This window comes from Pelobates fuscus, chromosome 1 (assembly GCF_036172605.1).
Source record: "Pelobates fuscus isolate aPelFus1 chromosome 1, aPelFus1.pri, whole genome shotgun sequence".
Lineage (NCBI taxonomy): Eukaryota > Metazoa > Chordata > Amphibia > Anura > Pelobatidae > Pelobates > Pelobates fuscus.
Window position 1 is genome coordinate 390,995,148 of NC_086317.1, and position 72,089 is coordinate 391,067,236.

Consider the following 72,089-nt stretch of genomic DNA (forward strand, 5'->3'; position numbering starts at 1 on the left):
CCCATATATACACACTGCCCCCCATACACATACACTGCCCACATACACTGCCCCCCATATATATACACTGCCCCCATATATACACACTGCCCCCCATACACATACACTGCCCACATACACTGCCCCCCATATATATACACTGCCCCCATATATACACACTGCCCACCCATATATACACACTGCCCACCCATATACATACACTGCCCCCCATATATATACACTGCCCCCATATATACACACTGCCCCCCATACACATACACTGCCCACATACATTGCCCCCCATATATATACACTGCCCCCATATATACACACTGCCCCCCATACACATACACTGCCCACATACACTGCCCCCCATATATATGATGTGGGATTATTTAAAAAACCTTATTGTATTTGTATTCAATTATTGCACTAACTCCATTTTAACTTTATACTGTGACAATCCTCCATTTTGTCCCCCTAACCTGACTTCTTCAATCCTCCATTTTGTCCTCATAACCTAACTTGTTCATTTTAAAATCACCTTACATGACAGAATTTCCCAGCACATCTAATACAATAGAACAAAGACTGTATTTTCTATAAAGATATGATTAACACAGGAATTGCTGACTTTTCCTTAGATTTGCAACAAAGTATAATTTGAAGGCCATGCGAACACAGTAGTAATGAAATGTTCTATTCATAAGAGACCTTGCACCTGGCCACGAGGCCTGAGATCACCGACCGTGTAAAATGACGCTCAAGACCCCTTGTCCCCCACCCGTGTCCAGAACAATCCCACCTCTTGGTGGGTGGACACGGGATTAACCACTTAGTCTTTTGAGCCAATTAATAATATTGATAGGTGGACACTAATCCCGACACTTGACAATTAATCCAATTAATGATGTTTATTTACTGATATTCTAATAAACAATGATGACGTAAAATGTCTCTTAAAAGGACCTGCGTGTCCGCTTTTTAATCACTTGCCAATAAATTTTCTCGAAGTTATTTTAACCTGAACCTTGTGTGTCAGACTTAATTACTTCAGCGTATATACGCAATTTATTTTATTGATTTGGACAGGAACAGATAGACATTTAAACATTTTGGTTTACTGCTAAAAAGTACCATAACAACTTGGCTGCCCAACGTGGGGCACCGGGCTATGTCTGGCCGGTGAGCCGTCCTAAGGAAGACGCTGTTGGACGGAGGAATCCAGGGGGAAGGAAGGGAGATTGATCACCTCCAGATACACGGTAGAGACTTCTGCAGAGCCACCGGTACGTTCCGGCCCCTTTGATTGACCCGTCCACGTGTCTGTGACTGCTTCCCGGGAGGACATCAAAGACAGGTAATATCTTGCCCGGTGTCTCGTTACTCATTTGTTTACCTGCATTTTAGTCTATCTGTTGCCTGGGTGTGTTTGAATTGTGTTTGAATTGTTTGCCTGTTTCCCCATTTTGAGATAAAGGGGGGGTGGACCTGCAGGGGATTTGCCTGGGGTTCTGTCTTGCTTGTTTTCCCCTTTTTGGGATAAAGGGGGGTGGACCTGAGGGGATTTGCCTGGGTCTTCTGTTTTGTCTGTTTATCTGTTTGTATTTTGCCCCTTTTGGGATAAAGGGGGGGTGGACCCGAGGGGATTTGCCTGGGTCTTCTGTTGCCTGTTTTACTCCTTTTAGGAACCACGGTGCCGTGGTTGTAGGGAAAAAGGGGGGTTGACCTGTGGATGCGTTCCTGGGGGTCTTCTTTGCCTGTTTACCTCTTTTAGGAGCCTCGTGGCTGTGGCTGTAAGGAAAAAGGGGATTGTTGGAACTGTGGATTTTGTGTAGACTCATAATTTCCTGTGATCCTTCTCGTGACACTCTGAGAGCTTAGCTAGCCTCATTGTGCACGTGGTAACCCACAGTTTCGAGTACTGGGGCTAGTGGAATTCCAATTTTGGTAACCACTGTCCCGAGTACCGAGGCTGGGGGGATTCCAGTTTTGGTAAACCTCAGCTTCGGCTGGGGGGATTCCAGTTTTCTCTTGGTAACCGCCGCCCTGAGCGCTGGGGGCTGGTGGAATTCCAGTTTTTCTGTTTATTTGTGGTAGTGAGACTTGTAAGTGGGTTTTATAGGGGCACTACGGGGTTGAGGGAGGTGACTTTGGAGTAAGCACATGAGTAAAGGAAAGGAATTACTGTTGATTTCATTTGAACTGTGATGCATACACTGTATTTCAACTGTATTGTTGTCTTGTTTGTTTAATGAGGAGTCTCATGTACTCCTGTGTCTGTCTCTAAGGATTTTTCCTTGCCTTTCATCTTTTCTACACTTTCTATATTATTATACTATCCACTCCCATTCCTCTTAAAAGAGAAGTGATTGGTCACACACTTCTCACCTCGCTCCAATCCGTGTCTACCACCCCGGGTAGGCGGATTAAGTGACTAGTCTACGTTTTGGGAAGACGCACCTGAGAAAGTCCCAAGATTCTCGGGTGGCAGTCGAGCATTGTAGACGTTCTTGTTCAAATTTCCCTCTCTCTCTCTATATCTAGGACGCTGGTATAGGGGTAAAGGGACTATGGGACAGGATTTAGATAAGCCCAGCAAGGGCTGGTTAGCATGTGATTTGGTAGAGAACAGAGAGGGTGAAGAGATGGTTAAAGGTGTTGAAAAGATTGCAAAAGTATGTAAAATTGCTGTACCGACATGTGGGAGATTGCAACCAGAAAGTTGGCGCAAGTTACTAGCAGAAATGAAAGGCAAGCTTACAGATAATGGTTTATTAAAGACTGCTGAAGCATGGTACAGAGTAGCGAAGGCTATTCAGTTAGAAGGTTGGGTTGAGGAAGAAGTAAATCACAAAGGTGTAAAATTGTTTGTGTATCATAAAAATTGTGTTGCTGGGGTTTACCCTCAGCCAGCGCCCCAAAATGGCGCCCAGGGGATGTCCGTCCCCAAGGTTCAGTCAGCCATAGGTGATAGCCAGCTGACTATGTTCCCCACTCCCGATCCTCCCGAATCCCATCCCATCACCTCCCCTGTCTGCCCGGTCCTGAATTCTGATGGATCTTTCTTTACCCCTTCCCTTTCTCTAACGGTCCCATCATCCTCAGCCATCCCCACGCTTCCTTCCATGCCTAATCCTAACATCTCATCTGCCGCCTCCTCCCTGCAATCCCTCTCTATGGTTAATCCCCTTCCATCAGCACCCGTCCAGCTAACTACCCCTCCCTCCCATGCTACGACTTCTCTTTCTGCATCCATCCCTACTAATCCTGTCCTGTCTCCTCCGATAACCAGCTCCGCCCCAGTCCAATATCCTACCTCCTTAACCGTACCTGCCCACCCTACTCTTTTGCCCTCCCCTGCCTGGCCCTACCCCTTCCCATATCCCATGGCCCTGCCCTACCCCGGTTACCCTCCCTTTCCCCAAGCCACTCCCCAGGTTCCGGTCATGCCCAGTCCGGCCCAATCTACCCCGGAAGTGCCCATATCAAATATGGCCGCCGCTCCTTCCCTTAATCCTGAAGCAACTCCTTTCCCCGCCTCCAATATGGCGGCTCCCAGTTCAGCCCTGATGCCAGTAATTCCCGGCGACTACCTGTCCCCAGGTTACGACTCGCTAGCCACCCCTGCATCTGGGGCTCATTCCCAGCCACCGACCCTTTCACCTCACGCGGGACCTGCACCGCGTAGAAGAGTCAATATCATAGAATTCGATGATGACGAGATGGACAGGGTGTCCCATGTCTCATCGGAACTTGCTGCGGGAGCCCCATCTCATCGTTCTATCGATGATCCCTTCGGCCACAAGGGTCGGGGAGAACAGGCCCCTCCTAAATATGTAGCTTTTAACCCCACTCAAGCTAGTGCTCTGATGAAATCACTCCCGGACCCAGAAAAGCAGCCCATGCCCTTCTACCGAGGGATAGTTCAAATTCAAAAGACTTATTCAGCCGCATGGCGTGATCTATTGAGCATTTGTGCTATTAAAGCAGGGGATGCATATTGGCCAAGTATGGCCCGACACCTCAGTACAGATCAGCTCAACAGTGATGTTGATTACCCCTCTGGAGTAACTTTTTGCACCCAATTAAAAGAATGGGCTAAGGACAAACTTGCAGATCAGGCTGCTGGCCTTACTGATGTTATTCAAGATAAAGGAGAATCAGTGGAAAGGTTTCATGCAAGACTGTATCAAATGTTTACAGATTTGGGGTTTGATCTTACTGACAAAATTCATTCACAAATGCTGTCAGGTGCGTTTGTCCAAGGTGTTAAGGACTCTATACGCAAGGGAATCATTGCTGCACGCCCTGAATATAAGGTTGTTCCCCTGGACACCCTACTTTTAGTTGCTAGAGGTTTGGAATCCGCTCAGACCCCAAGAAGATCCACTTCAGCGCCTCTCATGGTATCCCGCTCCACCCCAGTCCCAAAAGGTACTAGACCGGAGGAGGGGGGACATTGTTTTAATTGTGGAGCCAAGGGGCACTTTAGAAGTGACTGCCCAGAACCTAAAAAGGAGCCAAGGGAGCCCAGAAAGCCCTCCAAACCTGCCCCAGCTCCCAAAGCCACCAAACAGGTTCCGATAATTGAGGAACCAGATGATTAGGAAATTGGCAAGCCTGTGTCTGCAACCCCTGTCATGGCAGTGTCTACAGGGGATAAAGGGGGGCCACTTGCCACAGTGACTTTGCCCATTGAAGGCCACCCTACCACATTTCTAGTTGACACAGGTGCAGCCCGTAGTGTTCTGCGAGAACAAGACCTGCCAGACCCATCCTTTCTGTCAAATATTGACGTCTCTTGTGTTGGAGTGGATGGCCAGCCAAGACATAGCCCTTTAACAACTCCATTACGAGTTGGCTCTAGCCTGCTTGCTCGCTTTGTGGTATCCTCCACATGCCCAATTAACCTATTAGGTGCTGATGTTCTTTCACGCCTGCAAGCATCCATCACCTTTACCCCGGATGGGCAGGTAGAAATGTCCACACCTCTATCTGAATCAGACACCTCAGCCTTGTGCTCCTTGCCTCTAATGCTGCATTTAGAAAAGCCCCGTGAGAAAGCAGCAGAATTAAGGTCCAATTTCCCAGAGGCATTAAAAACACAGGTGCCCGCCAAGTTATGGTCCTCAGGCCAAGAGGACATAGGTCACCTAAATGTTCCCCCTGTGGTGGTAAAGCTTATTCCAGGGGCTAAATTACCAAGAAAACCACAATATCCATTAAAACCAGCACAGGCTGCTGCCATTTCTACCCACATCAAGGCACTCTTGGAGAAGGGTGCCCTAGTGAAATGCAAATCTGAATGCAACACCCCATTATTCCCTGTGAAAAAGAAAACTCCAAAAGGTGAGCCAGAGAAGTACAGGATGGTTCAGGATCTCCGTGCTGTTAATGAAGCTACCGTCCTGGACACCCCTCTTGTACCAAATCCCCATACTCTGCTCTCTGGAGTCCCACCATCTGCAAAATTTTTCACAGTCATTGACCTAGCAAATGCCTTTTTCAGTGTTCCACTGGACCCATCCTGCCAATACCTGTTTGCTTTCACCCATGAGATGCAACAGTATACCTGGACTGTCATGCCCCAAGGGGCACAAAATTCACCAAGTCAGTTTGCAAAGGCCATGGCCACCATCCTTGACCCATGGCAAGCCGAGCACCCAGAAGTTGTTCTGCTTCAGTATGTGGATGATTTGCTGCTCTGTGGAGATGATAGACCCACTACTGAAAAGTGCTCAATTAGCCTGCTTTGTTATTTGGCAGAACAAGGATGCAAGGCTTCCCTCATCAAACTACAGTTCTGCCAACCCTCAGTAATTTTCCTTGGACATTGCCTATCTCAAGGTACCAGACATCTTACCCGGGACCGGGTAAGAGCCGTACTGGATATTCCAACTCCAAGAACTTCAAAATCTCTCCATGCCTTCCTAGGCCTTATTTCCTACTGCAGAGCATGGATCCCAGAGGCCTCCCTGCTCATGCAACCTCTCTATGACGCACTTAAGTCTGACCCTTTCTGTTTAACTAATGAAGCAATAGACAATTTCAATGCTCTAAAACGTGCCATTGCTTCTGCTCCTGCCTTGGGCCTGCCTGATTACTCCAAACCTTTCAAATTATTTGTCTCTGAAAGACAAGGCCATGCAACAGGAGTTCTCACCCAAACTAATGACTTAAGAGGCCGCCAAAGGCCTATTGGATATTTCTCATGTCAACTGGACATTGTGGCCAGAGGGACCCCTTCCTGTCTCAGGGCTGTTTTTGCTGCAAGAGAGCTCATAGAAAGAACCTCAGACCTGGTCCTTGGCCACCCTCTGGTTGTTTTGGCCCCTCATGACATCTCTGCCATCATCAACCAAGTCCAGCTCAAACACGTGTCTCCTGCCAGACACCTACGCCTACAGTGTCATCTTCTTCTACCTGACAACATTTCCATCCAAAGATGTCAAGTTCTTAACCCATCCACTCTTCTTCCACTCCCTGAGGGGGGTATCTATTATGGATTTGTCACAGATGAAACCTACATTTACCTGCTTTGTGGATGTATCAAGAAAGTCATGCATCCACATTTGACATTTTATGAAGATGAGAAGCCTCTCTGTGAAGGCCCAGATTACGCCTTCTGTACCATGTGGTACAAACCAAACATTACTCCCGAACCTTGCTATGAAGATGAGCTTTACCACTGGACTGATGTGAAGCTCACTGCTCAAGATTTCTATTGTGACTCTGAAGGCAATAGCATGGTCTTGGTCCAACTACCTCAACAACTTATCTACCTCTACCGCCATTGGGATACTGCTATCCCACATATTCCTGTTACCAAATTGAAGACAAGGTCATGGAATGACCTTGGGCCCATGGCAAAGCTATGGGCCACCATGGATGAAGAACAGCTACAGGAAAATGGTATTGTCAAATACCCAACAACTGACCTTCTGGAAGCATGGCCGCGCCACTTCCTAGAAAAGGAATTCCAAGATCTGGTCATAGTGAATGATTATGACCCCGAAACACCTCATGACTGTTTTGAACAGATGAAAATGGAGACAGTACACCTACCAACTGTGCATGAGAATCCATTACAAGATCCAGATTTTACCCTGTTTGTGGACGGCTCAAGATATGCTGATGAAGAAGGAAGATATCATACAGGATATGCCGTAACCACAACAGACGAAGTTATCAAATCATCATCTTTACCGCCAGCAATGTCTGCGCAAGAAGCCGAATTACAGGCTCTGACTTCAGCATGCAAAATTTCCGAAGGAAAACGTGCCAACATCTATACAGATTCAAGATATGCTCTGGGTGTGGCACATGACTTCGGCCTAATTTGGAAGACAAGAGGATTTCTTACCACCGCCGGTACACCAGTCAAACATAGTACTGCAATTAAGGAGCTAATGGATGCCCTCCTACTCCCTGAAGAAGTGGCCGTTTTGAAGGTAAAGGCCCATGGGAAACTGGATACAAATGAAGCAAAGGGCAACCATTTGGCTGATCAGGCTGCTAAGCTAGCAGCCAGGGATCTGCAGGAAGTGGATGAAGAAGTGTCCGGACAAGAAGAAGAAGAAGAAGAAGTCCCTATTTTTGCTCTGCAAACTCTTCCTACTGATTTGCGAATTTTGCGGGAACAGCAAGCTGCAGTCACTCCTGAAGAAACCCAAAAATGGAAAAATAAAGGAGCTGTCCAAAAGGACGGAGTATATTACAACAACTTCAAATTTTGCCTTCCAAAAAATTTATATCCAGCAGTTGTCCAATGGGCACATGGGCCTGCACACCTGTCAAAGGAATTGATGGCCGCCCTCATACAGAAGTATTATGAAGCACCCGGAATCACAACATTGATCAGCAGCTTCTGTAAGGCCTGTGTTATTTGTGCAAAATGCAATCCAGGAAGACCAATCAAGGTGCCTGCAAAACACCTGGCAAAGCCCATGTACCCCTTCCAGCGAATTCAAATTGACCACATCCAAATGCCCAAGAGTGGGCCCCATGAATATGCACTAGTCATAGTGGACATGTTCTCAGGGTGGCCAGAGGCCTACCCAGTGGCCAATATCACTGCAAAGACAACCGCAAGACGCCTACTTACAGAGATAGTATGTAGATTTGGACTCCCAGAAGTCATTGAAAGTGATCAAGGCCCAGCCTTCACAGCAACAGTGACTAAAGAAATTTGGACTGCTCTAGGGGTGACCCTAGCCTTCCACACCCCTTACCACCCACAAAGTAGTGGTAAAGTAGAGCGCATGAATGGCACTCTAAAAGCCAGAATGTTAAAAATGTCGCAAGAAACAAAGATGCCCTGGCCAGAAAGCCTGTCAATAGCTTTATTCAGTGTTAGGCACACACCTAGAGGGAAGCATTCACTGTCCCCATATGAGATTCTATTTGGGACAGCACCCAGACTAGGTTGTTATTATCCGCAGCAGTTACAGCTCCAATCAGATGTTTTAGTAGATTATGTAACTGAACTTGCAAGTGCCTTAAACAAAATACATGCCCAAGTTTTCTCTTCAATTCCAGATCCCGAATTGGATACAGGTGCCCATAACCTGCTCCCCGGAGATTGGGTTCTGGTCAAGAAGTTTGTGCGGAAAAATACCCTGGAACCAAGATTTGACGGTCCATTCCAAGTTCTCCTGATTACCGCAACTTCCGTCAAACTGGCCGGTAGGCCAAATTGGATCCACGCTTCCCACTGCAAGAAATCTCCTGCCCCAGAGGAAGCAGATACCGCACAAGCATGTACCACTGGCACATCTTCTCCTTAATCAGCCTCATAAAGGCCCAACAAGTAGCCATCACCAAAGATATTAGTGGGTATACCTTCTGGTACAATTCATCATGCACCCATGTGGCTACTTACACCTTTGACTATTGTGATATTGTAGAATGCCCGTTCCCCACATCACAAATCCAGAGTATTTACAGAGATATCCCTCATTCAAAAGACCCATATGTTTGTGTAGTTGACAAACAATGGGGGCACAATTGTAATCATTGGGGGGCAGCGGGATGGAATGCCGGGCCTGCCTGGGGTTACAAACCAAAAAGTGCCTTATCTAAAGTAGATGAACAAGGTAGATCCCTTCTCCAGAGAATGACTTTGAGAAAGCCTGGGGGAGGTACACCAATGAAATTAATCCTTAACATTGAGCATCCAAGCCCAACGGATGCCGACCAGTATGTGATGGGAATGTATTGGAAAAAGGGTTCCTACCGTAAATTAGGGCATTTCTTCCTAAAAGATATGTGCAACTCTTCCGAGTGGCAAGGGGCCACCCATATGGTCCCTAACCCATTAAAACCTCATATCCAGACCTTTCAAGACATGATGGCCATTGCTAACCCCACCTTTGAAGATACCATGGCCGCTGAAACAGGTTTTAATGATGTAAATTTATGGTTAGAATGGATGAAATATAATGCTAATAAGCATAATAAGACTGCATGTTATGTGTGTGGTGGTGCCCGGCCTCACCTGGGTACCGTACCTCTAATCCTGCCAGTAGATATAGAGGAATGTGTTTTAAGCCTTTTTGCCTATCACTATGATTTTAACAGGTCCATATGTAGTGCATGGACAAAGGAGTATCCTCTCCTAACCAAGGATGTCAAACCCCCAGATGGTATTACCGTGTATAAAGGTAATTACACTTGTTATGCTAATTATGATGGAATTGGTAGATTCTTGGGTAACTTCTCTAAGGGATATTGTGCTACCTACAGGAGTGTCTCTATGGACTTGTTGCAGTTTCACACCAGGTCATTAGGGGATATCTACTGGTTGTGTGGGGATTTACAGCTGAGATCCAGAATGGACAAGGAGTGGTGGGGGGAGTGTACTTTGGCTAAAGCTATTATGCCTATACATATTATCTCTGACACACACCTCGTCACCCATGAGTCCAGGCACACTAAGGTTAAGCGTGACGCCCCAGTAAAAGGAAGTTTTGATCCTCATGTCTATATTGATGCCATTGGGGTGCCTAGGGGGGTGCCCAATGAATTTAAAGCAAGAGATGAAGTTGCTGCAGGATTTGAATCACTTTTTGCCATAGTTACCACAAACAAGAATTTAAATTGGATAAATTACATTTATTATAATCAACAGCGCTTTGTTAATTATACCAGAGACGCCCTCCAGGGATTGGCCGAACAATTGCAGGCCACATCCCAAATGGCTTTCCAGAATAGAATGGCCCTAGATATGATCTTAGCCGAAAAAGGAGGAGTTTGTAAAATTTTGCCCGACACCTTGACATGTTGTACCTATATCCCAGAAAACACAGGCCCTAATGGTAAAGTTACATTAGCCATAGAGAAATTAAATGACCTGTCTATAGAGTTGAAAAGGAATTCTGGGATACAAGATCCCTGGGAAAGATGGTTTGGCTGGATGACGGGATGGCAAAAGGCTTTAATGCATATTGGTATGGCTATACTAATTTTTCTTTTTCTCTTTGCTCTTCTCTTTTGTTGTATTCTCCCATGTCTGAGAAAATCCCTCCTGAAGACTGTTGACCAAGCGGCACCCACTTTCACCCATCTCGAAGTTGATGACCAAGAGCTCCAAGACATCAACTCACCCTGTCTGCCGCTGCAAACAATCCCTTTTGTTGATAAAGTGCAGGAATTCTAGGAAGGGACTAGCTCAGGGACAGCATCTGTCAGTGAATGGTAAAGACCCCGTGTTGGAGAAGTGGTGGGTTAGCTGCCATGGGATACCCATGGGTGTGAAGTGTTCGAGAGCCATACTGACGGATGAGTTAGCCTACTAGGGTCAGATCTAGGGACAGCCTTGCACTTTGCATTAACACCTAGCTAGCGGCCACGGGGTTTCTGTGCCTTTGGGTTAACACGTCTTCCTGGTACTAACTTAATAAAGTTTTATCTCTTAGAATCTAACATTTCATAGGGGGGACTGATGTGGGATTATTTAAAAAACCTTATTGTATTTGTATTCAATTATTGCACTAACTCCATTTTAACTTTATACTGTGACAATCCTCCATTTTGTCCCCCTAACCTGACTTCTTCAATCCTCCATTTTGTCCTCATAACCTAACTTGTTCATTTTAAAATCACCTTACATGACAGAATTTCCCAGCACATCTAATACAATAGAACAAAGACTGTATTTTCTATAAAGATATGATTAACACAGGAATTGCTGACTTTTCCTTAGATTTGCAACAAAGTATAATTTGAAGGCCATGCGAACACAGTAGTAATGAAATGTTCTATTCATAAGAGACCTTGCACCTGGCCACGAGGCCTGAGATCACCGACCGTGTAAAATGACGCTCAAGACCCCTTGTCCCCCACCCGTGTCCAGAACAATCCCACCTCTTGGTGGGTGGACACGGGATTAACCACTTAGTCTTTTGAGCCAATTAATAATATTGATAGGTGGACACTAATCCCGACACTTGACAATTAATCCAATTAATGATGTTTATTTACTGATATTCTAATAAACAATGATGACGTAAAATGTCTCTTAAAAGGACCTGCGTGTCCGCTTTTTAATCACTTGCCAATAAATTTTCTCGAAGTTATTTTAACCTGAACCTTGTGTGTCAGACTTAATTACTTCAGCGTATATACGCAATTTATTTTATTGATTTGGACAGGAACAGATAGACATTTAAACATTTTGGTTTACTGCTAAAAAGTACCATAACAACTATACACTGCCCCCATATATACACACTGCCCCCCATACACATACACTGCCCACATACACTGCCCCCCATATATATACACTGCCCCCATATATACACACTGCCCACCCATATATACACACTGCCCACCCATATACATACACTGCCCCCCATATATATACACTGCCCCCATATATACACACTGCCCCCCATACACATACACTGCCCACATACACTGCCCCCCATATATATACACTGCCCCCATATATACACACTGCCCCCCATACACATACACTGCCCACATACACTGCCCCCCATATATATACACTGCCCCCATATATACACACTGCCCACCCATATATACACACTGCCCCCCATACACATACACTGCCCACATACACTGCCCCCCATATATATACACTGCCCCCATATATACACACTGCCCACCCATATATACACACTGCCCACCAATATACATACACTGCCCACATACACTGCCCCCCATATATACACACTGCCCACCCATATATACACACTGCCCACCCATATACATACACTGCCCACCCATATATACACACTGCCCACCCATATATACACACTGCCCCCATATGTACACACTGCCCCCATATGTACACACTGCCCCCCATATGTACACACTGCCCCCCCATATGTACACACTGCCCCCCCATATGTACACACTGCCCCCCCATATGTACACACTGCCCCCCATATGTACACACTGCCCCCCATATGTACACACTGCCCCCCCATATATATACACTGCCCCCATATATATATACACTGCCCCCCATATATACACACTGCCCCCCATATATACACACTGCCCCCCATATATACACACTACCCACCCATATACATACACTGCCCCCTCATATACATACACTGCCCCCTCATATACATACACTGCCCACCCATATACACACACTGCCCACCCATATACATACATACATACATACACTGCCCACCCATATACATACACAGCCCAACTATATATATATATATATATATATATATATACACACACACTGCCCACCCATATATACACACACACTGCCCACCCATATATACACACTGCCCACCCATATATACACACTGCCCACCCATATACATACACTGCCCACCCATATACATACACTGCCCACCCATATATACACACTGCCCACCCATATATACACACTGCCCACCCATATACATACACTGCCTATATATATATATATACACACACACACACACATACACTGCCCACCCATATATATATATATATATATACACTGCCCACCCATATATATATATATATATATATATACACTGCCCACCCATATACATACACTGCCCACATATACCCATATATACACACTGCCCACACATACACTGCCCACCCATATATATACATACACTGCCCACCCATATACATACATACATACACTGCCCACACATATATATATATATACACTGCGTGCAGAATTATTAGGCAAATGAGTATTTTGACCACATCATCCTCTTTATGCATGTTGTCTTACTCCAAGCTGTATAGGCTCGAAAGCCTACTACCAATTAAGCATATTAGGTGATGTGCATCTCTGTAATGAGAAGGGGTGTGGTCTAATGACATCAACACCCTATATCAGGTGTGCATAATTATTAGGCAACCTCCTTTCCTTTGGCAAAATGGGTCAAAAGAAGGACTTGACAGGCTCAGAAAAGTTAAAAATAGTGAGATATCTTGCAGAGGGATGCAGCACTCTTAAAATTGCAAAGCTTCTGAAGCGTGATCATCGAACAATCAAGCGTTTCATTCAAAATAGTCAACAGGGTCGCAAGAGGCATGTGGAGAAACCAAGGCGCAAAATAACTGCCCATGAACTGAGAAAAGTCAAGCGTGCAGCTGCCAAGATGCCACTTGCCACCAGTTTGGCCATATTTCAGAGCTGCAACATCACTGGAGTGCCCGAAAGCACAAGGTGTGCAATACTCAGAGACATGGCCAAGGTAAGAAAGGCTGAAAGACGACCACCACTGAACAAGACACACAGCTGAAACGTCAAGACTGGGCCAAGAAATATCTCAAGACGGATTTTTCTAAGGTTTTATGGACTGATGAAATGAGAGTGAGTCTTGATGGGCCAGATGGATGGATTGGTAAAGGGCAGAGAGCTCCAGTCCGACTCAGACGCCAGCAAGGTGGAGGTGGAGTACTGGTTTGGGCTGGTATCATCAAAGATGAGCTTGTGGGGCCTTTTCGGGTTGAGAATGGAGTCAAGCTCAACTCCCAGTTTCTGGAAGACACCTTCTTCAAGCAGTGGTACAGGAAGAAGTCTGCATCCTTCAAGAAAAACATGATTTTCATGCAGGACAATGCTCCATCACACGCGTCCAAGTACTCCACAGCGTGGCTGGCAAGAAAGGGTATAAAAGAAGAAAATCTAATGACATGGCCTCCTTGTTCACCTGATCTGAACCCCATTGAGAACCTGTGGTCCATCATCAAATGTGAGATTTACAAGGAGGGAAAACAGTACACCTCTCTGAACAGTGTCTGGGAGGCTGTGGTTGCTGCTGTACGCAATGTTGATGGTGAACAGATCAAAACACTGACAGAATCCATGGATGGCAGGCTTTTGAGTGTCCTTGCAAAGAAAGGTGGCTATATTGGTCACTGATTTGTTTTTGTTATGTTTTTGAATGTCAGAAATGTATATTTGTGAATGTTGAGATGTTATATTGGTTTCACTGGTAAAAATAAATAATTGAAATGGGTATATATTAGTTTTTTGTTAAGTTGCCTAATAATTATGCACAGTAATAGTCACCTGCACACACAGATATCCCCCTAAAATAGCTAAAACTAAAAACAAACTAAAAACTACTTCCAAAAATATTCAGCTTTGATATTAATGAGTTTTTTGGGTTCATTGAGAACATGGTTGTTGTTCAATAATAAAATTAATCCTCAAAAATATAACTTGCCTAATAATTCTGCACTCCCTGTATATATATATACTGCCCATCTATATATATATACACTGCCCACGTGTGTGTGTGTGTGTGTGTGTATATATATATATATATATATATATATACACACACGCATACACTGCCCACCCATATACACGCATACACTGGTCACCCATCTATACACTGCTCCCCATACACACATTGCCCAACACATACACTGCCCCCCCCCACACACCATACACATACACACATTGCCCCACACACACATACACTGCCAACACACACACACAGCCACACATACATTGCCCCGATACACACATTGCCCTACACACCCTACACATTCACTCACTACACCCCCCCCCCCACACACACACACTGAAACTTTCACACACACTGCACCACTCACACACACCACTGCTCCTATGCCCTACTACAGCCTCATATCCCAGCGGACCCCAAGTAAGTTGTCAAACTATTCTTAAACAGTTTAACCCTTTCAGCCCAGCAGGTTGGGGGAACCTGATGACCCTATTGTGCCAGGAAAACGAGTTTGTTTTCCTGGCACTATAGTGCTCCTTTAATATTTTGTCTTCGTAGGGCCCTGGATCAAATTTTGTCCGGGGGCCCAGAAGGCTGTCAGTCCATCCCTGGTGGAGGGCGTGATTGCATGCCAGAGAGTGAAAGTTTCGGGGGAGGGCGAGGGATGGCAGGATCCAGGGGGCCCAAACAAATGCTTGCCCAGGGTCCAATCAATGTTAAAGACGGCCCTGGACTCCAGTAATTACTGCCGTCTGCATAACAGACTGTTTCAGCATCTATTATTCAGAGCTAATCTATTGGATCCCTTTGTATGTGATTGATGTTTAATTATTCTGAATTTCTGACCTTGGCTTGTTCTGATTACTCTTTGCTAGCTACCAGTACCAACTTATTGCCTTGTTATACAGACTAGACTAGGGCATTCGTATTTGGACCAATGTATATTCGGCATGAATGCTGAATTTGGACCAATGTATATTCATATGCTTCATCTGAATGCATGAATGGCTCATTCTTTTATTGAGCCATTCATTCTTTCTGCTCACTCCTATCATATCTGATGGGAGTGAGACGAACTAACAAATGAGCAGCCAATGAATGATCCATTCGAGCACTGGGTTGAATTCATAGGTTACTTAATTCAAAATGGGGAGGAACAGGTTGCCAGCGGGTGGGAGCCCTAATTAATATTGGGGGAACCTATTGTTAATAAGTGCGGCTAATAGTAAAAAATAACCCCCTACCCGGTGACTAGGGGTCCCAATAAATCAATACCCTACTTACCTCTCTCACCCTAATAATAGTTAGGGGAGGGACAAAAAAACTAAACACCTGGATCAGCTGGTGTCTGAAGTTGGTCCCTCAACAACCCAACACCACAATAGCATCACAGACTCGTGGACACTACACCGAGAGTCTCGCCAGATAGGAAGGACATAGCCAGACCAGTGCCCGAGGATTGTGGCGGCTGACCCAGGGGGGCGGAATGGGATTGGAGTTCTGGCCTCCCCTCTTCGCCCCTCGCCTTACATCTTCTCCGCCTGGACCTATACCTTTCATACCTCTTTTCCCACCTAAGTAATCACCCTCTTTTCTGTCCTTGTACTTCCCCTCTCCCCCTTTTCCTCTCCCTTCCCCTCTCTCTCTTTCTTAGAGGACCTATGTGTCCTACCTTCTTCTTATACACCACCTACACATCTCGAATGCGCCACACTCTCTGAGGCGCCCACATACACTACCCCGAGTGAGAGTGGACCACCACACACCACTACACCTACACTCACACCTGGGACTGCCTACGAGCAAAAGGTATAATTAACTAACTAACCTAAGGGTCTTCAATAGCAACATAATTGTCCAGCCGGATACTTGCTGTACCTCTCAATTACTAAAACACAGACATAGAGACACAGTAACCAGCTAGGTCTCATTACACAACCTTACGCTGCCCCATGGGTGAAACGCACTACTGGCATAAATGCCGGCCTTAAGCTGTGCAACACCACATCCACCCTGTATGCCCATTGGGTACCCAGACCTAAATTTAATATACTAACCCGACTATTTTACCATTGTCTTGTATGTTTGACAACAATATTCCTAGCATTACTCTGTTAGACGATGCTGTTATACTACAATGTAGTAATCTCCATATGGTTGCCTCGCTTGATGATTATGTAATCTCTATTTTCATGTATCACCCTTTGGTTATATTGCTTTCTGATAACTATGCATTCTCAGTTAGATTGCATTCTTTTCACTGTATGTACTTATCAACTTAATAAACTTTTAATAAAAAAAAATAAAAAAAATAAAATAAACACCTGTAAAATAAAACATTTATACTTACCATTAGATGTCTTCTTTTTTTCTTCAATATTTTTTCACTTTTCTTTTTTGAATCAGAGCACTCTGAGCCAAATTGCAGAGCATGGGAAGGCTCCCCCACATACTTCCGAGAGCGAAGCTTTCTGGATCTCTGTTTTGGAGAACAGTATACTTTTAATCTACACCTAGTTTGAATGTGGCGTGTGAAGTATAACTCCGTCCTATATTGATGTTTTCATCAGTTTCTCTATTTGAAAGCATAACCTTGTGACTGGATTTTTAACCAAAGAGTGCTATTTATTTCAATTTACTTAATTTCAATTTTCTCTATTTTATTTATACCGTTAAGTTCTCTATGGATCTGTATATTTTAGATATAAACTATTACTCTTTAACAACTAGGATTTGTGTTTCGAATTTTAGATACCAAGTTACTGTATGCATTTATTACATGGTATGAGATTCTAACATCGGTGAGGTCATGCTTTCCTCCATGGAGTATCTTTATATAGATTATATATCCTAAGATAAGTAGGGATGATTTTGTGACATAATATTATGAAATTTTGTCTTACAGAAAAGATATATTGTCTCTCTAGAGATTTTGATATGTTTGCAAATATTTATATTATGTTATTAGTATTGGCATTATTACCACGTGGGTCAGTTATTGCTTTAGGAGTATGTATTTTCTATTTGGATTTCAGGGATTTAGCTATTTCACACCTGGCGTGTATTAGGATGGTGTTGGCCCTAATCACTTTTGGTAGATTAGTTAGAAGATTAGAAGGCAGGGTAACTGAGGAATAGCTGAGGCTAACTAGCACTGCTATTTCCATGCCGAGTTCAAAAAATAGCTTTATGGTCTTGAGAAACTGGCAGGTTGAGCACAAAACACGTAGACTTGGAGAATAGCACATTGGAGTTTTCTATGCTGCAGTTTGTTTATATTTTATTATTTTAAAAGAATAAAGGAATGGATTTTAAAAGGAAAGCAGAGGTCGAATGTGTCTGGTGATGCTGTACTTTCTATCTCCTTTTTAAGTGTATTTCTGTGATTTGGCTAATCACTCGGCTATCAAAGTAAGAGGACACAGTTATATCTACAAGCAGTGGTTTTATTATATGGAACAGGAATATTAACACACCACAAGGAGTGATATTGTCTATTTAAAGTTTTGTGTTACAAAGTAAATCATAAACCTACTGAAACTTCTGTCTTAAAGGGGAAGTCTTTAATGTTTTATTCAACAGTGTTAGTTCCATAGAAGTTACAGCTCCATTTACATTACACTTGTATCATTACTCTCAGTCAAAATCTAATCGTATGTTTTCACCTCTTACACATTCTTTTCATTCATTTGCTGAGATAGAAGATAAGGGTGAATGAGGCGCGTAAAGCAGAGAAAAAAATAAATAAACACAAGACACTGCAGAACATTTCTCCTTTACCATGTACATCGTAACATTTTTTGCATATGATGTTAAGGAATGCTTATTACAACTTTACTAATTCTTCTATGTCCATGGGATTTCCACCATTACCTTATTGTTGATTGTTATGAAACGCCTTTAGTAGAAATTATAAAGTGTCAGGTCACTTGTATTTATATAAACGCACACACCAACAATCTGAAATGTTTACCTATTTGTAAAGAATGTGTTAATAAACAACACGTTATTGCATTAATAAGACCAGTGAGTGTTCTTCTTGGATGATATTATTGTGGCCGTATCTGTGTGCTCCATGGCAAGGACCTTGGGAGACATCTGGGGTTTACACATATCCAAATTTAAAAAACAAACAAAAAAACACTCATTGAATCAAGCCTCTTTAAATGCAATGAACAAACTTTATTAGTAATGTCACATTTACATTCTCAGTTTATCTGTACTTGGAAACCAGAACAGCAGAAACTGCAGCGAGGAACTTGTCCCAGGCTGATTGGGCAGTGGGAGTGAATTCAGCTCCAAAGTGAGCAGACAGAGTGACCTGGATGGAGTGAGACAGCAGCTACAAGAGAAACAAAATGAGTGTTATACTTTGCTAAGTATGATCAAGTTACAAAACATCAGTAATATCTATTTCAAATCTGGGCTTGTAGAAGGTAATATTAGTTTAAAAATATTGGTTTCAAATAATTATATTAAAAAAATATATATATATACTATATAGATATACACACACATGTATACAGAGAGAATCTTGACTTTTGACTTTAAAAGCATAAGCTAACCCAAGTGCACTTTTAAGTGCCCATAGATACTTAAACATGGGCCAGAGATGCCAATTTGGCCGTGCATCTGTGTGTAGCTGGGCATATTTGGCAAACTCCTTGCACACACTATGCTAACAGGGGGAATAATCTCTGCAAGCTTTGCTACATTATTGAACATTACCAATGCAAATAAGATTGTTGAAAAATGCCCAAATAGGCCAAAATGTTTTAACTAATATTTGCCAAGAAATATAATAAATGTAATGGCCATCTAACCAGAGAAGAAATAGAAGCAGAATCAGGATCCTGTTCTTTGTACTATATGTTTCATGGTATGTCAGCTTGTAAATAACCCAATTTCATTATACAGTGGAGCGAAAAATAACAATAAGTTCTTACCCTGAAGTTGCCAGGATCAACTCTCAGTTGGTAAGCGTGGAGGTCACTGAGGGTAGACAGAGCACCGCTAAGGTCATCCAAGTGTCCGGCAGCACTTCCAATGGCGTTCAAAACCTTTCCACCATGACTGCGGAGATCCTGGGAACCATGGCTCAGGTTAAAATGGCTGAAGTAGGTCTTGGTCTGAGGGTAGCTCAGAAACAGCCTGTTCAAAACAGAAACATGTATATGAATCACATATATTCATGAGTAAACTTGTTACGGCTCTTTTTCCTATCAGAGCTACAATTGCAATTCCAACTCAGATGTTGTGCATACATTGTGTAGTTCCTTGTAAATTCATCACAATTTCTTAGTCTTTAAAACATTTAATTGACAAAAAATGGATTAAAACAACAATGTCAGATAAAAGATATCCAACACATCAGTTAATTTTAGCATTATTCTAAAAAAAAAATCATTAATTGTTGAACATTTTTCTGGGAACGGCACATTTATGGTAAAAAAAAAATCTCACCTGGAACTATAATTAACCTGGGAACAAAAAAAAAAAAATCCAATTTGACTATTTTGGCCTAGAATTATTAATTCCCTGTCCCAGCAATTTATGTAGTAATGTTACCACATGTTAAAGGTTGTACAAGCATGTTGCTTTACTGAGCACATTTTCTACAAAAGCAAAGAATGGCTAAATGTTTTTTTAGGGTTACTTACTAAAGTACAAATTCAAGTTAAATTAAAGTGTAATTTCATATTTAAGGCCACAGGAGCAAAACCAAAAGCATAACTGGCTTAGATAATGTATCCAGTTCAGCTAGTTTGACCTTAAATTTGAAATTCACTTAGATGTTTTACTTCACTAAATAATTCTTTATGTTTATTATAACTTGGCATTACTGATTGGATATTTTGCATATATATATATATATATATATATATTCCTTACAAATTAACATCTAACATCATTGTTTTAAGGCCACAGGTATACTCTCCAGAAACCAGAAATTGTGAAGAAATAACAAGAATTTGTGTTAGTATATCAGTACTATCGGTATCAACAATATTAATAACATTGCATAAATGTTGCTATCTTACAATAAATCATTATACAATAGACTGTTGTCATTCTTACCTTTCCAAAGCCTCTGCTCCAATCTCATTAGCATGACCTCTTTATGTAAATAATAACAAGCTTTTGTACGATAGGCAAATGTCATAACTTTACAAACTGAATATGTATATAAATCACGTTATTATACAGAAAAGTTTATAAATGCATTTTTTTCACAATAAATCCATATAACAAAGACGTCTCAGCCTTACCTTTCTAAAGCCTCTGCTCCAAGCTCATCAGTTTGGCCAGCTACCTTTCCCCAGATGGAGACAATTGCAGCCTTTTCAGCATCTGAGAAAGTCATGTTGGATTGGAGGATTAGACACTCTGCAAGTGAGTTTAAAAGTCCCTACTGAACGGTCACTTTCTTGGCATTTTTAAAGAGAATGGGAGTCAGGAAAACAAGTGATAGCAGGTTCTCATTGGCTGATTTTTCAGTTGCGCCCAAATTCTTGTTTGTGACAACAAAAGCTATATGTCATGGATTCTATACTGCTGATAGGAAGATTTTCTCATTATCTCACAATACAGTATGTAGTGTATGATCCCTATCTTGCCCATGACTGTGCAAAGTCTTCTATACTGATAATTTGCCTGATCAGTGCTGTGAGTATTTGTTAAAGGTTAATTTCATTCAGAAAAAACTTACTTTCAGTAAAACTGAAACGTGTCATAATTTGTTACTAGAATGCATAGTTTCACCTAAAATACATAATTTGTGTAAAATGAAATTCATTTTGGAACTGCATACTTGAAATAAATTAAAATGTCATGCATTTTGTATTATATAATTTCATTTTTTTTTTCATTTTAAACCAGGCATTTAAATGGAGTATTAAAAACCCCACTATGTTCAATACCACAGAGTAAAGTCTGGACACATAACATTTGCCTGAAAAGGAAAGAATTTTCAGGACTGAATTAGAGATGTCGTGAACATAAAATGGCGAACGCGAATTTCCGCAAATGTTCGCGAACGGGCGAACCGCCATAGACTTCAATGGGCAGGCGAATTTTAAAACCCACAGGGACTCTTTCTGGACACAATAGTGATGGAAAAGTTGTTTCAAGGGGACTAACACCTGGACTGTGACATGCCGGAGGGGGATCCATGGCAAAACTCCCATGGAAAATTACATAGTTGATGCAGAGTCTGGATTTAATCCATAAAGGGCATAAATCACCTAACATTCCTGAATTGTTTGGAATAACGTGCTTTAAAACATCAGGTATGATGTTGTATCGATCAGGTAGTGTAAGTGATACGCCGCTTCACAGTGACAGACCAAGCTCCCCGTTTAACGCACCGCAAACACCGCAAACTGTTGTCAGAGGCAGACACATCCAAAAAATGCCACACTGCTGAGCTCTGCAATGACGGCATTCTGGTGGTGGCAACAGCATGCGTTGATTGGCGTGCTGTCTGGCTGACCCCGGGTGCCGATGCATGCTGTCTGACTGTGCCACTAGCTCCTTGCGACGACCTCCCCCTGCTTCCAACTCGTCTCCTCCTCCTCTCTGTCTCCCCATCTGAACTTTCCCCCTGTTCTTCTTCTTGCCGAGCGGGCACCCACGTGACATCCATGGACGCATCGTCATCATCAACCGCTTCACTTGTATCTGACAACTCAGCAAAGGAAGCAGCAGCGGGTACAACATCATCATCATCACACCGTACTTCCATGTGTGTAATGCTGCCTGCCTGAGACATATCCCTGTTATCTACATCCTCTGGCAATAATGGTTGCGCATCACTCATTTCTTCAAACGGATGTGTGAATAACTCCTCTAACATACCAAGTGAAGCGACTGTGGTGCTAGTTTTGGTGGTGGCGGCAGGCAGGTGAGTGGTATCTTGAGAGGTGCCCGAAGCTAAGCTGGAGGAGGATGGTGCGTCAAGGTTCCGAGCGGAAGCTGTAGAAGATTGGGTGTCCTGTGTTAGCCAGTCAACTATGCCCTCAGAACTTTTCAAGTTCAGGGTACGTGGCCTCTGAAAACTGGGCATTATTCTAGGGCCAAAGGGAATCACAGCACCACGACCACGATGGCCCCTGCGGGGTGGCCTGCCTCTGCCTGTCATTTTTTTTTTGTGGTACTATGCGTGCAAGCTACTGTGAGACCAGATATGAGTGGCACTGTGCAGTGGCAGAGGTTGGCAGAGTATACGCTGTAGGCCTGACACACCCGCTTGAAGACAACTAACTGCTATTCAATCTATAAAAGTGAAAAAAAGTTTTTTGGTTTTAAATGCACACTATTGTGACACCAGATATGAGTGGCAATGTGCACTGGCAGAGGTTTGCAGAGTACACGCTGTTGGCCTGACACACCCGCTTGAAGACAAGTAACTGCTATTCAATCTATAACAGTGAAAAAAGTTTTTTGTTTTTAAATGCACGCTATTGTGACACCAGATACGAGTGGCAAAGTGGACTGGCAGAGGTTGGCAGAGTACACGCTGAAGGTCTGACACCCGCTTTAAGGACACTGACTGCTATTAGCTTACAGTGAAAAAAGTTTTTTGTTTTTAAAGGCACGCTATAGTGACACCAGATATGAGTGGCAAAGTGCACTTGCAGATGTTGGCAGAGTACACGCTGAAGGCCTGACACCCGCTTGAAGACAACTAACTGCTATTCAATCTATAACAGTGAAAAAATGTTTTTTGTTTTTAAATGGACGCTATTGTGACACCAGATATGAGTGGCAAAGTGGACTGGCAGAGGTTGGCAGAGTACACGCTGTTGGCCTGACACACCCGCTTGAAGACAAGTAACTGCTATTCAATCTATAACAGTGAAAAAAGTTTTTTTTTTTAAATGCACGCTATTGTGACACCAGATATGAGTGGCAAAGTGGGCTGGCAGAGGTTGGCAGAGTACACGCTGAAGGTCTGACACCCGCTTTAAGGACACTGACTGCTATTGTCCTTAAAAAACTTTTTTCTTTTTAAAGGCACGCTATAGTGACACCAGATATGAGTGGCAAAGTGCACTTGCAGAGGTTGGCAGAGTACACGCTGAAGGTCTGACACCCGCTTTAAGGACACTGACTGCTATTAGCTTACAGTGAAAATTGTTTTTCTTTTTAAAGGCACGCTATTGTCACACCTGATATGAGTGGCAAAGTGGACTGGCAGAGGTTGGCAGAGTACACGCTGAAGGCCTGACACCCGCTTTAAGGACACTGACTGCTATTAGCTTACAGTGAAAAACTTTTTTCTTTTTAAAGGCACGCTATAGTGACACCAGATATGAGTGGCAAAGTGCACTTGCAGAGGTTGGCAGAGTACACGCTGAAGGTCTGATACCCGCTTTAGGGACACTGACTGCTATTAGCTTACAGTGAAAAACTTTTTTTTCTTTTTAAAGGCACGCTATAGTCACACCAGATATGAGTGGCAAAGTGCACTTGCAGAGGTTGGCAGAGTACACGCTGAAGGCCTGACACCCGCTTGAAGACAACTAACTGCTATTCAATCTATAACAGTGAAAAACGTTTTTTGTTTTTAAATGCACGCTATTGTGACACCAGATATGAGTGGCAAAGTGGACTGGCAGAGGTTAGCAGAGTACACGCTGTTGGCCTGACACACCCGCTTGAAGACAAGTAACTGCTATTCAATCTATAACAGTGAAAAAAAGTTTTTTTCTTTTTAAAGGCACGCTATAGTCACACCAGATATGAGTGGCAAAGTGCACTTGCAGAGGTTGGCAGAGTACACGCTGAAGGCCTGACACCCGCTTTAAGGACACTGACTGCTATTAGCTTACAGTGAAAAACGTTTTTTCCTTTTAAAGGCACGCTATAGTCACACCAGGTATGAGTGGCAAAGTGCACTTGCAGAGGTTAGCAGAGTATACGCTGAAGGCCTGACACCCGCTTTAAGGACACTGACTGCTATTAGCTTACAGTGAAAAAGTTTTTTCTTTTTAAAGGCACGCTATTGTCACACCTGATATGAGTGGCAAAGTGCACTTGCAGACGTTGGCAGAGTACACGCTGAAGGCCTGACACCCGCTTTAAGGACACTGACTGCTATTAGCTTACAGTGAAAAACTTTTTTCTTTTTAAAGGCACGCTATTGTCACACCTGATATGAGTGGCAAAGTGGACTGGCAGAGGTTGGCAGAGTACACGCTGAAGGCCTGACACCCACTTTATACAACATATCCGGGGACAACTCATCTATATTATCTACAGCAATACAAGACGTCCAGCTTAAAAGTTCATAGTCTGAGTCAGCTTCTATAAGTGACTCAGAACCACATACATACCAAGGACAGTATTGGTAAAAAGATAAAATTGCATGTATTGAGTGCTCTCGCCAATTTTACTTTCTTGTGAAAAATATAAATACATTCAGTATCATACATAAGTGCTTTCTTTTTTTTTTTAAATTCTTTATTTTTGGTGCAAATAGAATTAACAAACATTCCTGTGGTGCCACGACAGCAGGCACAGGTGGAATAATGCTTACAAAGTCATGACGGTAGACAATTGCACATTTTTTGTTATGAAATAGTTGGTATACATACCAGTGGGCGTTGCGAGTGGAATAGTTACATCGGCAATTTTAGTAAAGAGTGATTAAAATATAAATTATATTCTTTGCCGTGAAAATAATAACATGCTTGGGAACCTAGGCTAAAAATATTTCGAACAAATATATCTCAAAACTTTCCTAGGAACAATCTGATTGAACAATATAACTGAGGTTCAGACGGTCAACAACATTCAGCTGCTAATGATCTGTCTAGCACTGTAGTGTACAAACAGTTAAGGTCATTCTGTGTGACATATTTCTCAACAATACATTCTAGGTTGCAGAGGATAAAATTGCTCACGTTGGAGCTAAAAAACATTGCGCTCTCGTTTTAAACTGTTTAGGACGGGCCCTAGAGCCCTTTAAACTGCAGCCTATCACTTGCAGTACCATATTATGTGGTAGGGGTAGTCTATTACATCAAAAATAAAAACAAAACATAATATAATAATAACAATAACAGGTGCTGGCATGGGAGCCTAAACTGTGGGTTATGGATTAGATCCCTGTATCTGGGCGTCTAGGAGGTGTGAGAGTTCAGGACAGTCCAGGTTGAAAATAGCCTTGTGAAGCGATGTGGCTGGTGGTTCGGCCTATACCTGACGCTTGTGAGTCCCGTGTGCCAGTGCTGATAGCTGAAAATAAAAATGAAGTGCAGTGCAGTCCCGACCTTGAATTTCAGGTTGAGATGAGATCGGCGAGGACCCGTGAGGGTGCCCTCCGGCAGATCGGGTCGACTCCTTTCCTCAGCCGATGCCCTGTCTCTGGGGCGGTCGTTGGTCCTGTGGGGGCCAGCAGGCTTCTAGCCGCGATCTACCGCGTGTGGGAGTGCAAGGCTGTTCTGCCGCTGGGTGCCGGTCGTTGGATGTTAGGACCGCAGAGTGGTAGGGAGGTCGGGTCCTGTTCTGTGGCTGGAGGTCTTGTGCTTCGTCGTTGGAGGGGCCCGGTACCGTTTCCCGCCTTTTTGGATGTCGACTCCGTTCCAGACTGGATGCTACTCTGGATTTGCGAGGTGGATTCAGCTGCAGGTTGCGCCGGATAGCTGGGCGGATCCAGGCTGCCACCTCTCTCATCTGCAGCCTGTAAAGCTGTCTCTGGGCCTGGAGCTTTGCCCATAGGTAGGTGCGCAGCCGGTCAATGTACTCCAGTGCGTGCTTTGGTGGTTCAGTGAGTGTTTGTTTGTCCCTAAGCTGTTTCTGAGCCGCCATCTTGGCTGGGCCCTGTAGGTCTCGCCTGGTTGAGGGTCCTGTCGCCGTCCCTGCCGCCATTTTGGCTGGGACCTGTACTTCACGTGTGGTTGACAGCTTATTCATCCCCATGTGGGGTCTGCTAGTGTGCTTGTCGCTTGGTCGGTCGCTTGTGCCGGGATATCCCTCACCGGCAAGGGGGGGTGATCAGGGTCTCAAGCTTTGCAGTCAATTCCCACTGGTCCGTCGGCGGGGAGGTCGGCCGCCTCTCCCACGCCAGTGCGCATATGTAGGCCGCAAATCAGCGTCTGCATCAGAGTGCCTCCCTAAGTCCGGAGGTCCGGCCAGGTAAGTCCCCGGGTGACTCCGCTGCTCTGCCGTGCCTAGTTAGAGGGCTCGGTGTGAGTTAGAGATTCAAAGTCGCTTGTTAGCAGGGTTTTCTCCCGGAGCTCCTGTTCAGTGCGACCATTCCGCTCAGCGGTCAGGCCCCGCCCCCATAAGTGCTTTCTTGACTCACTTTTAAAAAAATAATCGCCTTAAGCTCCATCCAACAGCCACTGGAAAATATACTTAAACAAATAAGATTCAAATTGTTAAGCATCCAATCTCACAAACGTGACTTTCCACAATGGCTGTCAGATCTTGGTAAAAATGTTTTAAAGAAATGTTTTGGTCAGCTAGAATAAGGGGCACTCAAAAAACGTTTCAAAAGATCTGGGAACCCTGGGAAAACTCCAACCTGAGTAACTAACACCCAACCTGACCCTGATGGCAACTTACCGGCTCCGGCAGCGGATCCCCCTTTGCTTCCCCCCCCCTCCCTCCCCACTACCCCCTTTTTCACTCTGTTCACTATCTCTTTCTTTTCCTCCAAGCCTACTTGGCAATATCAAAATATCTGACCAACGTAATGCATTCACGGGAGCAGACACATGGGACATACAGAAAATTGACACTTCGGAAGAGGGAAATGGTTGTATAGCCCTTCACAACACCATATGACTTGCCATGGGCAAAGCGCAAACTTTACCTAACACTAGCAAGACAATAATTGGGTCGTAATGACCAGTGATACAGTTATGCATGCTAATGTGGAGCAGCCACATAATATCGAACGCAACAAAACGTGTTCACAAGGTAAATCCAGAGACCCCATGGCATGTCCTTGTAAGGACTATGTTAAGTCCACGTTACTCTCTGTTAACCCATGTCTGAACCATGCTAACCCATGTTTAATCCGTGCAAGTTAATGTATGTAACATGTCGTGTCAAGACAAAATAAAGAATTAGAAAAAAAAAAAAAGAAAAAAGAAATGTTTTGGGTGTTTCTGGTATTTTAAGCCACTAATAACTGTAGTTATTATATTTACTAGTTGTAACTTAGGGAATAAGTTGTCTTCTCCCTAACAGGACAAAGATGAATAATGCCATGTTTCCAATTATCAACTATTCTAAATAGATTGAGAAATTTTGAATTAAAGAGTATTTTTAACATTTAAAGAGAATATAACTTTACATATCATTGTGAACAAATGCGGTAAATACTTTGCTGTTACAAATTATCCTTCTAGCTTACAGTGAAAAACGTTTTTTCCTTTTAAAGGCACGCTATAGTCACACCAGGTATGAGTGGCAAAGTGCACTTGCAGAGGTTAGCAGAGTATACGCTGAAGGCCTGACACCCGCTTTAAGGACACTGACTGCTATTAGCTTACAGTGAAAAAAGTTTTTTCTTTTTAAAGGCACGCTATTGTCACACCTGATATGAGTGGCAAAGTGCACTTGCAGACGTTGGCAGAGTACACGCTGAAGGCCTGACACCCGCTTTAAGGACACTGACTGCTATTAGCTTACAGTGAAAAACTTTTTTCTTTTTAAAGGCACGCTATTGTCACACCTGATATGAGTGGCAAAGTGGACTGGCAGAGGTTGGCAGAGTACACGCTGAAGGCCTGACACCCACTTTATACAACATATCCGGGGACAACTCATCTATATTATCTACAGCAATACAAGACGTCCAGCTTAAAAGTTCATAGTCTGAGTCAGCTTCTATAAGTGACTCAGAACCACATACATACCAAGGACAGTATTGGTAAAAAGATAAAATTGCATGTATTGAGTGCTCTCGCCAATTTTACTTTCTTGTGAAAAATATAAATACATTCAGTATCATACATAAGTGCTTTCTTGACTCACTTTAAAAAAAAATAATAAATTCACAATCGCCTTAAGCTCCATCCAACAGCCACTGGAAAATATACTTAAACAAATAAGATTCAAATTGTTAAGCATCCAATCTCACAAACGTGACTTTCCACAATGGCTGTCAGATCTTGGTAAAAATGTTTTAAAGAAATGTTTTGGTCAGCTAGAATAAGGGGCACTCAAAAAACGTTTCAAAAGATCTGGGAACCCTGGGAAAACTCCAACCTGAGTAACTAACACCCAACCTGACCCTGATGGCAACTTACCGGCTCCGGCAGCGGATCCCCCTTTGCTTCCCCCCCCCCTCCCTCCCCACTACCCCCTTTTTCACTCTGTTCACTATCTCTTTCTTTTCCTCCAAGCCTACTTGGCAATATCAAAATATCTGACCAACGTAATGCATTCACGGGAGCAGACACATGGGACATACAGAAAATTGACACTTCGGAAGAGGGAAATGGTTGTATAGCCCTTCACAACACCATATGACTTGCCATGGGCAAAGCGCAAACTTTACCTAACACTAGCAAGACAATAATTGGGTCGTAATGACCAGTGATACAGTTATGCATGCTAATGTGGAGCAGCCACATAATATCAAACGCAACAAAACGTGTTCACAAGGTAAATCCAGAGACCCCATGGCATGTCCTTGTAAGGACTATGTTAAGTCCACGTTACTCTCTGTTAACCCATGTCTGAACCATGCTAACCCATGTTTAATCCGTGCAAGTTAATGTATGTAACATGTCGTGTCAAGACAAAATAAAGAATTAGAAAAAAAAGAAAAAAGAAATGTTTTGGGTGTTTCTGGTATTTTAAGCCACTAATAACTGTAGTTATTATATTTACTAATTGTAACTTAGGGAATAAGTTGTCTTCTCCCTAACAGGACAAAGATGAATAATGCCATGTTTCCAATTATCAACTATTCTAAATAGATTGAGAAATTTTGAATTAAAGAGTATTTTTAACATTTAAAGAGAATATAACTTTACATATCATTGTGAACAAATGCGGTAAATACTTTGCTGTTACAAATTATCCTTCTATATCTAAATCGTACAGAAGGGTGTTTATCTATAAAACAAAACACTAGAAAGATTAACTATGTTACTATTTTATCTATCATTATTTTACAAAGTATACCAAATGTAAAGATTTACACAGATTTTACCTGTTAACATCTCTAGCACAACAACACCTGATATTGTTATATGTCTATTAGTGAGATGTAGAGGTGTTACCAAGATTCCAATACCAGCAAAAAGAGGCGTTCTTGAGAATCCACTTCGATTGCTGTATCAACATAACATGTACTATAATGGGATCCATGTCACTTAAGACAATGTCTTGGAAATGCTATCAATTAATTTATTCCATAAAAGAATATCTGCAACCAATTCTAGCCAAATACTTGGAACTCTGGACTCTACAACCAATACTCTACAACAAATACCCAGGTATACTACAAACACAACCTCCAGCAATGTATCTGAGGAATGTAAACTTCTACAGGCCTTTAAAGACTTTGGATTACAAACACAATTACTACTTTTAACTTTGGTTTACAATTACTATCAGGATTCATCCAAGAATATCTTACTCTGGAACTTGATGTTCTTTTTAATTCTTTCCCAGACGTTTTACCGTTACAACAATGATCAAAGACATTGAGAGCATGAAAACTTAAAGACTGTTGGGAGAACTCTGGTTTTCTAATTTAAAGAAGGAATGCTCTACAATGCCCATCATTTAATGGAGAGGATGTTATGGAAAAATGCAAATATTGCAAGTTTTAGAATGAAAAGTTGTATTCTTAAACGGTGTACTTTGTCTTTAAGAGATTGCAAACTGACAAGTTGTTAGAAATGGAAAATATTGTTTCTTATACAATATTCCTTTTCTTATCAATCTGACATCTAACCCAATAAATAAATAAAATGTTTAGACTTTACGATGCCATTTTGTCCTAGATTAATGCAATAACAATTCAAGGCTAAATGCCTACGTCAACATAACTTCTAGTCCAATAAAGTTTAAAGTTTGCGCCATCTTGTCCTAGGTTAGTGTAATTCCCCATGTCATGTGCACCCTTCCGTTTTAGTTTAAACATAGATAAGATGTTCCCATGTGAAATGACCAAGTCATGGCCTCGTATCTTTGCCAAGTTAAGGTAGGTCTTAAAATGACGTAAAGAGAATGGGCATCACAGAAAAGAATTAAGAAATATTCTCAATTGCTCTATTTTTTTGGTTGCATCCAAATTCCTGTTTGAGAAACAAAAGCTATATGTCATGGCTTCTATACTGCTGATAGGAAGATTTTCCCATTATCTCACAATACAGTATGCAGTATATGGAGCCTATCTTGCCATGACTGTGCAAAGTCTTCTATCCTGATAAACTGATAAGCTGCCTCATCAGCGCTGTGAGTCTTTGTCTAAAATACCGTGCTAAAGTGACATTGAAATATGTTTTATAATTTCTTGTCAAAAATCTAATTTTGTTTTTTGTTAACAAATGTTATTTAGACTAAATCTAAATAGCGCTACAAAGCCACTGCAGACTTACTTCACAATGAAAAAAACACAGCAATAATAAACTTACATTTATAGTACAGATAAGAAATCAGACCAAATAGAACTAGAGAAAAAAAAAACAGTGACCAAATTGCATGTTTTTTTTTTTTATGTTAAGTATATAATTTAAGTCAGTAAATAGTTGACATCTGCTTAGCACCACATAACACAGCTTGATTAGGGCTCCTTTGTACACAAAAGGATTATTTCCAGGATATCCTAAAATAACTATTTAAAAAGACACTCAGCATTTCATTAGAATTTGCTCCCACAAAATTATTGGCTTGCACATAAAGGGTTAAAATGAAGTACATCAGTGGAGCCCAAAAGGGTTGTTATTCTAAAGTAAAATCAATAAAGGTATTTGATTCTACAACATTTGGGTTTGGACGCACCTATATTTTACTTTCAAAGAACATTGTAAGGGTTATTCTCTAAAGTGAATTGGTGGCATTTCAATGTGAATTTAGAAGTTAATTTCACATTTTGTACAAAAATGTACATTTAAAAAAAATTTATGACTGACGAATCTGACCCAAATTGTGATGTAAAATTTGAATTACAATGAGTTGAAAGCTAAGTTTTTAAAAAAATTGGCAAAATTAACTGACCTGGAAAAAAAAAATATCACTCAATAAATTCAGCTCTATAAACAGCACATTTTAGCCATCATTTTGCACTCTGCTCTTAAATTTACTCTAAGTATATGTTGAGCTTATTTTAAGTGGAAAGACATCAGGTATCTGCATAGGCGTGCGCAGCCTGTTGCATTAGGGTGTGCACCCTAAAGCACAAACACACACGCCGCGTGTATATGTATTTTTATACACACACACACACACACACACACATATATATATATATATATATTTATATATATATATATATACATATACATACACACACACAAATACAAGTATACGTAGGTGCAGTGTATGTGTGATTGTGAGCTGAGCTGTGCAGTGTGTGTGATTGTGAGCGGTGCAGCGTGTAAGGGGTGCAGTGTGTGTGATTGTGAGGGGTACAGTGTGGTGTAATTGTGAAGGGTGCAGTGTGTGTGATTGTGAGGGGTACAGTGTATGTAATTGTAAGGGGTACAGTTTGTGTAATTGTGAGGGATTCAGTGTGTGTGGGGTACAGTGTGTATGATTGTGAGGGGTGCACTGTGTGGGCGACAGGGGTTAGGAGGGTGGAGGGGCAGTGACAGGAGGTAGCGGGGGTAGACGGTTAGTGACAGGGGTTAGGGGGTAGTATCAGGGGTTAGGGGTGGTAGAGGGGTAGTGACGGGTTAAGGGGATAGAGGGGTAATGACAGGGGTTGGGGATAGAGGGGTAATGACAGGGGTTGGGGTAGAGGAGCAGTGACAGGGGGTGGGGGAGTGGATGGGCAGTAACAGGGGTTAAGGGGGTTGGAGAGGCAGTGACATGGGTTAGGGGGGTAAAGGGGCAGTGACAGGGGTTAGGGGGGTAGAGTGGTGTGACAGGGGTTGGGGGTAGTGACAGGGGTTGGGGTAGTGACAGGGGTTGGGGGGTAGAGGGGCAGTGAACGGGGTTGGGGTAGAGGGGTAGTGACAGGCAGGGCTGCCATCAGAAATTTTGGGGCCCCTGACACAGCTCAAGGTCTGGGCCCCCCGGCGCCTGCACCCGAGTCCCCCCCCCCCCCCCCGAGTCCGCCCACAGGCATGCAGTGTCTGCAGGGCCGGTGCAAGGATTTTTGCCGCCCTAGGCAAAAGTAAAGTTTGCCGCCCCCCCATGTGACATCACAGTGCGCCACCCATATGATCTGCCATGTTAACTAACACAGTGCTGCAGTGCCGCCGTGTTTACATTAAAAGGCCTGCAAGGACAGGCTATAGACACCAGAACCACTACATTAAGCTGCAGTGGTTCTGGGGACTATAGTGTCCCTTTAATGTGAGGTAAATTAGAGATTAGTGCCACGAATAATATACTAGATTGCCTACTTACAACCAGATGAGGATGATGATGGGCTTCAGCTGCCGTCTGGCTCCACTGGTCTGGTGTAGAACAGGCTCTCTGGAGGCGGTTTGTAACTGTGGTCACAAAAATCAATGTTCTGGGAGAATGGGAAACAGCTCCATTTTTTGAGGGCCCTTTACACAGGGGGGGGGGGGGGATGTCCTGATGTGTGTAAGGAATGCATTGTGTGAATCTGTGTTTGTATGTGTAAGGGCTGCAAGGTGAGTTTGTGTATGTATGGGATGCAGTGTGTGTGTGTCTGTAAGGGATGCACTGAGTGTGTGGAAGGGGTGCATTGTTTGTTGCTGTGTGTAAGGGATGCATTGCTTGTGTATGTGTGTCTGTGTGTAATGCATTGTGTGTTTTTCTGTGTGCAAGGGGTGCATTGTGTGTGTGTGATGGATGTCAATCTCTCCCCATACCCCCGTCAATTTCCTTCTTCTCCCCCTCCCTCTCATTTCCTTCCTTCTCCCCCCTCCAATTTCCTTCCTCTCCCCCTCCAATTTCCTTCCTCTCCCCCTCCAATTTCCTTCCTCCCTCCCCCCTCAAATTTCCTTCCTCCCCCCTCAAATTTCCTTCCTCTCCCCCTCCTTCAAATTTCCTTCCTCTCCCCCCTCCCTCAAATTTCCTTCCTCTCCCCCCTCAAATGTCCTCCCTTCCTCTCCCCCCCACTCCCTCAAATTTCCTCCCTTCCCTCCCTCTCCCCCACTCATACAAATTTCCTCCCTCCCTCTCCCCCCACCCCCACTCAAATGTCCTCCCTCCCACTCCCCCTCTCACTCAAATGTCCTCCCTCCCTCTCCCCCCCACTCACTCAAATGTCCTCCCTCCCTCTCCCCCCCACTCACTCAAATGTCCTCCCTCCCTCTCCCCAAACCGCTCACTCGAATGTCCTCCCTCCCTCTCCCCCCTCACTCAAATGTCCTCCCTCCCCCCTCACTCAAATGTCCTCCCTCCCCCCCACTCAAATGTCCTCCCTCCACCCTCACTCAAATGTCCTCCCCCCTCAAATGTCCTCCCCCCCTCACTCAAATGTCCTCCCCCCCTCACTCAAATGTCCTCCCTCCCCCCTCACTCAAATGTCCTCCCTCCCCCCTCACTCAAATGTCCTCCCTCCCCCCCCTCACTCAAATGTCCTCCCTCCCCCCCTCACTCAAATGTCCTCCCTCCCCCCCTCACTCAAATGTCCTCCCTCCCCCCCCTCACTCGAATGTCCTCCCTCCCCCCCCCTCACTCAAATGTCCTGACACCCGGCGGGCGCGCGAGGGAGCACTCTCCCTGGCTGAGTGCTTCCTCTTCAGCTCCCTCGCGCGCCGCGTACTGATGCCGGAGCCGGAAGATGACGTCATCTTCCGGCTCCGACATCAGTACGGTGCGCGAGGGAGCTGAAGAGGAAGCACTCAGAGGAGAGTGCTCCCTCGCGCGCCCGCCGGTTGTCAGCAGGGTCAGCCTCTGGGGGGCCCTGAGGTGACCGGCTGCTGGGCCCCCCAGGAGAAGAGGCTGGCCCAGTGGGTACATACCGGGGTCGCAGGGCCCCCTGCGACCCGGTATGTTCCCACTGAATGTGGGGCCCGGACGACCTGAGCAGTCCGGGCCCCCCAGGACCGCCGGGCCCATGACAACCATTGCGGTTGTCATGCCCTGATGGCGGCCCTGGTGACAGGGGTTGGGGGGTAGAGACAGGAGTTAGGGGGTAGAGGGGCAGTGACAGGGGTTGGGGGGTGGAGAGGCAGTGACATGGGTTAGGGGGGTAGAGGGAAAGTGACAGGGGTTAGGGGGGGTAGTGACAGGAGTTAGGGGGGGTAGTGACAGGAGTTAGGGGGGGGGTAGTGACAGGAGTTAGGGGTAGTGACAGGAGTTAGGGGGTAGTGACAGGAGTTAGGGGGTAGTGACAGGGGTTAGGGGGGTAGTGACAGGGGTTAGGGGGGTAGTGACGGGTTAGGGGGTAGTGACAGGGGTTAGGGAGGTAGAGGGGTAGTGACAGGGGTTAGAGGGGTAGTGAAAGGGGTTAGGGGTAGTGAAAGGGGTTAGAGGGGTAGTGAAAGGGGTTAAGGGGGTAGTGACAGGGGTTAGGGGGTTAGAGGGGTAGTGACAGGGGTTTGGGGGGTAGTGACAGGAGTTAGGGGGGGTAGTGACAGGAGTTAGGGGGTAGTGACAGGAGTTAGGGGGTAGTGACAGGGGTTAGGGGGTAGTGACAGGGGTTAGGGGGGTAGTGACAGGGGTTAGGGGGGTAGTGACAGGGGTTAGGGGGTAGTGACAGGGGTTAGGGAGGTAGAGGGGTAGTGACAGGGGTTAGAGGGGTAGTGAAAGGGGTTAGGGGTAGTGAAAGGGGTTAGAGGGGTAGTGAAAGGGGTTAAGGGGGTAGTGACAGGGGTTAGGGGGTTAGAGGGGTAGTGACAGGGGTTGGGGGGTAGTGACAGGGGTTAGAGGGGTAGGGAGAGGGGTTAGGGGGGGTGGGGGGCAGTGAGTGACAGGGGTTAGGGGGTTAGAGGGCTAGGGACAGGGGTTAGGGGGGGTATGGGTGCAGAGGCAGGGTGGGGGGGCAGTGAGTGACAGGGGACAGGGGGGGGTTTAAATACCTGCCCTGGTGGTCCAGTGGGCGCCCTCTCTCTTCAGTCTGCAGCTCCGCCGGGAGTGAGCTGCAGACCACATGGTGAGTCTCGCGATCTCCAGGCAGAGCGTTGCCGTGGCAACGCTCTGACAGGCTGGAGATCGCGAGACACCTCATTCTGCAGCTCACTCCCGGCGGAGCTGCAGACTGAGGATCAGGACAGACGGACAGGAGGGGCCTCTCACCCGGCGGCATTGTGTGCACGCCGCCGGCCCCCTCCTGTGTCGGGTCCTCGGGCATAGACCGAGGACCCGACAAGTTAGTCTGCCCTAAGGCAGTGCAGCACGGAGGTGTGATTAGGGTGTGCCCAGGCACACCCGGCACACCCCATGCGCACGCCTATGGGTATCTGTAAATGTTGGGCAGTCCTGACAATACTAAAAAAGGTCATACCTCCCAAGCTGTGCCGGAGTGGAAAAAAAAAGGCCTTGGCATTTCATGGCATTGCAGCAATTTTAAAACACTTTTTCTTTCGATCCAAAAAAACACCACCAATAAGACCTCATCATCCTATACATTTACACACATGCAGTGACTGCAATCACACACAGGTATTTAATAGCAGATACACACAAATAAGCACTCACAGATGAAAATACACAGACACACATACACTATACACTCTCACAGTAACAAACTCACACATACAGATGGATTCAAGCAGATACGCACTGATACATACATGAATATATACACATATAAACACACACACAATCACATATTCACAGTTATATACATAAAGACAAACACAAATACAAACATACACTCAGATACATATTAACCCCTTAACACCGCAGCCAAATGTACAAGTTGTGAACAGAACAAAACGTAAACAAAACCTGGCATTTGCGCTATATGTCTGTCCAACCGTAATTCACCTCTTTCATATGAAATGCATCCCCCCTTATTATATATCATTTTATTCAGGGGAAACAGGGCTTTCATTTAACATTAAATATTTAGGTATTGAACATAATTTAATATAAAAAATATATAAAAAAATGGGAGAAAAAAATATTTTTTTATTTTTTTTTAGTTCTATGTGACATTTTAACTGTGGATGTCAAAATACTGTTTGCTTTTACTGCAATGCAATACACATATTTGTATTCAGCGATGTCTCACGTGTAAAACAGTACCCCCTATATACAGGTTTTATGGTGTTTTGGGAAGTTACAGGGTCAAATATAGCGTGTTACATTTGAAATTGAAATTCGCCAGATTGGTTACGTTGTTATGGTACTTTTTGAAAGTAAACCAAAATGTTCAAAGTCTATCTGTTCCTGTCCAAATCAATAAAATTAAATTGCGTATATACGCTGAAGTAATTAAGTCTGACACACGAGGTTCAGGTTAAAATAACTTCGAGAAAGTTTATTGGCAAGTGAAGAAAAAGCGGGCGCGCAGGCCCTTTTAAGAGGCATTTTGCGTCATCATTGATTATTAGAATATCAGCAAATAAACATCATCAATTGGATTAATTGTTAAGTGACGGAGTTAGTGTCTTACCTATTGGTTAGTAAAATTAAGAGGTTAGTCCCGTGCCCACCCATCAGAGGTGGGATTATTCTGGACACGGGTGGGGGACAAGGGGGTCCTAAGCGTCATTTTACACGGTCAGTGATATCAGGCTTTATGTCCAGGTGCAAGGTCTCTTATGAATAGAACATTTCATTACTACTGTGTTCTGTGGCCTTCAAACTATACTATCTTACAAGCTCTTAAGGAGTAGCCAGCAAGTCTTAAGGAGTAGCCAGCACCTCCTGGTACTTGTCCTTGAAGGAAACACGGTCTTTGTCTACTGTATTAATTGGGTTGAGAAGTTCAGTCACGTAATGCAGTTTTAAAATGAACAAGTTAAGTCATGAGGACAAAATGGAGGATTGAAGAAGTCAGGTTATGAGGACAAAATGGAGGATGAAGTCACAGTATAAAGTTAAAATGGAGTTAGTACAATAATTCAATACAAGTACAATAAAGATTTTTAATAATCCCACATCAGTCCCCCCTATGAAATGTTAGATTCTAAGAGATAAAACTTTATTATGTTAGTATCAGAAGACGTGTTAACCCAAAGGCACAGAAACCCCGTGGCTGCTAGCTAGATGTTAATGCAAAGTGCAAGGCTGTCCCTAGATCTGACCCTAATAGGCTAACCATCCGTCAGTATGGCTCTCGAACGCTTCACACCCAAGGGTATCCCATGGCAGCTAACCCACCACTTCTCCACATGGGGCCTTTACCATTCACTGACAGATGCTGTCCCTGAGCTAGTCCCTTCCTAGAATTCCTGCACTTTATCGACAAAAGGGAATGTTTGCAGCGGCAGACAGGGTGAGTTGATGTCTTGGAATTCTTGGTCATCAACTTCGAGATGGGTCAAAGTGGGTGCTGCTTGGTCAACAGTCTTCATGAGGGATTTTCTCAGACATGGGAGGACACAACAAAAGAGAAGAGCAAAAATAAAAAGAAAAATTAGTATAGCCATACCAATCTGCATTAAAGCCTTTTGCCATCCTGTCATCCAACCAAACCATCTTTCCCAGGGATCTTTTATCCCAGAATTCCTTTTTAGCTCTTCAGACAAGTCATTTAATTTTTCTATAGCTAGTGTGACTTTACCATTAGGGCCCGTGTTTTCTGGGATGTAGGTACAACATGTCATAGTGTCGGGCAAAATCTTACAAACCCCTCCTTTTTCGGCTAAGATCATATCTAGGGCCATTCTATTCTGGAAAGTCATTTGGGATGTGGCCTGCAACTGTTCGGCCAACCCCTGGAGGGCGTCTCTGGTGTAATTGACAAAACGCTGTTGATTGTAATAAATGTAATTTATCCAATTTAGATTCTTGTTTGCGGTAACTATGGTAAAAATTGATTCAAATCCTGCAGCAACTTCATCCCTAGCTTTAAACTCGTTGGGCACCCCCCTGGGCACTCCAATGGCATCAATATATACATGAGGATCAAAACTTCCTTTCACTGGGGCGTCACGTTTAACCTTAGTGTGGCTAAACTCATGGGTGTTGAGGTGTGTGTCAGAAATAATATGTATAGGCATAATGGCCTTAGTCAAAGTACACTCTCCCCACCATTCTGTGTCCATTCTGGATCTTAGCTGTAAATCCCCACACAACCAATAAATGTCCCCTAGTGACCTAGTGTGATGTTGCAACAAACGTACAGGGACAGTTCTATATGTAGCACAATAGCCTTTGGAAAAGTTACCTACAAATTTACCAATACCATCGTACATGGCATAGCAAGTGTAATTACCTTTATATACGGTAATACCATCAGGGGGTTTGACGTCTTTGGCTAGAAGAGGATACTCCTTTGTCCATGCAATACATATGGACCTGTTAAAATTATAGTGATAGGCAAAAAGGCTTAAAACACATTCTTCTATATCTACGGGTAGGATTAAAGGTACGGTACCCAGGTGAGGCCGGGCACCTCCACACACATAACATGCGGTTCTATTATGCTTATTAGCATTATATTTCATCCATTCTAACCATAAATTTACATCATTAAAACCTGTTTCAGCGGCCATGGTATCTTCAAAAGTGGGGTTAGCAATGGCCATCATGTCTTGAAAGGTCTGGATATGAGGTTTTAATGGGTTAGGGACCATATGGGTGGCCCCTTGCCACTCAGAGGAGTTGCACATATCTTTAAGGTAGAAATGCCCTAATTTCTGGTAGGAACCCTTTTTCCAGTACATTCCCATCACATACTGGTCCGCATCCGTTGGGCTTGGGCGCTCAATGTTAAGGATTAATTTCATTGGTGTGCTCCCCCCAGGCTTTCTCAAAGTCATTCTCTGGAGAAGCGATCTACCATGATCATCTACTTTAGCTACGGCACTTTTTGGTTTGTAACCCCAGGCAGGCCCGGCATTCCATCCCGCCGCCCCCCAATGGTCACAATTGTGCCCCCATTGTTTGTCAACTACACAAACATATGGGTCTTTCGAATGAGGGATATCTCTATAGATGCTCTGGATTTGTGGTGTGGGAAATGGGCATTCTACGATATCACAATAGTCAAAGGTATAAGTAGCCACCTGGGTGCATGATGAATTATACCAGAAGGTGTACCCACTAATGTCTTTGGTAATGGCTACTTGCTGGGCCTTCATAAGGCTAATTAAGGAGAAGATGTACCAGAGATACATGTTGGTGCGATATTCGCTTCCTCTGGGGCAGGAGATTTCTTGCAGTGGGAAGCGTGGACCCAATTTGGCCTACCGGCCAATTTGACGGAGGTTGTGGTGATCAGGAGAACTTGGAATGGACCGTCAAATCTTGGTTCTAGGGTATTTTTCCGCACAAACTTCTTAACCAGGACCCAATCTCCGGGGAGTAGGTTATGGGAACCTGTATCCAATTCGGGATCTGGAATTGAAGAGAAAACTTGGGCATGTATTTTGTTTAGGACATTTGCAAGTTCAGTTACATAGTCTACTAAAACATCTGATTGGAGCTGTAACTGCTGTGGATAATAACAACCTAGTCTGGGTGCTGTCCCAAATAGAACCTCATATGGGGACAGTGAATGCTTCCCTCTAGGTGTGTGCCTAACACTAAATAGGGCTATTGGTAGGCTTTCTGGCCAGGGCATCTTTGTTTCTTGTGACATTTTTAACATTCTGGTTTTTAGGGTGCCATTCATGCGCTCCACTTTACCACTACTTTGTGGGTGGTAAGGGGTATGGAAGGCCAGAGTCACCCCTAGAGCAGTCCAAATTTCTTTAGTCACAGTTGCTGTAAAGGCTGGGCCTTGATCGCTCTCAATGACTTCTGGGAGTCCGAATCTGCATACAATATCTGTAATTAGGCGCTTTGCGGTTGTCTTTGCAGTGATATTGGCCACTGGGTAGGCTTCTGGCCAGCCTGAGAACATGTCCACTATTACTAGTGCATATTCATGGGGCCCACTCTTGGGCATTTGGATGTGGTCAATTTGAATTCGCTGGAAGGGGTACATGGGCTTTGCCAGGTGTTTCGCAGGTACTTTAACTGGTCTTCCTGGATTGCATTTTGCACAGATGACACAGGCCTTGCAGAAGCTATTGATCAATGTTGTGATTCCAGGTGCTTCATAATACTTCTGTATGAGGGCGGCCATCAATTCTTTTGACAGGTGTGCCGGCCCATGTGCCCATTGGACAACTGCTGGATACAAATTTCTGGGAAGACAAAATTTGAAGTTGTTGTAATATATTCCGTCCTTTTGGACGGCTCCTTTCTTTTTCCATTTCTGGATTTCTTCAGGAGTGACTGCAGCTTGCTGTTCTTGTAAAATTCGCAAATCAGTAGGAAGAGTTTGCAGGGCAAAAATAGGGACTTCTTCTTCTTGTCCGGACACTTCTTCATCCACTTCCTGCAAATCCCTGGCCGCTAACTTAGCAGCCTGATCAGCCAAATGGTTGCCCTTTGCTTCATCTGTATCCAATTTCCCATGGGCCTTTACTTTCAAAACGGCCACTTCTTTGGGGAGTAGGAGGGCATCCATTAGCTCCTTGATTGCAGTGCTGTGTTTGATTGGTGTACCGGCGGTGGTAAGAAATCCTCTAGTCTTCCAAATTAGGCCGAAGTCATGTGCCACGCCTAGAGCATATCTTGAATCTGTATAGATGTTGGCACGTTTTCCTTCGGAAATTTTGCAGGCTGAAGTCAGAGCCTGTAATTCAGCTTCTTGTGCAGACATTGCTGGTGGTAAGGATGATGATTTAATAACTTCATCTGTTGTGGTTACGGCATATCCTGTGTGATATGTTCCACCTTCATCGGCATATCTCGATCCGTCCACAAACAGGGTAAAATCCGGATCTGGTAATGGGTTCTCATGCACAGTTGGTAAGTGCACTGTTTCCATTTTCATCTGTTCAAAACAGTCATGAGGTGTTTCTGGGTCATAATCATTCTTTATGACCAGATCTTGAAATTCCTTTTCCAGGAAATGGCGTGGCCATGCTTCTAGAAGGTCAGTTGTTGGGTATTTGACAATACCATTTTCCTGTAGCTGTTCTTCATTCATGGTGGCCCATAGTTTTGCCATGGGCCCAAGGTCATTCCATGACTTTGTCTTCAACTTGGTAACAGGAATATGTGGGATAGCAGTATCCCAATGACGGTAAAGGTAGTTAAGTTGTTGAGGTAGTTGGACCAAGACCATGCTATTGCCTTCAGAGTCACAATAGAAGTCTTGTGCAGTGAGCTTTACATCGGTCCGGTGGTAAAGCTCATCTTCATAGCAAGGTTCAGGAGTAATGTTCGGTTTGTACCACATGGTGCAGAAGGCGTAATCTGGGCCTTCACAGAGAGGTTTTTCACCTTCATAAAATGTCAAATGTGGATGCATGACTTTCTTGATACATCCACAGAGCAGGTGAATGTAGGTTTCATCCGTGATAAATCCATAGTAGATACCCCCCTCAGGGAGTGGAAGAAGAGTGGACGGATTAAGTACCTGACATCTTTGGATGGAAATGTTGTCAGGCAAAAGAAGATGACACTGTAAGCGCAGGTGTCTGGCTGGAGACACGTGCTTGAGCTGGACTTGGTTGATGATGGCAGAGATGTCATGAGGGGCCAAAACAACCAGAGGGTGGCCAAGGACCAGGTCTGAGGTTTTCTCTATGAGTTCTCTCGCAGCAAAAACAGCCCTGAGACAGGAAGGAGTCCCTCTGGCCACAATGTCCAGTTGACATGAGAAATATCCAATAGGCCTCTGGCGGCCTCTTAAGTCATTAGTTTGGGTGAGCACTCCTGTTGCGTGGCCTTGTCTTTCAGAGACAAACAATTTGAAAGCTTTGGAGTAGTCAGGTAGGCCCAAGGCAGGAGCGGAAGCAATGGCTCGTTTAAGAGCATTAAAATTGTTCATAGCTTCTTTAGTTAAACAGAAAGGGTCAGACTTAAGTGCGTCATAGAGAGGTTGCATGAGCAGAGAGGCTTCTGGGATCCATGCTCTGCAGTAGGAAATGAGGCCTAGGAAGGCATGAAGAGACTTAGAAGTCCTTGGAGGCGGAATATCCAGCACAGCTCTTACCCGGTCCCGAGTAAGATGTCTGGTACCTTGAGATAGGCAGTGTCCAAGGAAAATTACTGAAGGTTGGCAGAACTGTAGCTTGATGAGCGAAGCTTTGCATCCTTGTTCTGCCAAATAACAAAGCAGACTAATTGAGCACTCTTCGGTAGTGGGTATGTCATCTCCACAGAGCAGCAAATCATCCACATACTGAAGCAGGACAACTTCTGGGTGCTCGGCTTGCCATGGGTCAAGGATGGTGGCCATGGCCTTTGCAAATTGACTTGGTGAATTTTGTGCCCCTTGGGGCATGACAGTCCAGGTATACTGTTGCATTTCATGAGTGAAAGCAAACAGGTATTGACAGGAAGGGTCCAGTGGGACACTGAAAAAGGCATTGGCCAGGTCAATAACTGTAAAGAATTGTGCAGATGGTGGGACTCCAGAGAGCAGAGTATGAGGATTTGGTACAAGAGGGGTGTCCAGGACGGTAGCTTCATTAACAGCACGGAGGTCCTGGACCATCCTGTACTTCTCTGGTTCACCCTTTGGAGTTTTCTTTTTCACAGGAAATAACGGGGTATTGCATTCAGATTTACATTTGACAAGGGCACCCTTCTCCAAGAGTGCCTTAATGTGGACAGAAATTGCAGCTGACTGTGCTGGTTTTAATGGATATTGTGGTTTTCTTGGTAACTTAGCTCCTGGAATAAGCTTTACCACCACAGGGGGAACATTTAGGTGACCTATGTCCTCTGGGCCTGAGGACCATAACTTTGCGGGCACCTGTGTTTTTAATTCCTCTGGGAAATTGGACCTTAATTCTGCTGTCTCCTCACGGGGCTTTTCTAAATGCAGCATCAGAGGCAAAGAGCATAGGGCTGAGGTGTCTGATACAGACAGGGGTGTAAACATTTCTACCTGCCCATCCGGGGTAAAAGTGATGGATGCTTGCAGGCGTGAGAGGACATCAGCACCTAACAGGTTAATGGGGCATGTGGAGGATACTACAAAGCGAGCGAGCAGGCTAGAGCCAACTCGTAGCGGGGTTGTTAGAGGGCTATGTCTCGGCTGGCCATCCACTCCAACACAAGAGACATCAATATTGGACAGAAAAGATGGGTCTGGCAGGTCTCGTTCTCGTAGAACACTACGGGCTGCACCTGTGTCAACAAGAAATGTGGTAGGGTGGCCTTCAATGGGCAAAGTTACTGTAGCAAGTGGCCCCCCCTTATCCCCTGTAGACACTGCCATAACAGGGGTTAGTGACACAGGCTTGCCAATTTCCTAGTCATCTGGTTCCTCAATTATTGGAACCCCCTTCTCAGTCTTAGGGGCCGGGGCAGGCCTGTGTGGCTTTCTTGGCTCTCTCTTGGGTTCCGGGCAGTCGCTCTTAAAATGCCCTTTGACCTTACAATTAAAACAAACACCTTCCTCTGGTCTGGTACCCTTGGGAATAGGGGTAGTGCGTGCCACCATGAGGGGAGCAGAATTTGGCCTTCTAAGGGTCTGGACAGACTCTAGGCCCCTAGCAACTAGGAGTAAAGTATCTAGGGGAACAACCTTATATTCGGGGCGTGCAGCAATGATTCCCTTGCGTATTGGGTCTTTAACACCTTGGACGAACGCACCGGATAACATTTGTGAATGAATCTTGTCAGTGAGATCAAACCCCAAATCTGTAAACATTTGGTACAGTCTTGCATGAAACCTTTCCACTGATTCTCCTTTTTCTTGAATAACATCAGTAAGGCCAGCAGCCTGATCCGCAAGTTTGTCCTTAGCCCATTCTCTTAGTTGGGTGCAAAAAGTTACTCCAGAGGGGTAATCAACATCACTGCTGAGTAGATTAGTACTGAGGTGTCGGGCCATGCTCGGCCAATATGCATCCCCTGCTTTAATAGCACAAATGCTCAGTAGATCACGCCATGCTGCGGAATAAGTCTTTTGAATTTGAACTATCCCTCGGTAGAAGGGCATAGGCTGTTTTTCTGGGTCAGGGAGTGATTTCATTAGAGCACTAGCTTGAGTGGGATTGAAAGCAACATATTTAGGAGGGGCTTGTTCTCCTCGACCCTTGTGGCCAAAGGGGTCATCGATAGAACGATGAGTTGGGGCTCCCGCGGCAAGCTCCGATGAGACATGGGACACCCTGTCCATCTCGTCATCATCGAATTCTATGATATTGGCTTTTTTCCGTGGAGCAGGGCCTGAATGAGGTGAAAGGATCGGTGGTTGGGAACGAGCCCCAGATGCAGGGGTAGCTAGCGAGTCATAACCTGGGGATAGGTAGTCACCGGGAATTACCGGCATCAGGGCCGAACTGGGGGCTGCCATATTGGTGGCCGGAGAAGGTACTACATTAGGGTTAAGGGAAGAAGTGGTGGCCATGTTAGAAGAGGGCACATCCGGGACAGACTGTGCCGGACTGGGCATGACCGGAACCTGGGGCGTGGCTTGGGGAGTGGAGAGTGGATATCCGGGATAGGGCAGGGCCATGGGATATGGGAAGGGGTAGGGCCAGGCTGGGGAGGGGAAGGAGGTGGGGTATTGAGCTGGGGTGGAGATGGGAGGGAACGGAGAGGGATTGGTAGGGGTGGGTGTAGAGGGAGGAGCCGGGGCAAGGGCGGAGGAGGTGGTTAGTTGGGTGGAAGAAGAGAGGAGGGGGTCATGAACAGAGAGAGAGTGTAGGGCAGGAATGGCAGATGAAATGTTAGGGGAAGGTATAGCAGGTAGCGTAGGGATGGATGAGGATGATGGGAATGTTAAAGATGGGGCAGGGGAAAAGAAAGATCCATCAGAATTCAAGACCGGGCAGACAGGGGAGGTGATGGGATGGGTATTGGGAGTGGGGAACATAGTCAGCTGGCTATCACTAATTGCTGACTGAACCTTGGGGATAGACATTCCCTGGGCGCCGGTTTTGGGCGCTGGCTGAGGATAGACCCCAGCAACACAATTATTATGATACACAAACAATTTCACACCTTTGTGATTTATCTCTTCCTCAACCCAACCTTCTAGCTGAATAGCCTTCGCTACTCTATACCATGCTTCAGCAGTCTTTAATAAACCATTATCTGTAAGTTTGCCTTTCTTTTCTGTCAGTAATCTACGCCAACTTTCTGGTTGCAATCTTCCACATGTCGGTACAGCAATTCTACATACTTTTGCAATCTTTTCAACACCTTTAACCATTTCCTCACCCTCTCTGTCTTCGACTAAATCACATGCTAACCAGCCCTTACTGGGCTTGTTTAAATCCTGTCCCATAATCCCTTTACCCCTATACCAGCGTCCTAGATATAGGGAGAGAGAAGGAAAACTGAACAAGAACGTCTACAATGCTCGACTGCCACCCGAGAATCGTGGGACTTTCTCAGGTGCGTCTTCCCAAAACGTAGACTAGTCACTGAATCCGCCTACCCGGGGTGGTAGACACGGATTGGAGCGAGGTGAGAAGTGTGTGACCAATCACTTCTCTTTTAAGAGGAATGGGAGTGGATAGTATAATAATATAGGAAGTACAGAAAAGATGAAAGACAAGGAAAATCCTTAGAGACAGACACAGGAGTTCATGAGACTCCTAATTAGACAAACAAGACAACAATACAATTGAAATACAGTGCATGCATCACAATTCAAATGAAATCAACAATAATCCCTTTCCTTCTACATGTGCTTACTCCAAAGTCACCTTTCTCAACCTCGTAGTGTCCCCGCTCGGAGAACGACTTTCGTAAGTCTCACTACCAGCGGCCACGGAAAACAACTGACACCGGTCCGAGTTCCGTCAGCCTCCCCCTACTCTGCAGTCCACAAGAATGTGGCCACGTCTATCCTCACTCCCGTAGTGCCCCTATAAAACCCACTTTATAAGTCTCACTACCACGTGATGCGGAAAACAAGCAATGCCTACTTGAATCCCCCCAGGAAACAGAGTCCCCCTCACAAATAAAACAGAAAACTGGAATTCCACAAACCCCAGCGCTCAGGGTTGTGGTTACCAAAACCGGACTCCCCTCAGCCGAAGCTGTGGGTTACCAAAACCGGACTCCCCTCAGCCGAAGCTGTGGGTTACCAAAACCGGACTCCCCTCAGCCGAAGCTGTGGGTTACCAAAACCGGACTCCCCTCAGCCAAAGCTGTGGGTTACCAAAACCGGACTCCCCTCAGCCGAAGCTGTGGGTTACCAAAACCGGACTCCCCTCAGCCAAAGCTGTGGGTTACCAAAACCGGACTCCCCTCAGCCAAAGCTGTGGGTTACCAAAACGCTAGCTAGACTGTAAAACGGGCAACAGAAGACCCCCAGGAACACATCCACAGGTCCACCCCCCCCTTTTATCCCAAAAAGGGGCAAAATACAAATAGATAAGCAGACAAACCGAAGACCCAGGCAAATTCCCTCAGGTCCACCCCCCTTTATCCCAAAAAGGGGAAAACAAGCAAGACAGAACCCCAGGCAAATCCCCTGCAGGTCCACCCCCCCTTTATCTCAAAATGGGGAAACAGGCAAACAATTCAAACACACCCAGGCAACAGATAGACTAAAATGCAGGTAAACAAGTGAGTAACGAGACACCGGGCAAGATATTACCTGTCTTTGATGTCCTCCCGGGAAGCAGTCACAGACACGTGGACGGGTCAATCAAAGGGGCTGGAACGTACCGGTGGCTCTGCAGAAGTCTCTACCGTGTATCTGGAGGTGATCAGTCTCCCTTCCTTCCCCCTGGATTCCTCCGTCCACCCTTGTCTTCCTTAGGACGGCTCACCGGCCAGACATAGCCCGGTGCCCCACGTTGGGCGCCAAGTTGTTATGGTACTTTTTGAAAGTAAACCAAAATGTTCAAAGTCTATCTGTTCCTGTCCAAATCAATAAAATTAAATTGCGTATATACGCTGAAGTAATTAAGTCTGACACACGAGGTTCAGGTTAAAATAACTTCGAGAAAGTTTATTGGCAAGTGAAGAAAAAGCGGGCGCGCAGGCCCTTTTAAGAGGCATTTTGCGTCATCATTGATTATTAGAATATCAGCAAATAAACATCATCAATTGGATTAATTGTTAAGTGACGGAGTTAGTGTCTTACCTATTGGTTAGTAAAATTAAGAGGTTAGTCCCGTGCCCACCCATCAGAGGTGGGATTATTCTGGACACGGGTGGGGGACAAGGGGGTCCTAAGCGTCATTTTACACGGTCAGTGATATCAGGCTTTATGTCCAGGTGCAAGGTCTCTTATGAATAGAACATTTCATTACTACTGTGTTCTGTGGCCTTCAAACTATACTATCTTACAAGCTCTTAAGGAGTAGCCAGCAAGTCTTAAGGAGTAGCCAGCACCTCCTGGTACTTGTCCTTGAAGGAAACACGGTCTTTGTCTACTGTATTAATTGGGTTGAGAAGTTCAGTCACGTAATGCAGTTTTAAAATGAACAAGTTAAGTCATGAGGACAAAATGGAGGATTGAAGAAGTCAGGTTATGAGGACAAAATGGAGGATGAAGTCACAGTATAAAGTTAAAATGGAGTTAGTACAATAATTCAATACAAGTACAATAAAGATTTTTAATAATCCCACATCAACGTTGCCTTTGAGACTGTATAGTAGCCCAGGAATTAAATTTACACCCATAATGGCATACCATTTGCAATAGTAGACAACCCAAGGTATTGCAAATGGGGTATGTCCAGTCTTTTTTAGTAGCCATTTGGTCACAAACACTGGCCAAAGTTAGCGTTAGTATTTGTTTGTGTGTGAAAAATGCAAAAAACGCCAATTTTGGCCAGTGTTTGTGACTAAGTGGCTACTAAAAAAGTCTGGACAAACCCCATTTGCAATACCTTGGGTTGTCTACTATTGCAAATGGTATGCCATCATAGGGGTAATTTTCATTCTTGGGCTACCATAGGGTCACAAAGGCAACGTAAGCAATCTGGCGAATTTTAATGTGAAAAAACTGAAACACAAGCCTTATATTTGACGCTGTAACTTTTGAAAACACCATAAAACCTGTACATGTGGGGTACTGTTGTACTCGGGAGACTTCGCTCAACACAAATATTTGTATTTCAAAACAGTAAAAAGTATTGCAGCAATAATATCGTCCGTGTAAGTGCTGTTTGTGCGTGAAAAATGCAGAAAACGTCACTTTTACTGGCGATATCATCGTTGTAATACATTTTACTGTTTTGAAACACTAATATTTGTGTTCAGCAAAGTCTCCCGAGTAAAACAGTACCCCCCATGTACAGGTTTTATGGTGTCTTGGAAAGTTATAGGGTTAAATATAGTGCTAGCAAATTAAATTCCCTATACTTTCGGCATGGGTTGTCAGGCAGGTCCCGCTAATTGTAATTAATTAGGATACCTAATTATGTAAAATTATTACATAAATATATGTGTAGAATTAATATATGTATATATATACATATGTGTATATATACGTATATATATATATAATTTTTTTTTTTATATTTTTATTTATATATAGGTATATATAGTGATATATACGTATATATTTATGTATATAGATATATATATTATGATATATATTATTTTGTTCTACGTGTATTTTGATATAAATATATATATATTATTATCACAATACAGTTAGAACGAAATAACACACATCTATATATTTTTTAATTATTTATTTTTAAATATTTTTTTAATTTTATTTTTTTACGTATTTACATATATATTTTTTTATATTATATATAAATATATATATAACAATAATTATATATATATTTAATCAGTATCAGTCTACGTGTAATTTGATATTAATATATATATATATATATATATTAATATTTAAATACACGTCGTGTATGTGTAAATGTGTGTATGTGTATATATATATATATATATACTTAGATCATATATATATAATATATATGATCTAAGTATATTTTATTTGTAACTGTAATTTTTTTTATTTATTTTTTGAACTAATATTTTATTTTTTTTACAGGACAGGGGGCAGAGACAGTGTCAGCCAGTGATGTCACATCACTGGCTGACACACAGGATCAGTGATCACAGTGACTGCCTGTCACTGTGATCACCTCCTGCAGATTGGGTAATTGACCACAGGGGGGAGTGCCTGGGTGGTACAAGCACTCCCCCCTTCCAATCTGCAGGGGGATCACTGTGCCAGTTACATGTGTCAGCCAATAGGCTGACACATGTAACACTGATCGCAGTGACAGGCTGTCACTGCGATCAGAGCGCTCTGAGATCGCAGTGACAGCCTGTCACTGCGATCTCAGACCTAGCAGATCGCGGTCACTGACCCCAGGGGGACTGCCTGGGGGGCCAGGTAAGTCCCCCGACCGCGATCTGCAGAAGGGGAAAGCCGCCGGCCGCATGTGTCAGCCGATTTGAAATCGGCTGACACATGCTGAATACTGGTCGCAGTGACAGCCTGTCACTGCGATCAGAGACTGCAGATCGCGGTCACCGGCCACAGGGGGGGTTGCCCGGGGGGCCTGGCATCCCCCCCGACCGCGATCTGCAGCGGGAGAATACCGCCGGCCACGTGGGCGGCAATAAAAGCGAGGACGTACTATTACGCCCGCCGGCGTTTAGAGCCGGTTTCTGCGTGGCGTAATAGTACGTCCTCCGGACTTAAAGGGTTAACAGTCATACATGCACTCACAAATACATATATATGAACACACCCAAATGCACACAGGAAGATACACACATACATACACACTAACAGAGTCACACATACACATGCCTACAACACATTCACTGATACACACATATATAGTATACATATTCACAGTTATGCAAGTAGACACACTCACAAATACACAGGTAGGATAAAGTGGGAGGGAAAATTGTACTTTAAAATAAGAAAGAAGATCAGCTCCCAAAACTCATACTATAGAAACGATCCTGTAGCCACCGCAGCACTTTGCTAGACTTAAGTGACGGGTTGAGGCAATGCCGACTTAAAGGCTGTGTGCACACTGGGCAGTTTTGACTCCCAGGTTTGCCTATTTAAGAGGGACAGTTACTATTTTGAACGCAAATCCTTGTCTCTCTTCTAACAACTTTTCTATCCTAATGTCACTATTTTCTAAGAGTTCCATATTGTTGAGGTGTGTGTAACAGAGCTCCAGAAAAATAATACTCACAGTAATCTTTAAACCACAATAAATGTTTTTTTTTTTATAAATTATTCTGTGTAAATACGATATTTGATCTTGTTTTAAATTACATTTTAGTTGCATGTTATTATTAGCAAGACAGCTAAAGTTTCTCAAAACAGCCCAACCCCTGACCACACCCCTAGTATTAAAATGTCCCTCTTTGTCCATATAAAATTTTGGAAGGTATGATATGACCATGGATTAGCAACAGGGAGCCACCAAGTTGGCCTGGAGCAATGTTCATTGTCTCTGGAGCCTGTTTGATGTACCATGAGTTGTACAGCGCTGCAGAATTTGTTGGTGCTTTATAAATAATAATAATAATCATAATAATAAGCCACATGGAAAATGTTACACACAAATATATACTGACACACACACAGACACATACAGACTTACTGACCAACATGTTACATTTAGCCACCCTCTTACCTTTTTCTGGAGGGTGGTTTCCTTGGAGTCCAGTGGCAGGCTGAGGCAGTTGGGAGTTATCTTCTGGAACTCCCTTCCTCCCTGCCTTCCCCCTCCCGCGCGGCTCTGATTTCCCGTGGGAGGAAGTGACGTGCAGCACTCCCTTCCTCCAAGCTGACTGCCAAACAGGATGGGCCCGGTCATGCTGTTTAAGCACCACAGCACCCGACTGGGCCCCTGCTGACACATGCCCACCGGTTGGCCATCAGAGCATGTGGGTCAGTATGCTCTGTGCAGCCGCACCGCCCGGTCCATAGGGGCTGCGCAAATTGTGGGGCCCACAGGGGAGCTGCTCTGGGGGCCCCCAGGAGTAGATGGGTCCGGAGCAGCTGCCCGTTTGCACTGCGTTAGAGACAGCCCTGTGTGCAAGTAATATGTGATGTGAGACTAACTTTAGGGAATGTCTCCAGAGTAATGTGAAACACATAGGGACTGGAAAGAGAAATAAACTGTGATCATGGGGGGTACACAGGAGGGGCGGGAGAGGGGTGGGGGGTACCGTGTATTGCAACCAACCCTCTTTACCATCCATCCTCCTCAAATAAAACCTGAGACCTATTTGTGGTATAAACAGGCCACAGCTTTATTTACAATTTAAGAAGTATCATTAACCAATAAATAACAAATTATTCAACATATCACTCTGATCGGCTCAACCGGACAGTTTGCTGTCTCCCGGGTGCTCGGGTCCGGCATGTTGCTGACAGAGTGGATGGATTATTGGGAGGGGCTGGGGATGACCCAGCGGTCATGGTCCATGTTGGTACCAATGACAAAGTAAGAGGAAGATGGAAGGTCCTAAAGAATGATTTCAGGGAATTAGGTAGCAAACTCAAGAAAAGGACCTCCAAGGTGGTATTCTCTGAGATATTACCTGTGCCACGTGCTACAGTGGAAAGGCAGCGGGAGATTAGAGAGGTTAATGCGTGGCTGAAGTCTTGGTGCAGGAAGGAGGGTTTTGGGTTTTTAGAGCACTGGGCCGACTTTGCGATTGGGTACAACCTATATAGTAGTGATGGATTGCACCTAAACGGAAGGGGGTCTGCAGTGCTGGGGGATAGGATGGCTAGAAGGTTGGAGGAGATTTTAAACTAGTAGTAGGGGCGGAGGGTCATAGCAATCTACAAAATGGAGATAGGACAGAAAGGAGATGGGCTTTAGAACAGTATAAGGAGGGTGGAGACGGGGGGAGGGGCAAGCTCAGAACAGAGAAGCTATGTAATGTTGGTAATTCACAAAATAAACAAGAGACGCATGATATTAAATGTATGCTTACTAATGCAAGGAGCCTAAATAACAAAATGGGGGAACTAGAGGCATTAGCATACACTAAACAATATGATATAATAGGCATAACTGAAACATGGTGGGATGAGACACATGACTGGGCAGTTAACTTAAATGGGTACACATTATTTAGGAAGGATAGGAAAAACAAGAAGGGTGGTGGGGTATGTTTGTATGTCAACCATGATTTAAAGCCAAATCTTAAGCAAATTGAACGCGATGAGGAAAATGTGGAAGCTTTATGGGTAAATATCTGCTTTGGGAAAAGAAGGGAAACCAACTATTGGTTGGGATATGTTATAAACCACCTAATGTTAATATTGACGAGGAACAACAGCTGTTTGAGCAAATTGAGAAAGCTGCAAATCTTGGTAACACTTTAATTATTGGAGATTTTAATTACCCAGACATAAATTGGGACATAGGGACTAGTAGCTCAGCAAAGGGAATTAGGTTTTTAAACTTGTTAAATGACACCTTCATGTCACAACTAGTACAAGCACCAACTAGAATGGACGCTTGTCTGGACCTGGTTTTAACAAACAACGTTGATCTTTTGACCAACATTCAAGTAGGTGAGCACTTGGGAAATAGTGATCACAATATAGTGTCCTTTGAAATAAACTCAAAAAAACAAAAGCACATGGGGTATACTAAAACATATAATTTTAAAAAGGCCAATTTCAATAAGATAAGGGAAGCTTTACAATATATTGACTGGCATAAACTCTTTAGTGAAAAGAACACTGAGGATAAATGGATCATCTTCCAACAAATATTAGAAAGGTACATTTCTCAGTATGTACCATTGGGAAATAAGTATAAAAGAAACAAATTAAAACCAATGTGGCTTAGTAGAGAAGTAAAACAAGAGATTAAAAATAAGAAAAGGGCATTTAAAGCATTTAAATCAGACAAATCAGATGCATCTTATAAAAGATATAAGAAAGCAAATAATGCGTGCAAAAAGGCAATTAAACTTGCTAAACTTCAAAATGAAAAAATGATAGCTAAAGAGAGCAAAACAAACCCCAAAGCATTTTTTAAGTACATAAATTCCAAAAAACCCAAAAATGAAAGTATAGGTACACTTAAAACTGAAACGGGGGTGTTAGTTAATGAAGACCAAGAAAAGGCAGGAATTCTAAATAACTATTTCTCCTCCGTATATATTAAAGAAGAACCCATGGCAATAGATGTGCAAATGATTGCTACTAAAAACTTGCAGAATAATTGTAATTGGTTAACTCAAGACAATGTGCTGCAGCAACTAAAGAAAGTTAATATAAACAAAGCTCCAGGGCCTGACGGTATCCATCCACGTGTACTTAAGGAACTAAGTGTAGAAATAAGTGAACCTCTGTTTTTAATCTTTCAAGATTCTTTTCTTTCAGGAAGTGTTCCGGAGGATTGGAGGAAGGCAGATGTAGTTCCTATATTCAAAAAGGGTTCAAAATCCTTGCCTGGAAATTATAGACCTGTGAGCTTAACTTCTGTGGCTGGTAAAATATTTGAAAGGTTATTAAGGGATAATATTCAAGAATTCCTTGAGAAGAATATGGTTATCAGCAAAAATCAGCATGGTTTTATGAAGCACAGGTCATGTCAAACTAACTTGATTGCGTTCTACGAAGAAGTAAGTAGAAGTATAGATCAGGGTGTTGCAGTGGATGTGATCTATTTGGATTTTGCCAAGGCATTTGATACAGTTCCACACAAAAGATTAGTGTTCAAACTCAAGGAAATTGGTCTCGAAGAAAATGCTTGTTCTTGGGTAGAACATTGGCTTAAAAACAGAATACAAAGAGTTGTCGTTAATGGTAAATTTTCAAGCTGGACAGAGGTGGCAAGTGGTGTCCCTCAGGGGTCTGTTCTGGGACCCCTTCTATTTAACATTGTTATAAATGATCTTGAAGACAGCATTGAAAGTCATGTTTCAGTGTTTGCAGATGACACAAAACTTTGTAAAATAATACAATGTGAGCAAGATATTACTTTGCTGCAGAAGGATTTAGATAGACTGGAGGACTGGGCACTCAAATGGCAGATGAAATTTAATGTTGAAAAATGCAAAGTTATGCACTTCGGCGTAAAGAATACACAAGCAACGTATACCCTTAATGGAAGTGAATTAGGGATAACAACACACGAAAAGGACTTGGGAATTGTTATAGACAACAAACTATGCAACAATGTGCAATGTCAATCAGCAGTGGCCAAGGCCAGTAAGGTATTGTCATGCATGAAAAAGGGCATTCATTCTCGGGACGAGAATATCATTTTGCCTCTCTATAAATCACTGGTAAGACCACATATTGAATATGCTGTGCAATTTTGGTCACCTGTTCTAAAGAAGGAAATCATGGCACTAGAAAAAGTGCAGAGGCGGGCTACAAAATTAATAAAAGGAATGGAACATATCAGCTATGAAGAAAGGTTAACAAATTTAAACCTATTTAGTTTAGAAAAACGTCGCCTGAGAGGGGATATGATAACATTATACAAATATATTCGGGGCCAATACAAACCATTGTGTGGAAATCTATTCACAAACCGGACTTTACATAGGACACGAGGCCATGCGTTTAGACTGGAAGAAAGAAGATTTCGTCTAAGGCAAAGGAAAGGTTTTTTTACTGTAAGAACAATCAGGATGTGGAATACTCTGCCTGAAGAAGTAGTTTTATCAGAGTCCATACAGATGTTCAAACAGCTACTAGATGCATACTTGCAAAGACAGAATATTCAAGGATATAATCTTTCAATGTAGGGTAATAACTGCTTGATTCAAGGATAAATCTGACTGCCATTCTGGGGTCAAGAAGGAATTTTTTGTCCTAGCTTGTTGCAAAATTGTGCTTCAAACAGTTTTTTTTGTTTTTTTTTTGTTTTTTTTTGCCTTTTGGATCAACAGCAAAAAACAGGTGTGAGGAAGGCTGAACTTGATGGACGCAAGTCTCTTTTCAGCTATCTAACTATGTAACTATATCAACATGATATACAATTTAACAGACTTGTCCTTGCCAACTCCTCCCAGCACCAATCACAAATAATCCTGGGCACATGCCCTCCCCCCTTGTTCTAACCACCAACTTGGCCTAACCTTACCCCCATTCCAACAACTAGCCGGCCTTTTGGCTCAGGGGGCACGTCCATTTACCAGAGGTTAATGGAGGGAGCAGCCTGGACCTTCCTTCTTTCCCCATCTTGCTCCAACCCGGATTTGCAAGGACCTTACCCACCACTAGCACCACTGCTTTACCCCTAAATCAGCGGGAGTGACCCCCCAACCAAAGCTATAGCCTGCTCGAGAATGTCCTGCAAAGCCAAATTAAATAAATCGAGGCTCACCTCGGTAAGGTGGACCCCATCAGAGGGAAAAGAGACTGCCACATTCCGTTAAAAAAAAAAAAAAGTGGTGCCACACCGTGAGACCACCCAGTACACAGTACAAACTTTGAAACCCTCCTATTCAATTTAATCCTGCAGCGCTAAATAGCCTTCTGATCACGTGCGCACCTCCAATAATTGCAAGCCACTACCTCTGACCACACCACCTTAGGAAATAACACCATTAAGCGCTCCAAGTCTCGCTTGATCATGTCACCCAGGTCCTACACTGGCAGCGTGCCCAAATCATTACCCCAAAAGTGTATTACCAGCAAATCCGGGACACAAAGCAGACCAGTAAGCTGGACCAACTCCGGAAGCAGCTGTACCCATCACATGTTCCGAGTCCTAAACCACCAGACATCTGCCAACTCTGTAGAAAGGACGAGACAAGTCCCACCAGGCCGAACCCCCGCACGATGATGGATCCAATATATGTAGGAATGTGCGACTAACCAGACATGTTGGCTGGTCCTATGTGCGCCCGTTCAGGCTGATTGCGTTTCCCCCTGTTTTTTCACCACAGGGTCCAGCCAACGGGTAATGATTTGGGCGCGCTGCCAGTGTGGGGCCTTGGTGACACCAGGCCGAACCCCACACGATGATGGGTCCAATATATGTAGGAATGTGCGACTAACCAGACCCGTTGGCTGGACCCTGTGGAGAAAAAACAGGGGGAAACGCAATCAGCCCGAACGGGCGCACATAGGACCGAAACCTCCTAGACTCCCATCTACCAATCCTACGGATGGCCTGCTCAGAGAAACCCAAACGGGAGGCCTCTGTTGCCGCCCCAATCCGGAAATAATGACCCCCGAATTCCTTCCCTGGAATGCCAAGTGAGTCCAGCGACATCTAAAAGACCCGAATAAATTGAAACCTGGAAATCTCCCATCACCGTGGATCAACAAGAGTCAGGTACCCTAGGCCCCCCTCTGCCAACCCTTAATCACCAAGGCGACCATGTAGTCCTTGGTGACATTGGGCACCCTGGTTAACTTAAATCAAAACTGAGACCCGACAATTTCACAGAGACCGCCGCCAGCAAACACCCCGAAGCCTCCCAGAAACACAAAAGACACAAGAGACCCCAAATATGGTCATCCACCAAGTGGAAACCATCTTGAACCACTCCCCCCAGGCCTTACTATATTGATCCCAAGTGGCATCCAACACCAAAGACTGGATCCAAGCCTTTACTTGTTCAGTCCAAGGCACTACAGTTCCTTCGGGCAGGGGCAAGCTTCCACGTCTGCTTAGAAACAGAGAATGTGACAGCAGATAAGAACCATTTGGCCCAGCTAGTCTGCCCAATATTTCAAAATACTTTTATTAGTCCCTGGCCTTAACTTAAGTCTAGGATAGCCTTATGCCTATCCCACGCATGCTTAAATCCGACACTGTGTTAATCTCTACCACTTCAGCTGGAAGGCTATTCCATGCATCCACTACCCTCTCAGTAAAGTAATACTTCCGGATATTATTTTCAAACCTTTGTCCCTCTAATTTAAGACTATGTCCTCTTGTTGTGATAGTTCTCCTTCTTTTAAATATAGTCTCCTCCTTTACTGTGTTGATTCCCTTTATGTATTTAAATGTTTCTATCATATCCCCCCCAAATTATTGCAAATCTTGAACCAGGAAAGAGACATTCAGATGCTTCTGGCGTTGTTGCCTGGAACGCCTGCCACTGTAAACGAGAAATGACATATGCTGTTATGTTCTTAATTCCCAGGAGTAGCACAGCTCTACAAGTAACATTTAAGGACAAGCAGCACAACACCAAATGCCTCAAAAGCCGAACCACATGGGGGGGAAGGAAGCCGACAAGCTGTTAATGGCTAAGACCACCCCCAGGTTATCGCAGTGGAACAGTGCCCCCCGATCCTGAAGGAAGGTCCCCCACAGATAAACCACCACCACAATCAGGAACACTTCCAGGTACGCCAGGACTCCGGCCAGGTCTGCGCACAACAGTGTGTACTCAGGATGGCAAAAAAAAAACACTGACCCCGCCGCATCGGTAAATAGATGGAGTTCGGAATCTGCGGCTGCTGCCAGTAGGATCTGCCATTATACCCATCGAGTACAGCGCTCCACACCGCAAAATCCTCCACTATACTTCCTTGGATCACAACACTTGCTCTTGTAAGCAACCTGCTTTGCTCTCTGGACTAGGAGAGGTCTACCCACTGGAAGCTGGACCTTGGTCTTGGGTCCAGGGTGGGTGGAGGGCAGCGAGATCCCAACCAAGCTGCTGCGGTTTGTGAGATTCACGGTGGTTAGAACGAGAGGCCACTCTGGTGTGATGCAGGGCAAGTTGTTATTGCCAGCCAGAGATCAATATCCACTTGGTCCCACCCTGTACCGGGCAAACCACCAATGGCTGGCAGAACTGCTCGTCGTACCGCCATCACCCCAGTCCCCCATTTACCCAGGCACGCATTCCAAATAGGATCTTGGTAGCAAAAGAGGGCTGAGCACTTCTCGGGTGCCTTTTCCCCAATTACACTGGCAAAGATCGAGAAAGCCCGAATCCAATTCCCGAAGGTCTTCGGGATTTTTCTGTAATGGAAACGCTCCTTCTCCTTTTCTGACTCTTTTGAATCCTTATCAGTCGCAATACGCCTTCTGAAGTGGCCCAGTCAGAGTCCTGACCTCAACCCGATTGTGATGCTGTGGCATGACCTCAAGAAATGATTCACACCAGACATCCCAAGAATATTGCTAAACTGAAACAGTTCTGTAAAGACGAATGGTCAATAATTACTTCTGACCGTTGTGCACGTCTGATCTGCAACTACAGGAAACATTTGGTTGACGTTATTGCTGCCAAAGGAGGTTCAACCAGTTATTAAATCCAAGGGTTCACATACTTTTTCCACCTGCACTGTGAATGTTTACATGGTGTGTTCAATAAAAACATGGCAACATTTCATTCTTTGTGTGTTATTAGTTTAAGCAGACTGTGATTGTCTATTGTTGTGACTTAGATGATGATCAGATCACATTTTATGACCAATTTGTGCAGAAATCCATATCGTTCCAAAGGGTTCACATACTTTTTCTTGCAACTGTAAGTTACCCCATTCCTGCCCCCTGAAAGTGCCCGTATCCAGCACCCCCTGAATGCCTGTAATCGGATGGAGGGGATGGTAGTCAGGCTGCAGCGGTCTGCCGCGCAGCCCGCAAAATCTTGGAGGCAACAGGGCGAGACCTGATCCCAGTAGTACTCGCGAGACCTGACCCCGGCCCGCGAGAGTGTGGGAGCTGAGGCAGCAGGAGAATGGCAGGGAACCATGTCACTGCTTGCAGTCCCATGGCGCCTGACCCACGAGGCTGAAACAGGGCTCCTGCTCTGTCCCCAGCCCGGTCCTCCCGAGAAGGACTAAAATGGGCAGGGGGCTATTCCCCATAGCGCGGGACACCAGCGGGTGAGGCAGCAACCATGGCGGCACCCTGCAAGCACTCCAGCTGAGCTTGCAGGTGCCAGCCACTGTCCAGGACGGCCTCAGCACTGACGGCAGTAAGCACTGCTTCTATATCCACGTGTCCCAGCTTACCTTAGTTGGGAGTCCAGTAGGCAGAGATTTATGCTCACCCTTGCAATTAAACACAAGCCAAGTTGGTTAGGTAAGAATTCACCTGGCCTGTGAGTCTGTGCATGGGGGCTGTGCAGGATATTGCTCCAAGTCGCAGTACAGGTAAGGACACAAGCAGGAGAATCATCAAGAGTAAGCCAAAGGATGCCAGAAGTCAGGATACACGGTTAGAAAGCCACGGTCAGGAGCCAACTGGAGAACACTTGATCACGAATACAAACACAGAAATCAGAGTCAATGAACTGACACTGCACTTAGGGAGATGCAGTTTCTTATACCTGTCTAATTAGGCATCTGCTTCAGGTTGGCTGAGATCGATAGGAGCAGCCACAGGTAACGTCCAGCCCCTAGTGCTGGAGATAAGGCAGGAATAAACATCAGGCTGATCAAGAACTGGAGAGTGGCTCTGAGGCAAATCTGCAGGACCATGGCACAGAAAAACCACAGTTCAAATCCCCTGTTGGGGGATTTATTCCTGTTTTATCTCCAGCACTGGGGGCTGGACGTTACCTGCGGCTGCTCCTATCGATCTCAGCCCACCTGAAGCAGATGCCTAATTAGACCAGATCTGGATGTCACGGCGAAAACCGTGACACCATGATTTGGCTGTCCTAAGCACTGGAAACAGCAAGCAATGGTAAGCAGTAAGCTGTTATTTTTAAAATGGCTTAGGTAAGAAGGCCAAATGCCCGCCTCTACACCCCCATCCTACTATCTTACCACTCCCCCCATATTACACCTACACTTCCCCACACACACACACACATGCCCCTTATCCAGCTAGCTTTCAGCCTGCCTCCTCAGGATCCGGAATGCTGTCCTTCAACAGCAGACTGGAGCTTGCAATAGTGTTTGAATTTGACAATTTTTTTGATTGACAATTGTTAATAACCAATGATAATAAAGCATGCATTTCTGACTGGTGATTGGTTTACAGCTAGAGAACACTACACCTAGCCGGAGAAACCAACATGTCGGTGTCATGGAGTAAGCTTGTCCTGTTTGGGGAAGTGCTAGGCAGGGTAAATCAACGAAGACCAGAGGAGGAGTGAAAGTCGACTGGAGGTTTGTGTTGCAGAAGTAACCCACCTCTGTAATAAGATTGTGGCAGGGGGAGCGGAGGGCCAGGAAAGTGGTGGCAGTTGCACTTTAAACAAAATCTTAAGTGAATGCATCTAATAGGACATTCCTAAATTGTCATTCAATTGTATTCTTCTAAGCATACAATAAAAATCTGGAATATCACCTCGCTGGCTGCTCATCGTTTAATAGATATGCAACATCTACAGTGGGGGGCATAAGGGACGTTGAAAACTTCCCCATAGTTAGATGGGAATTATATTTACCCCCACCGACATTTTTTTTTTTTATTAATTCTTTATTTTTGTTAGTGCATGATATAACATTTTGGCTTTCTGAACCACAACAGTTGCAGTAAACCATTGGATAACAGTATATAACATGCTATAAAGATAGCTGTGCACATTTTTTTTTTTTGAAAAAGTGAACTACAAATGGATATAAACGAAATTGTCAGACATTTTAAATGGTGAGTAATGACATTGCATAGGATAAAATAAATGTTGACTAGATATATATATATCTTATGAAGTATTGACATCATTGTAAGCATTGAAAGCTCGAATCTTTCTAAACGTTATACACATTGAAAAACATTTTCAGCTAGTATTTCTGGTTATACGTCTAATTATGTTGTCACATGTTAGGATATATAATATGTACTCTTAATAACCTCAAGTGTGTAAAATGCAATAGTATTAAGGTCGGTCATGATGGACTAATCATGGCTTGTAGGTGGGCACAGTAGGATGCCTACGGCTATCTATTAAGGGCTATAAGCCTGCTTTCAACTGGGGGCCACATACATCTCTTGAGGCCATTGGTATGTTGTCTTCTTAAATTAAATTACCTTAAATTATATTGCAGATTAAGCCTATTTACAGCAAAGCAAACATAGTGTGGCGTCTAGGAGGACCTGTCTCGGGTAGTGGTTCCTATATTTAGCAGTCTGGCTGCAGTGAGATTGTAAAGACTGCTCTGCGTGCCTGTAGTTACGGGTTTAAAAAATAAAAATTTGATGTATTAAGCGTTACCCTGTAGTGCGAGTGATCCCACCAGTTTGAGGCTTGCCCTCGCTATGTGGAATATCCATGGTGTGATTGTCGGTTTGAGCCCGGCTATGGTCAGCGGGCGTGAGAACGTGTGCCTTGGTATGCTATTTGGGGGGTATTGGGCATCTCGATGTGTGTTGCTACGTGTACTTCCCCCCCCCCTTGCATCTGCATGACCAACATCATATATAATGCTAGATATACATATATGAGAAACAAAAGAAAAAGGGAATGAAAAGGAAAAAACAGCAACCATCGTATAGAGCAATCGATAAGTGATGAACAGTATACTAAAACAGTAAGGGGGCAGTTATGTGTTGCCTTTATAGCTAGTCTGTCTCTTTGCAAAGTTTACGTTGCTCACATTTAACAGCTTGGCGGGTGAGTCTTCAGGGATAAGGGCATCGGACAGAAGAGTCAAGTCCCAGTGGGCCACAAGGTAGGTACCAGAGTTCTCATGCTGTCTGTGCAGTACCTGTGCGGGATGCGGGGCCCCTCTCTTATTCACGGGGGTTGTTCTCCGTCTGTCGGACCATTCTGTGGCAAGTTGCGAGCTCTGTTCTGGGTCACCCTTCTCGGTGTCAGGGTCATAGCGTTGGCAGCTTCGGCTGTTCCCTGTGTTGGCAGCGCTGCAGGCGGTAGCTGTAACGTGTTGAGGAGCTTTGCAGGGTCCTCCCCTGCAGACAGGATCAGTACTGTGTCTTCGTGGGGTACTACTAGGGTTCCAGATGCTCCCCACCTGTATCTGATATTATAGTCTCGTAGTGTTCTGGTGACCGGCTGGAACCGGCGCCGTTCTGCCAGTATTGCGAAAGGTAGGTCTTCAAAAATTTTAATCTGGCAGTTGTCCACGGTCACTGAGGCTTGGCTTCTGGATCGGGTGAGGATGGCCGTCTTGACCGCGATGTCTCTTGTCACCACTATTGTATCTCGTGGTGCGTCAGCAGGGGCGGTGGGAGCTTTCCGAACCCTGAATGCTGTTATCAGTGGAGGTGCTTTGTTGTCCCCCCGCACGCCCAGAGCCCTGGCAACCTTATCAGTGAAGTCCATTAGGGCCTCCGGGTTCACAGTCTCCGGAATCCCTCGCATCCGCACGTTTCTCTTGCGGTGCCGGGCCTCGAGAGCGGTGACTGTCCTGGTCAGGCTCCGGACCTGTTGGGCCATAGTTTCCAGCTGTGCTTGGGTCCCAAGTTGCCGGCTGTCCCTGTCTCCCTCTCTTGTTTCTACTTCATCCATACAGCGACTTAGTGCACCGACCTCCGCCTGCACTCCAGTGAGGTCTGTTTTCCACACTGCTCGGAGGTCCAGTAACAGCCTCTTAATGTCCCCTTTAGTGGCTGGGGTTGTGTCGGCATCCGAGTCTGCCCTGCAGTGCACTACGCTATTCGCCTGTGAGGCCACGGATCTATCTTCCCCCTCGGAGCCCTCCGAAGTGCTGGAGTCTCGTGGTCTGCTGGGGGCCATCTTGGATTGGGCCTGAGGCCTCTGTCCGTCGAAGGATCTTCGGATGTCAGGTTGGTAAAGGCTTTCTGAGTAGGCTGATTTTCTGTTTTTGCGCCCCATCTCGATTGTGGAGGTAGTAGGCACAATTTGGCTCTTGTTTTTGGCCGGTTTCGTGGCTTTTTGTCTGTGGATATAGTCTATGGAGCCGGAGCTCTGCATACATGCGTCTGGTCAGTTGCTCCGCTGGCCACGCCCCCCACCGACATTTTTTTTAATCTAATTTTTCTGGGGAAAGGTAGTCGGCCAGGCTGATGAAATTGGCGCTGAGGCTTTGGAAAGGTAAGACTGACATGTCTGAGTCTATTCTACAATAATTATTAAGAAATATACGCATTTATACATATATTATTATTATTATTATTATTTTTTACTTGTAAAGGTTGTGGATAAAATCAGTGTGTTTCCCATTTAGGTTTTGTCATAAAATGTATATTTTTTTGGTAAAGTCTTCATAAATCCTGAAAGCTGTGCTAAGGCAACTAACAGACAAGTGGTATTAGGAGAAGACAGAATAACTTTATTAAACATAAATCCAGTTATTCACTTATCACAGTCAATAAAGTATATGCAGCATATTTATAAATAACAGTCAATAATCTCTGTCAAAGTAATCAAATAATTGAAAATATAGAAATACTAATAACTTCATATTTATACTTACTAAAGCACACTAACGCAAAACAGGTGATATTAATAAATAAGCTCTCTTTCAGGTGCATGCCCCTACATACCATTAGCATAACCAGTATAATAATCTCAAATTTGCACTACTATTGAAAAGTCTGGTAGCAAGTGTTTCTAAAAATCAGCCTCTTTATTCACTGTATCTATTGATAAAGTGTCAATAAGAGATGCAAAACACACCCAACTTTTTATTGGTATGTGGTGTTTTTTCCCCATGTATATTTAGTACTGTATGTCCATTTTTATATACATTTGTCTGCCTAACTTTTATGCAATACTGAATAATGAGATAGATTTTTACAAAAAATCTGTTACCAGTCTCTTCAATAGGAGTGCAAAACTGAGATATTATTTCACTTTAACAGTTAACAGCCCCCAAGGCACCAAAATATATAATTTATATGATTTATCAAGCAGGTTCCACTGCCAGCACATCGCGTCAGTATCCCTCATACTCCCCCATACTTGTTTGCTAAGGTAGGTGGTTTTAAGTGTAGCTTTTTAAAATGTAATACGTCTTATTTGGCCATATGGTGGAACTGAATCCCTATATATGTTTACAAAGATTTATTTTAAGTAACCTTGTAAAATTTAAATCTATAGTTTTATATATATATATATATATATATATATATATATATATATTATTTTTTTTAATTTTATTTATTTATTTTTTTACTGTTTCTTATACTGTTTCTTATACCGTATTTTGTGATTTATTTATTTTTTGTACTAGGCGGCTGCATTGAGAACCAGCTGCCTGATATAAAACTAAAAAAAACACATATACCCTCTTACTTTCTTTACCAAGTGTAGAGATATGGCGCTAAAGAGGCCTTCATACAGGATTTCAGCCCACAATGCTTACTCTTAAGGTTAAGGTATAACAAATAGAGACAATAAATATGCTTAGAAACAATCCACAAAAAGAAATGCAAAAAAACAAGACAAAAACATATTTGCTTAATGAAACTTTATTGAACATCTAAAAAAAAAAAACATAATGAAAATAGATCTCTTTTCACATTTACATTTACATTGTCAGTTTATCTGTATTTGGATACCAGAACAGCAGAAACTGCAGCGAGGAACTTGTCCCAGGCTGATTGGGCAGTGGGAGTGAATTCAGCTCCAAAGTGAGCAGCCAGAGTGACCTGGATGGAGTGAGACAGCAGCTACAAGAGAAACAAAATATGATTAGGGAGCTCCAGTGTTAGAAAAATGTAACTCAAAATCTTATTTTTATTACTTTTATAGCACGTATCTCTATAACTAGGGAAAGGGACACTAAAGCTTTAGGAAATACAGGTTTTAACTCCTAAAGTTAAGTCTTCCATTACATAACACTATTGAGCATGAACGTGTTCAACACATTTCTGTGTATACCGAGAAATTTACCGAAAAATACTAGTTTAATTATTTGAGTTTCAAAAAAAAAGAAAAAAATCTATTTAATAATAAATAGTTGTATGTAGAGATAATCTTGATTCTTGACCCCTCTATGTAAAGACAACCTGTTTTATTATTAAATTGCCCTGTGTTTGGGTGTAACTGGGCTTATCTGGCAAACTCCTTGCACACACTATGCTAGTATAACACCTTTGTTACATTATTAACATTACCAATACTAATAGGATTGTGGGAAAATGCCCAACTGCGGCAATATTTTTAAATGAATAATTCCCGAACAATATAATATAGTAATGTAGTGACCATGTAACATCGATAGAGGAAGTAGAGGTAGAAGCTGGATTTTGCACTATATGTTCCATGGTATGTAAGTAAGTAACCCTATTTCATTATACAGTGGAGCGAAAAATAACAATAAATTCTTACCCTGAAGTTGCCAGGGTCAACTCTCAGTTGGTAAGCGTGGAGGTCACTGAGGGTAGACAGAGCACCGCTAAGATCATCCAAGTGTCCGGCAGCACTTCCAATGGCGTTCAAAACTTTCCCACCATGACTGCGGAGATCCTGGGAACCATGGCTCAGGTTGAAATGGCTGAAGTAGGTCTTGGTCTGAGGGTAGCTCAGAAACAGCCTGTTCAAAACAGAAACATGTATATGGATTACTCATTACTATGTATTTATGAGGATATGTATTACAGCATATGGAACTGGACATCTGAAAGTATTGCTCTAGTTTCAACCCAAACATTACGTGAAGGATAAAGAGTGAAAATAGATCACAGTTTTGCTGATCAAAAGATTTGTAAAAGTAATAATTTAGGGCCAAATGTATCAAGACAAAAACAAGTGTTATTCTAGAGTAAAGTACTAAATAAGGGGCTATCGCTATGGAAACCAATAAAATATCTGCCATCATTTAGCACTTTGTCCTGGTATAGTAGAGTTTTGCTTGTGTGTGCTTTAGTTTGTATAAATACATATGAAATTATTAGTATTACAATATTTCTATATTTTCAAGCATTCAATTGCTTTGACAGAGTAGATCATTGGCTATGTTAATTATTAATATGCTACATATACTTTATTAATTGTGAATAACTGGTTTTATGGTTAATAAAGTTATTCTGTCTTATCCTAACGCCACTTGTCTGCCAGTTGGCTTATCACAGCTTTATTAATCAGGATTTATGGAGATTTGCCCCCAAAATTACTTTTTTTGATAAAATATCTTTAGTTGTGAAAAAAAGGAGTGGAATGTTTTTATCCACAACCTTTATGAAAAAATAATAAGAAAGTAGTTGTACCATGGACAAAATGGCATAACCAAATTAAATATTAATCCACATATAATTATTGTTATTATTAAGAATCAAATATAAATCTAAAAAAATTATTGTAGAATAGACTCTGACATGCCAGCCTTACCTTTCCAAAGCCTCTGCGCCAATATCATCAGTGTTGCCAGCTACCTTTCCCCAGATGGAGACAATTGCAGCCTTTTCAGCGTCTGAGAAAGTCATGTTGAATTGGAGGATTAGACACTCTGCAAGTGAGTTTAAAAGTCCCTACTGAACGGTCACTTTCTTGGCATTTTTAAAGAGAATGAGCATCATAGAAAACTATTGAGAAATATTCTCATTGGCTGATTTTTTTCGGTTGCACCCAAATTCTTGTTTGCGAAACAAAAGCTATATGTCATGGATTCTATACTGCTGATAGTAATATTTTCTCATTATCTTACAATGCAGTATGTAGTGTATGGTACCTATCTTGCTATGACTGTGTAAAGTCTTCTATACTGATAATCTGATAAACTGCCTCATCAGCGCTGTGAGTCTTTGTCTGAAATAATTTCATAAAAGTAACATTGAAATATGTGGTATAATTTCTTGTCAAATTTGTCAAAATTTTTTTTTTTGTAAACAAATGCTATTTAGGCTAAATCTAAACAGTGCTTCAAAACCACTGCAGACTAACATCACAAAGAAAAATATGTGTTAAAGAAACAGTAACTATCTGCTCCGTACCTCAGAACAATGTATTTACTAGGACCCTGGTCTTTTTGTGCAAAGAAGAATTATTTGTCAGGATAAACAAAAATAATGAGAAAAACGTACAGCATTTCATTAAATATTTGCACCAAAAAAGAGCTATATAAACAGGGCGTATATTTAAGTCTGCATTTTGCTATCTGTTTTTAAAGTAAATGTCAACATTTAAAGGGGAAAGAAAGAAATCAGATTGATATAAAAACAAAATTAAGTCGTGTGCTCAAACTCCCACTACTCCTAGGTGGCAGCAATGACTATAGTACACTTCAAACCCCATTACATACAATAAAAACCATAGAAAATAGTTACTTGCTGTCTAAATACCAAATCCCTATGCACATTTAAATAAATGTTTTATTCAGCATCACTGCAATGGCAATTTAAGTATAAGCTTACCTGCCACGTCAAGGCAAATGTAGGGTAGGCAAGCTTACATTTAAATGGCCATTAGAGTCAGTGGCAGATTAAGGGGGGGGGGGTGGAGTGGGCGGTCCACCCCGGGTGCCACCAGGTAGGGGGGTGCCATAACCCAGGACTGAGAGCTAAAGGGGGACATGTGAGCTGTGTCCCATGGCAACGGGGGTGTCACACAGCTCACACGGAGAGACTAATTGCTGAACTGGCCACACGGAAGGAAGACCCTGTAACTTTCAAAAACACCATAAAACCTGTACCTGGGGGGTACTGTTATACTCGGGAGACTTTGCTGAACACAAATATTAGTGTTTCAAAACAGTAAAACGTATCACAACAATTATATCATCAGTGAAAGTGCAGTTCATCTGCGAAAAATGCCCCAAAATGTCACTTTCACTGACAATATCATCGCTGTGATTTGTTTTACTGTTTTGAAACACTAATTTTTGTGTTCAGCGAAGTCTCCAGAGTAAAATATAACCCCCGCGTACAGGTTCTAGGGTGTCATAGAAAGTTACAGGGTTAAATACAGTGCTAGCAAATTAAATTCTCTGGACGTTCGTCCTGGTTTGTCAGGCAGGTCCCTCAAATTGCAATCAATAAAATTACTTAATTATGTAAAAATATTACATAAATAGGTATGTAGAATTTAAATATATATATACATATTTATATATTTGAAGTCTACTTGTATATTTATGAAATTATTTATGTAATTTTGTATATGGATATATATATTTCGTACTATTTTGATTTATGTATATATACATAGATGTATATATAATTTCATTCTAAGTGTATTTTGATATAAATATATATATATATATATATATTAATATCAAAATACAGTTAGAATAAAATTTCATATATATATAATTAATTTTTTTTTATTATTTTTGTTTTTTAATTTATTTTAATTTACTTATTATTTATATTATCACTTTAATTGATCATTCATGATCTAGCCTTACTAATTGGCATTATAATAACCAGGAATTGCAATTCAGATTCAGCACAATGTACTTTATTCTTAACATGTATTTCATCCTGAGTGTGCACTTTTTCTTCTCTTATTCACTTTCTTCATTCCTTAGAATGAGCAATTCATAACACACACTATCAGCACATCTGCATCCCTATTTCCATGGTGATAATATTTGCATGGAAACGGACCCGGCAACGTCACATCGTGACGTCACGGGGGCGGAGCCTTTTTGCACATGCGCACTGATCAAGTTAGAACGCCGTTCGGGAATGCACTTCACCTGGGGGTAAGCTAATTTAATTAATGTTAATGTTTATGTATATATAAGTTTGTTTTATTGACTGCTTTATTGTATTGATCCTGAGGAAAGTCCCGTTTAGAGGACTGAAACGTTGATTGCAATTTTTAAATGACCAAATAAAGAATAGAATTTTTAAACTCCGTGAGTATATACATGTGTAATTTAATTCTAAGTGTATTTTTATATTAATATATGTATATATTAATATAAAATACACTTAGTATGACATTATATATCTATATGATATATAGACATATATTATATATATGTCTATATATCATATATATATATATATAAAAATTATATTTTTATTCATTAACTATTTTTTTTTTTTTTTACACATGCAGGGAGTGTGGAGGATTCAACGGGGAACGTCCTTATAAGGACTGGAGCTCCCAGGACTGAGTGTCATCCAGGGCCTGAGAGTGGATACAGCGAGTTCCCCCCATCCGGCTCCAGGACGGAGTGGTTCCAGGACCCCAGGCAAGTTACGGCGACTGGGGACAGGAGTGCTGAGGTTTTCAGCAAGGAAGCAGTCCTTGGTGAAGGTACCCAGCCATGGTACAAGGAGGTCCGTTACACCCTGCTCCCCCACCTGCCCACTGTGCCTCTGCTCCACCACCTCCCCACTTTCCCCCTGCTCCCCCACCTAGCATTACACTGCCCCTGCTACCCCACCTGCCCACTGTGCCACTGCTCCCCTACCTACCACCACTCTGCTCCTGCTCTCCCACCCTCCTCCACTGTGCCCCTGCACCCCCCACCTACCACTACACTACCCCTGCTCTCCCGCCGACCCCTACACAGCCCCTGCTCCCCCGCCTAACACTACACAGCCCCTGTTTCTCCATCTACCACTACACTAATCCTGCTCTCCCACTATCCTCCACTGTTCCCCCTTCTCTTCAACCTACCACTACACTACCCCTGGTCCACCGGCTACCACTACCACTACACTACTTCTGCTCCCCCACCTACCACCACTGTCGCCCCTGCTCACCCACCTACCACTGCACTGCCCCTGCTCACCCACCCACCTCGACTGTGCCCCTGCTCCCCGCCAGTCCATAATGGAGAGGGAAAAGTCTGTAACTGCTTGCAAATGGACGTGGGACTGTCTGCAACCGTGTGAGTGACTGCCTGTAACTGTTTGTGTGTATGACTGACTACCTGTAAATTCATGAGTGTGGCTCCCTTTAAGTGTGTGTGAGACTGTCTGTACCTGTTTGTGTGTGACTTTCTGCCTGTACCTGTGTGTGGTTGTCTGTAACTGTGTGTTTGACTATATACCTGTAACCAGTGGCGTACACTAAACCAATGGGGCCCCGGTGCGGCCGGCACCTGCGACCGTGGTATGTACGCCAGTGCATGCAGATACACATACACTTAAAGGACCACTACAGACACGCAGATCACATCAGCTGGGCGGCCGGTCACCAGGCTGACTGGCTGTCTGGCTGGCGCGTGCGCGTGATGGAGCACACTCCCCTGAGCGCACCCATCCGCCAGGTGACACCAGGGCCAGCCTAGGGGGGGGCCCTGAGGTGGCCGGCTCCTGGGTACCCCAGGAGAAAACACTGGCCACACTGGCGTGCATACCGCGACCCCAGTATGTACGCCACTGCCTGTAACTGTGTCTGTGACTATGTGCCTGAGACTTTGTGCATTAAACAGAACATGTTCAATTGCCTGCATCCTTAAGGGTTCATCCCCCACTTGTCTATCATATCCTTGGAATTAGACCTGTGCGCTGGAAGACCACATGGTTTAATGCCAAGTAGGGAGTGACAGGTGACGCAAGAGAATCCTTCACCATGTGGTTCTCTTGTTCTCTGTCATACTGGGACTACACCAGTAGGTATTCCTCAAACTTGCTGGGAGAGATGGGAAATACAGACACAATATGCTGACAGTGGAGCCTGCTTGATAAATCATATAACTCATATATTTAATGCCTTGGGAAGGGTTAACTGTTAAAGTGAACTTGTCATGACAGTTTTACTTTAAGTTATGTGGCGGTTGGACTATTCTTGCAAGCTAAATAAAATAGAAATAAAATAAAAAATGCCTATGGGGTCAAAATGATCCCAATCTAAGTGTATGGAAGTTTTAAACCTCCCTTATGCCCCATGCTGCAGGTGGGGAATATATGCTAAAGGGGGTGCAGCTGGCGGCAAATAGTTCAGATTTGTATAATTCGCTTGCAAAAAGCAAGTTCATGACAACTTGCCAATGTGCATCCTACCGGTTGCATTCAACCTTGATTTTGTTTAAAACGGGTGTTTTGTAAGTCTATACATTCAATACACATAGAATCCATACTCAAAGAATCATTCAAATGTGAGTAATATTATAATTTCTATATTTTTAAATATTACTCTTTGTTTTCCTTTTTTTAAAATATGTGCAAGAGTAGGGAACACCATTGTTTGTGAATGTAATACAATACAAAAAATAAAATAAAATAAATAATATATATATATATATATATATATATATATATATATATATATTGTGATTAGGTACACCAAACTGACTTATAGCTCAAAAACTACAAAAGAGAAAAAAACATTACAACAACAGTGTAGGGGTTCACTAACAGTAAATATGTCTCATAGGCTTAAATGAGGGTAAGAAAGTTTATCACATACTGTTGCTAATGCTGCATATAAGATAGCCTCAAAACTAAATTCAGCTTTTATATACCAACACAGAGACACGCTCACACAGAAGGCAATTAAATCTACATATGAGGATAATTAAAAAGGAAATGTGAAGGATGTTGATTGCAGTGATATGTGTATATTAAA

At 43.5% G+C, this 72,089-nt stretch overlaps 2 protein-coding genes across 2 annotated transcripts; both read right to left on the reverse strand.

Moving 5' to 3' along the window:
- Nucleotides 1-18,839: 18,839 nt before the first annotated feature.
- LOC134596118 (hemoglobin subunit alpha-5-like) lies at nt 18,840-21,140 on the reverse strand. The gene is made up of 3 exons (XM_063444749.1): nt 20,948-21,140; nt 19,625-19,829; nt 18,840-19,020 (listed from the first exon to the last, which is right to left on the reverse strand). Exons 1-3 carry the CDS (start codon nt 21,040-21,042, stop codon nt 18,892-18,894), a joined length of 429 nt encoding a protein of 142 aa, XP_063300819.1. The 5' UTR covers nt 21,043-21,140; the 3' UTR covers nt 18,840-18,891.
- A 43,993-nt stretch (nt 21,141-65,133) lies between these two features.
- Nucleotides 65,134-67,127, reverse strand: LOC134596134 (hemoglobin subunit alpha-5-like). Its single transcript, XM_063444750.1, has 3 exons — nt 66,951-67,127; nt 65,952-66,156; nt 65,134-65,290 (listed from the first exon to the last, which is right to left on the reverse strand). The coding sequence occupies exons 1-3, from the start codon at nt 67,043-67,045 to the stop codon at nt 65,162-65,164; spliced, it is 429 nt and encodes a 142-aa protein (XP_063300820.1). The 5' UTR covers nt 67,046-67,127; the 3' UTR covers nt 65,134-65,161.
- Nucleotides 67,128-72,089: the final 4,962 nt, after the last annotated feature.

Coding starts and splice junctions, on each gene's coding strand:
- LOC134596118 (XM_063444749.1), bottom strand. CDS start 21,042: ATGACTTTCTCAGATGCTGAAAAGGCTGCAATTGTCTCCATCTGGGGA. Junction 19,830..20,947: donor GGAGCAGAGGCTTTAGAAAG/GTAAGGCTGAGA, acceptor TGTTTTGAACAG/GCTGTTTCTGAGCTACCCTC. Junction 19,021..19,624: donor TTGATCCTGGCAACTTCAGG/GTAAGAACTTAT, acceptor TTTCTCTTGTAG/CTGCTGTCTCACTCCATCCA.
- LOC134596134 (XM_063444750.1), bottom strand. CDS start 67,045: ATGACTTTCTCAGACGCTGAAAAGGCTGCAATTGTCTCCATCTGGGGA. Junction 66,157..66,950: donor GGCGCAGAGGCTTTGGAAAG/GTAAGGCTGGCA, acceptor TGTTTTGAACAG/GCTGTTTCTGAGCTACCCTC. Junction 65,291..65,951: donor TTGACCCTGGCAACTTCAGG/GTAAGAATTTAT, acceptor TTTCTCTTGTAG/CTGCTGTCTCACTCCATCCA.